The sequence below is a fragment of the Pelmatolapia mariae genome, linkage group LG3_W, assembly GCF_036321145.2.
Source record: "Pelmatolapia mariae isolate MD_Pm_ZW linkage group LG3_W, Pm_UMD_F_2, whole genome shotgun sequence".
NCBI classification, from domain to species: domain Eukaryota; kingdom Metazoa; phylum Chordata; class Actinopteri; order Cichliformes; family Cichlidae; genus Pelmatolapia; species Pelmatolapia mariae.
Genome location: NC_086229.1, coordinates 81,029,647 through 81,084,031, shown reverse-complemented (window position 1 = coordinate 81,084,031; position 54,385 = coordinate 81,029,647). Strand labels below are relative to the sequence as shown.

Genomic DNA, 54,385 nt, shown 5'->3' with positions numbered 1-54,385 from the left:
TAGTTATCACTTCAATTTACCAGAGGCATTGTATCAGGTCATGCCAATCAGAAGTCAAAGTACAAACTGTCTTTTATTGACTGCAGTAAAGGCGGTGTGGAAGTAATCAAGTAACAATGCTGTAATTACCTCTTAGTGATATTTGGAGCTTAGTAAATAAATTGCAAAACTATTTAATTGCTGTTCATGTTATGAAACTATAGCAGCCAGTTAGCCCAAATAAAGACTTGAAACAGGGACAAAAGGTAGCTTTGTCAAAGTTAACAAAGCTACAGTGCTACTGAGTGCCTTGTAAAATATAAATTACTAAGATTATATATACATGCTTTGTTGTAAATTACAATTTAGCAGCAAATTTACAACACTGGCACCGCAGTTGGTCGATTATTACCACAATTAAATACAAGAGCAGCGAGCAGGGCTTAAAGTGTGAGGAGTTTTTGAGCTGATGCACATACCGCTAACATTTGGCCTTGCAGCTGCTACTACTCACATTTTTATGTGAATCCTGTAGCTTCAACCCCAGCTGTATTTTGGGCCAAGGAGTGTGCAATGAATATGGAAATGTCACTGATACTGACACTGACTGGTGAACAAGATCTAAAATATGATCTGTGTTATTTCATCATCTGTGTCTTTCGGTTTGGATTTACCCACTTCATTGTTAAATGGAAGTGGCATCTCTTGGTGACTGAGAGGAACTCTAGAGTTATACAGAGAGTATTCAGTATTCATGTAGTGAGCTGTGCAGCTCCGAGTGCAGCTTTACCGCTCAAGAATGCAGCTATAGTGCCCCATTGTCCATGGACACAAGCTGAATGACAACTAAGGACAATACCCGCGGTGTTTTGTCCTCTATCTCGTCTGCTCTCTCTAAGAATGCATCTTAAACCTCATCAACATTGTGCTAACAGACTATTATGTTGGAAAATCCATTCATATTTATAATTTTTTATAATATTTATTGCATGAAAATATTTTCTTGGTGGAGTTAGTTATGCCGGTTATTCATGTTGTCAAAAAAATAATTTAGAAACTAACTTGATTTTTTTCGCTAATGCTATGGCTAGCAGTTAAACGTTTAGCTAGCAGTTTTGGATGAACAACTGAAACAATACAAGCTAAACTGTTAAAGGTGAACATGAAACAGCAATGAATGGTAAAAACATAAAGTCTAAATAAAGCTTAAAATATGTTTAGATGAACACATTTTACCTCGAGAAGTCTTGTGAAGTGGTTTTTGGGTTTGGGTCCATCTGACAGGGTTGTGGGGCTACAGATGGTGATAGTTTTGGAAACACTTTTGATAAAGTAACATCATTTTCATCTGTAAAGCTCATAAAAACATACATCCAGTTTGTTTTTAATGTTATCCCACAAGTCAGTTGATGAAAACCTAAAGCAGAAGGACTATATTTTTAGTCAACAATAGCTAACAGTGACACAAATTCATTCTGGTGGATTGCATGCAGCCTATGCAAGTTTTGGGGGTTTTTAATACCCATAAACCTAATGTTGTCTGAAAATATAAATAAAGTTAATAAAGTTTTACAGTTCTGAAACTTTGCTGACACTAACATTGTCCTCAAACTGGCCTAAATAGAAAGTTTGGGGTCCTCTATGAGGCCACACTAAGAATGCATTGTTAAATAGACCATCATTTTCATGCTAGGCAATGTGACAATGAAAAGATTGAGCAGCAGAAAGGGGCACCCATTCAAACAACTCCCTCCTTTCTTTTTTCCCTGCAGAACAGTGCAACAGTGTTTAACTGTGCCAGATTCACAGAGGGGAGTTGCCCTCCTGTCATTTATCAGCGTATCCTTGAGGTCGTGCAGCTATCGGCCTACATTTGACACCGTCTTTAAATGGCCACATCAGCAGACAGATAATCAGTGAGATAAAGAACAGCATCTTCCATGCCAGCTCAAGGAGGGGTGGGTGTGTATAAATTGAGGTCTTTGGGGAATCACAATCTCACGGTCTGCTGTAGCGCTTCATCATCAGCTGCCTTCAACCCGACGAGCCTGCAGCCATGTCCTTTAATGGAACCTGGAAGGTCGACCGCAGTGAGAACTATGTCAAGTTCATGGAGCAAATGGGTGAGTGTGTGCAAGAGCACTTGACAGTGTTTAGTTCACTGTCAAGTCATGCACTTAAACTCTGTTTTTTCTGAGCCTGGCCATATGAATTTATGAGGATAATGTGTGTAACTGTGTTTCCATAGAGTTCAGTATGGTTGTGCAGGTGTTGCACAGAGCAGTGAGATGCTAAGTTTTAATGTAGTTGTTGTAACAGCATTCATCTTAGGACTGATTACAACACTAATCACTATCATGTGACTATAAAATCACCTCAAGGGGTTAATGACCAATAACTATCAATCAGCAATCTTCATTCAACAATCCATTTTCATATTTCTATGCTTTTTGTGTTTTACAAGGTGTTAATCTTGTGAAACGCAAGGTGGCAGAGCACGACAACCTGAAGATCACCATCGAGCAGAACGGGGACAAGTTTCACGTCAAAGAGTCCAGCACTATACGCACCAAAGAGGTTGACTTCACTCTGGGCGTTCCGTTCGACTACACCCTGGCTGATGGCACTGAAGTCTCAGTGAGTGTGCTAAAGAGAAACATTACTAAAGCACAGGCACTTGGTCAAGGTGCTGTTTCATAATTGCACAAAGGCAACCAGAAATGGTTTGTTTTAGGCAAATCTGGCTTGTTTTTAAGAATGATAGATTCGCTGCTAATGGAAATAGTGGAAACCAAGCCAGCTAAAAGCTGCAGTTAAAAGCAAAGGACCAGTTTCCAGTGAATAATTCACTCTGCGGTGAATTAAAAGTCGCTTTTATGCAAATGTAAAACAGTAAAGGAGAGTGTTAAAGAGTGCTTTGACTGTATATTTTTAACCAGGGTGCATGGGAGATGGAGGGGGACATGATGAAAGGCAAATTCACCAGGAAAGACAACAACAAGCTCCTGACCACTACTAGAACTCTGGTGGGCGGAGAGCTCGTGCAGGTCAGTAGGTCCAGAGGTGTCAATCCCGAATTCAGTCCCAATAAATAAACGTCTCCACAAGCCATCGACACTTTTTGTCTTTTTCTTTGCAGAGCTACAACTATGACGGGGTGGATGCCAAGAGGATTTTCAAGAAGCAGTAACCTGGATATTGAAGTTCAAATTTTATTTTATATAAATCACACAGCCCAGTGAACTGTATCTGAAGTTATTGTTGGCATTTAGCTTATTTTACAAGAAAAATTATGGTCACCATGTTCACGAAACACTGAAATGGTCACACAGCTCAGTTAAATTTGCATCCCTTTTCCTATGAAAGGAGAAAACAAACACTAAACAGCATCCTGGCAGTGGATGTCTGTCTGTAGCAGTAGCTAAACATTCAAATGGGTTTAGTTTTATTTGTCTTGGAGGTGTTCGGGATAATCCGCACATCATAGTGTCAACAAATTTCACAGGACTCATTCATTGGTATGGTGTAGGTTATCCACAGTAATGGCTGTTTTCAAGAAAAGCTCCACAGCAACATGAAATACATGAAATGCTATTGTGTGTGTTCAAACAGGGAAAAAAATCAAATTGCACTATTGGTTCCCAAGTATCAGATATTCTTCTACAATAAAACATGTTTATTATGTCTCTTGAGTTCAGTGTTGGTGTTATTAAATGACTGAATTGCATGTGAATAAAGTCCGATAAATATAATCAGACTAGATTGTCTTAACAGATGTGATAAAAGTCTATAATCTTGCATGTCATGTTGCTTCCATGACACAAGCACAAAGCTCATGCCTCTGTGATATCACTTTTTACGAGCATCAAAAGTTCTTCATCAGGGATTTAAGTGAAATACCACGTTACCATTTCAGACTGCTTTCCAGTCGCTCTTATAGCGCATGATTGGAGTGTGACCTCACGAACAGAGTCTTCTGCTGTCATGTGACGGCCCTTATGTGCTATGTGGAGAACTAATGGTTCATCACATGGTGGTTTTCTAGAAAGTGAACAATGATTTTCATTCAGGGACAAAAAGCTCATGGCTGTTTTTAGTCACGAAGGGTGTAAAGAGTAAGTGCATGTATGTAATGAGGCTGTCTGACCACAAGAGGGAAACCTGTGCCTGCTTTAATTTTACTGCTCCACTTAACGTAGATACAGTAGCACAATACGAATTCTAGGACCTGCCAGCTTCAGAAAATGTTACATAAAATGTTCTTTTATGGGTTTTTAAATTATTTGTACAAAAACACGAGAAATGGCAAAGATAATTATTTGATCATTCTCGGCATGTGTACAGTATTAAACTAGTGGGGTATAAAAAAAGCAAAAAAAGTGGCAAGCCTAAAGGAAACTGTTTACAGAAGATGAAAAGTATCATCAGATTTTGAACCACTATAGTTTGGAAAGCTTATTGGTAACTGCTCCATTTTTCAGCATGACAATGATCCTAAACACATTCCTAAAGCAGTAGAAGCATACCTAGAACGAAAAACACACAATGACACACTTTCAGTCATGCCTCCCCAGAGCCTGGACCTGAACATTATTGAAGCAGTGTGGGATCACTTTACAGAGTGTGCAGCACAAGGCAGCCAACATCCAAAGAAGAGCTTTGAATGTCCTTCAAGATGCCTGAAGAAGTATTCCTCAAGATAACTTAACAAAATTACAAGAAAGCTTGACAAAGTACAAACTCTGTTTTTGTTTCTATAAATCTCAGCACCCATTCCCATTTTCGTAGTAAAATATAACAAATGGTGGCTCAGGACTTTTGCACTCTGCAAATACAGTGCCTGATGGATAGGGATTAGTTCGGTAAGTCTTCACGCCTGCGTACTTTAACTTTTGTGTTGTTCATCATGTGCAATTTAAGCAAAATTAAGCAACAGGTTTCCAGTATTTAGAGCTTCACACTGCTCAAAGTGCTTGAGTTTTCCAGTCTTTGGCAGAGCAGGCATCAACATGACACAGATTTCCTTACATGGGCATCTTGGCTAATAATTATCCTCCTGAAACCCAAACTCTTGTTTTGGGACCTGATAAGTACAGAAAGTAAGCTGCTTTTGAACAGGGAGTCATCAGATGTTACATGCTTAAAAAGAAGAACTCCTATGAGTTACAATAGCTTTATTTGCATTGCATAGCAAAGTAATAAATGTTTTATTGGGCTGAATGCAGTATATGAAAAGCCAAAACATAATACCAACAGTTGCAGACACATGGTCTCAGGACTCTATACTGTATAGTTCTGAGGTTTGTATATAGTACTTTGGTTTGAGGACGTGGTAGGTGATGTCTTTAGATATAAACCATAAGTCCAAATAAAGTAAAACCAATAAAGTGTTAAAGTCTTATTGGCTCTACAATGATAGACTGAGAAAGAAAGAGTCTAACATCGATCGATGGCAACTTCCCACTGAGTCCTCAGTGGCACCCTTTTTCACGGAGGTAAAAGCCCGCCACGAACAAGGCTAATCTGGCAGGGGCTGGGCTGCTTTGAACACCAGTTTTCCGCTGAACCCTCCTTAGGGAGGAAAGTCCCCGGAGACCTGTCAGATGCTGGAGGGCTGAACAGATTTCAGTGCAGGGAAAAAGTGGGCCGGCGGGGCTTCTTTTCTCTGTCAAGATGTGCAGTCCACACTTATTTTATGTTTTTGATGTTTAAATCAGCAACATTATGGGATGCATCTCCATCACTGATGTAATTAGCCTGATACAAGACTTCCATGCAATGGATAGGATCACCTTATAAAGTGTAAAGTTCAGATTTTACAGCTGTGGCAGTATTACAAGTTAAAATATTTTTTGACCTGTATTAGCAAATGAAGGCTTTCATTTTGTCATATTGCTATGTATATACATAGAGAGAGAGAGAGGATTATTTTTACCATAACAAAGATGTGTACTCTTTATCTGCCACTGGTTATGTGTGAATCATAAATGCTTTGTAATATCTGTACCACTAGGTAGCACTGTGGAGCTCTTTATTGTCTGAGAAGAAGGTCCTCAGCTGCTCTATGATGTCATCCTCAGCCAAGTTACCATATGAAACACACCCTGTTTACACAGACGCACGCACGCGCGCACACACACACACACACAAAGCCCCACTACATAATTATTGGATCTCAACTCAAATTATTGGAATAATATCTCTGGTACTTATCTGGAATCTAGTAGAGTTAGAGTGAAATCAGTGGGAAACAGGAAAGTCGTGGGAGAGTTAGCCTTTAGTGTTTTGATTGCTGTGAGACTGTGGGCGCAAGGGGCCCACCCGAGGGAGGTGGAAGCTGTGGATGAGAGGGGAGGAGGAGGAGGTGGGGAAGGAAAATAATAGGAGGACAAGAAGAAGTGTGTGTGTGTGTGTGAAGAAGAGGAGAAAGAAAGGACAACACAGGGAGAAGCCACTCCTCGCCCAGCTCAGCCCCTCTACCGCAGTGAAATCAAATTCACTGACTCACTCTGAAGTCGTCAGCTCATGTGAAAGAATAACGATCACAAAGACACTGACGGCATGCTGGTGAGCGTCGGGGCTATTAGTTGGCCAATGCTTCCAAGAAGACACGGCCCAGCTTTAGCCAATCACTGTTTGGACAGTGACTGTGCAGGCCTTTGTAGAGACGCATGCAGACTGCTGGATGATGAGTCAGTAGACAGTCAGCACAGAATACTTTATCTCAGACTCCTCAGATTCCAGTCTTACTATAAACAATTCATGTCAGCGTACATGCTCAGATGTGACTTCAATTCAGTTTTATTTATACCGCGCCAAATCACAAAATCACCTCAAGCACCTCAAGGTGCTTTAAATTGTAAGGTAGACCCTATAATAATGAAAACAGAGAAAAACCCAGCAATCATATGACCCCCTATGAGCAAGCACTTTGGCGACAGTGGGAAGGAAAAACTCCCTTTTAACAGGAAGAAACCTCCGGCAGAACCAGGCTCAGGGAGGGGCGGGGCCATCTGCTGCGACCAGATGGGGAGACTTGTACCAAACATGTTCATTTGAAAGCATTATTGTGTGAAAAGTGTGATGATGATGATGATGATGATGGAGCAGGCCTTTATGAGATGAGACAGTAATAGAAAATATATGCTCAAGCCTTCATAATTTTTCATCCATAAATCAGAATTTCTATTAGTATCTCATAATCTTGAGTTACTCAGAAGTCAGTCGAAATTTTGAAATAATTATTTGAACTTGCTAGTTATGTAAATTTTTATTTTTATTTTGTTTTTATATTTCTGTTTATTTTTCCAGTCATTTTCCGTAGTCATAGTCATTAGCATAACACACGCAATTATTGTCAATATGATTAAAAAAAAATATATAAAAATAATTAGTAACAATAAAATCAACATCCTAGTATTATCAGCGTGTTAGCGTGCAGTTATTAGCTGTAAGCTCAGTTGCTAGCATGTATGCTAACATGGCTGTGGAAGCTTTTTCGCTGTTTTCTGCGGTAGCTGATTGGCTTATTCTCTTTGTGTGTCTACAACTAATAAAAGGGGCACAAATAAAACCCATTAGAAACCAGCTAGGAAAGTATTAAATGTGTTAAACATCAGTTTTTAGCTGAATGTTTGTTAAGCCATGCTAATGTTTGGTCTGTATTTTACAGACACAATCCCAAAAACTAATTCAAGTATACAAAAACATACACTGATATTCAGGTAATGTATTAAACCAAGGAGAAGATTTTTAATTTACCTGAATTTTGACTGTTCACTTCAGTGAAATAAAATAAAAACGCTTGTCAGCAAGTCCATTTGTCTGACATCCTGCAGCCAGAAGAGCTTGAGACAGAAACACCTCTTTAATGGGCTTGTCAAATGGAGTAACACCATTACAAAGTGTTGCCGGTTGGGTGTATGCATGCATGCACCCAGATGATTACGTACCTTTGCACACAGAAGCATTTTCGTCCTTCACTTTGCTCTGCACCGACACCCTGCGTGAACGCCCCCGGGCACGGACGAGTGTGTGTCATGTGAGAAGCTGTTGTGTGCCACCTGGTGTGACTGAGCTGACAGGAGAGTGGAGACAGTGAAGAGAGAAACTAAATTGGCTGTGGCCTCTGTCTCAGGAGTAGCCAGCCCCTGGGTTAGGCGGGCTATTCTTATAGAGGGCAGTGAGAGGTCTCCAGCTCTCCTGATACACAAACCACTTTATAGAATCCCACATCATGTTTTGATGGTCTACTGGGATTACGGGGGAGGTATTATCCAATGAAAAGTGTAAGAATGGAAGAGGAAATGGAACTATACGAAGGTGGATTTCTCTGTGGGTACAAGGCCACTTCTAAGAGGAGCCAAAATTACCAAATACAGTCTTGAAATCTAAAAATATCCTATGATGTAAACCATGGCCTGTAATATAAAGGCCCAGGTAGTACCAGTTATTTACATAGTTATTAAAAGACTATACATTGGCAAGTTCACAGGATACTGCGCTTCAGAGATCTGCTCAGATTGTTAGCACATAAGAGGAACCAGTTAGCCTAATGGTTATTAGGTTTGCTATAATTATCCTGTGACCGAAAAGCAAACAAACAAACAAACAAATGTTGATTTCATGTTTTCTCATCAAATATACTCTTGTGCCACTTCATTAGGTATAATGTTCTACTGCTCATTAATGCTACTGTCTAATCAGCTAATCAGTGACTGATGTAGACATGGTTGAAACAACCTCCTGAAGTTAAAACCAAGTAGAATGAGGAAGAGAGGTGATTTGTTGATGCTAGACATGCTAGTCTGAATTTGAATCCAGGAACAGCAGATCTGCTGGGATTTTCGGACACTACCATCTGCTCACTTAGCAGTTTTCTGGGTGAAAATACCCCCTTTATAACCACAGCAAACCCATCTTCTGATGGTTCCTTCCAGCAGGGTGACGCACTATGTCACAAAACTCGAATCATCTCTAACTGGTTTCTTGAACATGACACTCAAATGTCCTCCACAGTCACCAGATCTCAATCCAACAGAGCACCTTTGTGATGTGGAGGAACAAGAGATTCTCATCATGGATGTGCAGCAACTGTGCAATGCTTTCATCCCCTTGGATGAATAAGGACAAAAATCTCTGAGGAATGTTTCCAGCACACTGATCGATCTGTGCCACCCCCATCTGTCCAACCCAGTACTAGCAAAGTGTACCTAATGAAGTGCCTTGTGATTCTAGGTTATTTCTAAGTATATATATCAGAGTTTTATCAGTGTCTTCACATTTTAGAAAACTTGCACACTCTGAACAAATAAGGTAATCATGACAGCACAGATAATGTCAATCTTTAATGGCAGATGGCCTGAAATGTCTTCATTTAACATTTTCATAAAAACGTCTCATTTTGATCATCTCCTTTTTTTTGTTTCAAACAAACAAACCTCTGCAATTCACTGAAATACAGTTTCTCCTTACAGCGGCTAAAGTACATAAATATCAACAGTACTGTATGCATTAGGAAAAAGGAAAAAGAACACGCACACACACATGCCGTGAACATGCACTGAACACACAGCTACACACGCGGTATACTAAAACAAGTAAAGAAATGATTTGTCACTGACAAAAGGAGGGGGGGGGTCGTCTTATTCGTTTTTTCAGGAACTTCTGTACTGTACCGCTGGCGAAACACAAAAGACCCATTCGTTCGAGGAGTATATCTTCTTCTTCTCTGGATTTCACAGTGAATTATGCAGGTAAAACAGTATTCACATGTTACATACAGTATGCTCCAATCAGACCGATACAAACGAAGAAAAAAGCTCTAGTAATTCTTACCAAATGAAAATACAATTAAACTTACAATAATACTTACAATGAATTATATGATGGGCATTTTCTATGAACCTTAAAAAGACAACACCCATTAAAAACACACATAACATTCACGCACGTTGTATAAATACTTGTTCTAATAAATCTGAGTGCCACACTTGGCTTAAAAATGTCTGTAAAAGCAAAAATAAAAACCAAAACAAAAAAAACCCTTCAGCTGATTTAATAGATATGATGCATATTATCATTAATTACAAACACTTGACTACTGTATGATTCAACCAGTCCGATATAATTGTACACAGAGGGGCTAAACATCACAGGGGACGCTCGTCTCCTTACGGCGTTTGATTGTCACATCAGCGTGAAATGCGACTTGGCCTTCGGAGACTGGTTTCGTATTAACGAATGAAGATTTTGGCGTCAAGATGTCACAGAAATATGATCACTCGATGATATGTCATACAGCAAAGACGTTATTGCAAGATTACAAAAGATTGTTTTATCTTTTCCTTTTTTTTTATACATCTCACTCCAATCATTATTATGTAAATTCAAACTTTACAAAAGCAGGTTGAATCACACCGGTTCCCTAAAAATAGACAAAAGACACAAATCGCTTAAAGTGAATATCCTTTCAGATGCAGAGTGGCTCTTTGGAGTGACACCAAAAGGGACATGCTGCAAAAATAATGTCATACTTCATAAGAAATCAGACTGAGGACTACAAAAGTAGTCAAAAATGGAATAAACCACTAGCCTAGATAGCTCTCCAGTGTAAAAAAAAAGAAAAGAAAAAAAAGCTTTGGTCTTGTTTCTCTATACTGTGCTGCTGTCCTCCTGCTACACAGCGAAGGAGCGATTTCCTAATTATAGCAGGGCTCAGTTTGCCGCGTATTGCCATCACGCTATACGTGACATTGGGGTCACGCTACCTTCCACCGGCGATGGCTTTTTCCTGTCAGTGCCTCTTTTCACACATCTGATTACCTCAAACAGCCAAACTACGAGCCGGATCAGGTGCGTTTTGTCACTCAACGTTAAAATCGCTTCAGACAAAAGACTTCTGTGTTTCGTTTCGTCGGGTAAAGACGTCACAGAGGGACAAAAAAAAAAAAAAAAAAAACGACACATATGAGCGAATCAAAATTCCTTTTGGAGCAGAGACAAGAGCAAACTGGCAGGACTGCTTTGGTATAGCAGGGCGACTTGTTTTAAAATGGCACTGAACAGAAAGGGAACAAAAAAAGAAAAGGTATAAAACATCCTCACAAGATTTAGCACAACATAAATCAACCCAAACAAAACCGTTTCAAACATCGTCTTGATTACAAAAATACCTTTTTGTATTTCTTTAAAATATCTAAAAATGTACAGCATTGTTTTTTCATTGTTTTCTCTCTCACGCTCTATTTTTTTGTTTGTTTTTTTTGCAAAGTCATGCGTCAACATGTAATTTCATAATCATAATAACATTAATATGAATGATATACAGAATAGTAATAATTATAGTCATATAATAACATTACTCAGTAGCACTTTAGCCACACTTCCGGGCGTCTGCAAAGTGGCTGCATAAAACAACGTTTGCACTCCTTTTAGGTGGCCGGCTTTACACCCGCACGTAGAGGATGCAGAGCGAGAGACCAGCTAGGTGGGCGATGCAGTCAGTCGGTAAACAAAGAGCGCGGACGCCTTTGTTGTGCATGCCTGGTACCTTTCACGGAGGTGTCAGAGGAGGTGTAGCCAAGCGCTGCCTGTAAATTTACGTAACAGTATAAAAAAGATTTGGAGGGACTTTCGGGGAGGGGGGGGACTCGATGTGTGATGGAGGCTGGGGTCTAGTATGTCCTGAGGCCCATGAGGCTGCTGCTGCCTGAAAGAGAAAGACAGAACGACAGCGGGGTGAGGCTGAAGTTCGCAATGCTAATGGGAACACCGGGGATTACGTGGAAACACTAACAGCCGTAAAAGTCACACCGATTTTTTTAAATCCCCATCCAATCCAATGCCAAGACCACATCCACATTCAATGCACGCGCGCTCTATCTCGTGCTTAAATTCTGGTGTATTTGTTCAAAGTATTTCGCAAATCTAAAACATGCACAGATGAAAGTCGACACGGTGTCAGTACAGTTTGGCGCTGCTTCCTTCATTCAAGTGGATGTCTTTGACTGATGCTGTCTCTCAAATTTGTATTTTTTATTTTTTAAAAAGGACTTTCACACCTTTTCCTGCAAATCTACACTTTCAAAATGCCCCCTCTCCCCTGCGGGGGCCCGCTACACGGGCGACGAGGTGCGATCTACACCTTTTGTCCTCGCCTGTTGGGATCAACGGTTGTGACGTTCCGAGACGTAGAACTCACCGACGGTGCGCTGCTCCAGCAGCTGGAGTTAGGTCGGTCCTCCTGGTTTCTAATAGGACACGAGAGGCAATCGGCAACGCCCGTCACAGCCGGCCACGGCCACCATCACACATCAGGAACCTGAGCACACAAAAGGAGACAGTTGGAATAAATCCTTTTGATGATGTTTCAGAGGAGTGAATTTTGCTTTTATTTCAACAAAAATGTATGATTTTTAAATGTTCTCAAGCTCTTTGACTGCATTGAACACACTGGCTAAGTATATGTTTGAAGGGCAACGCAGCAGCTTATTAGTGGCAGTTTTACAAAGTTATGCGTTACTGTTGTTACATTATATGTGACTGTCGCACTGGTGTTCCTGAATTTAATGATTAAAGTTGTTAATCACAGGATTTTGTTACTTTCACTACACAAATTCTCTATTTATTTGCAAAAGAGAGAAAAAAGATAAACACAACTGTCTAACCTCATGGAGCGAAGACAAAAATGGCAGAGAGGTCAACAACTTTCGAATGGTGGTGATTACATGGTGGACATTACTTAGAATTTGTTGCACAAAGGGGAAATCATTTCTGACAGTAAAGGGACCCATGCCCAGGAACAAGATCCATTCTTTCCGATTGCCTGTAAAGGCAACACAATATTACAGAGCAGGTATCAAAAGACCCCTGGATCCAGAGCGATAATTAAGCTGATTGTACAATGTGGTGCAAAAGTCTTGAGCCTCCCATAATTTCTCTATATTTTACGTCTGAGGAACCAGACTTTCTAGTCATTTTTAAAATGGTCTTGTGCAATAGTTCTCCAAGCTTTCTGAAAGTATTTCAAAGTTTTTCTTTGAACACTGGCTGCTGTTTCACTCATTTAGTCCAGTTCTTGTACCTGACCATTTCGTGTATTTGCATCTCCATGTAACACTGACCTATCAAACATAGAAAAGGCACAAAAATCAAGGGATGAACTAGAGTTTTGTCTACATAACTTGCTATCATTTATTTAAATAAATCTACAAAAATGTCAAAGATAATAATTTTGAAGGGTATAAAATAGTTATTTCTTCATTTTTCAGCATCCCAAACACACTTTTACAGAAACATACCTAGATGGAAAAACACACAATGACGCACTATCAGTCATGGACTGGCCTCCTCAGAGCCCGGATCTTAACATTATCGAAGCAGTGTGGGATCATCATGATACGAAACAGAACAAAAGGTAGCCGACGTCTAAAGAAGAGCTTTGAATGTTCTTCAAGAAGCCTGGAGAACTAAAAAGCTTTTCTAAGATAATTCAGACTGTGTTGAAGAATAAAGGTGGTCATACTAATTATTGAATTTCAAGCTTGTCGCTGTTTTTTCCTTACATACTGAATTTCCATGTATTTTTGCACGTATTTGCGCATATTTCTGTGCCTGTTTTCAATTATCCTGGCAAAATATAAAGAAGTGAGGGATGACTCAAGACTTATATACATATATCAATCTGAAAGACTGATTTTAAACAAATGCAGAGATATGCACTGGTTCAGACATAGTAAAGGAAATCTTGCCTATGTTATACTTCTATAGTGACTTCTGTGTAACATCCTTTCTGGCTGGTTTTCCTGTGTTGACGCTAAAATAAGAACACCAAAAAACCCCACTATCATATGTCTGCTCTACACATTAAGTCAGGGATTTATGCCGGTATGTGTGCACATGAAAGGTTTAATGCTGTGTCATAACCTGGCACTTATGTGGAAATGTATCCTAGGCAATGTTGTAGAGCAACATGACAGTGATATAAGCAGCAGTGTAATTAATTTCTTTGTTACAGGAGAAAAATCAATAGCAGCTGAAAAAAAAGTAGCGTATCTTGTTTCTTTAAAATCAGTAGCTCAAAAGAGACAAAACCAAGCAGCAGAAGACATCTTAAGTCAAAACTCGAGCCACATACAGAAGCCCATTGTCCAGCAGTTTTGTCAGGACGTGTATTACAGTTTTATTTGTGAACTAATTTTGTAATATCAGTCCATTCAAACTGAAAGTCTTTCAAGCTCAAAGTTTAGCATTGTCACAGGATGTCTGCCTGACAGCCATATCTTCCACAAACCCCCAACATCCACACTTCAAAGAGAAAGGTCAACCATGCAAACTCCCACACCAGATGGATCACCAAAAATAGGAATTTGAGTTTGGGGGGACTCGGTGGAACAATAAACAATTACTAATCCAAATATGACCTTAAGAGAAAGAAGGAGCTGGATAGACTGTTGCAGGGAAAGAAGAGAGGTGGCTTAGGAAGTGTTCCCTGTTCAGAGAACAGTGCGTTTTTGAAGGGGGATGGCTGGCCTAGCTAATGCCCCATTGCGTGTTCAATCAGGGATGAGGCAATCGATGCGTTATATAGCCGCTTGGCTAAACTGATGCGACGCATACTTCCAGAGCACCCTATTTGTTCTGGCTGAGACACCAAGGTTAAAGATTGGGTTGATCATTGAACATGTCTGTGCGGATTAGGGAAAGGTTTAGTGATTTGTCGGCTTAATGTGTTACATCCAATAACTCGGCCCGGGCGCATGATGTGAGATAAGTAAACAAGCAGTTCTGAGTGTGGGAGGTGACTCGGTTTCTCGTGAATGTGTGGGTTGTTTCCTTTTTTTTCCAAAATTTTCAACCAGGTTTCATGTAGCAAATGTTCCTCCCGGTGTTATCACTGACACGGTGCTGCAAATGAAGAAGAGAGGACTTTTTTGTTCTTTCCTTTTTATGTCTGTAAAATTTCTTCTTTCAACATGTCTTTGTAAACTTTGGGTTTCACATGAAAAAAGCCTCCCAAAAATGTCCCTCGGATTTCTTATCTACCCTTAAATGAGTCAAAAAGCGGAAAATAAATCTACAGTTTACAAAATGAACTCAGGCTTGATGTCAGTTTTTGTGAAAAAATGATGAAAAAAAACAACAGCAGCAAAAAACAGTAAAATATATCTAATATCGAGGTAAAACTTCAAACACACCCATGTGGTCCTTTAAGATCTCTACCTTCGCAGCGTGACCATGAAAAAGATCGCCGTCTGAAACCCCTTTAATCCGGGGAAAAGCCTTTAGGCCCTGGCTGTGTTTCTCACATACCAGCAATAACTGCTGGAGCTGGGTGGTGATGAATGCAGCTGCTGACATGTATCCAGCTCCTACAAGCTGGTGCCACAGTGCAGCTACACTGTACTATACACTGTGTGTGTTTGTGTGTGTGCGTGTGTGCATCTGTCAGCAGGGGGTGGAAGAATAAAGTCCCACTTCCTTATTAGAAAGGGCCCCAGCTGGCCCTCAGCTCTCCTCCAGTGGGAGTTAGTGCAACATTGTGCAGGAACCATTGGTTTTGTCAGGCTATTGGCCAAAAAGCTCCTGAAGGCAGGCAGCCAGGCTGCATACACACGCATATTTGTCTCTTTCAGGGTCACACACAGGCATGCATGATAGGGGTTTTACACCCCCCTACACTCCCTCACCATGTCTTGTCAGATGGAAAATCCGGATTACCTTTCCCTTCAGTTCACCAGGCATTAATGTCCACTATTAGGTTGTCTTTGGAACCTAAGACCAGAGCACGAATGTCAAATATAGTTCAGGTTCACAAACAGCCAGACAACTGACCAGACAAAGCCTCCTGGGGGAATCACAAGAACAAAAACTTCAAGCGTCTAATAAAAAACAGTAGCTGCTTAAACTTGCATGAGGTGCTGTAAATAAAGTTGTTGTTTTTTTAAACAGCACTTTCCTAGAGAGGCAGGAAGCCAGGTGATTAGGACAACTCATTACCAGTCACGGCTGAATGCTACCTCACTTCCAGCTGTTCACACATCCACATTCAGGCCTGCAGTTACGCTTCCTAAGTCGCATACTCAGACAGTGAGTGGTCTCTGTTCGTCGACAAGTAGCGACCAACCACAGGCCTCTCTGAACCGCAGAGCTGCGGGCTTTTGTGAGCGTGCATCGCTCAAGTTTACCCAGTTAGCTTTAGCAACAAATTCACAAATGCTGTCCTTTCTGCTGTTTTCTTAAAGACAATATCAGACAGATTGCACAACAGTGGTGCAACACAGATGCCTTCTTTCCCTAACCTCTGTTCAAGTTTATTCTTGTAGTCATGCAGCTAAAAATATTTCACAAGTATTCTGCCCAGCAGATTACATTGCACAAATCAGTTATACCCTCATCACAGCCAGCTTTGAGACATCGAGTACAAGTCGACTGCATTTATTTGAAATGCGACGAAGGCCTAAATACACAAGGACTTGTATGGATTAACTGTTTGTTTGCTAAGATGCAAAATGTCAGGGGCAGCCTTCAGTAGTAAGGTTAACCCAACAAGGCAGACACGGAGCAACATAAGTGTCATTCAGTTTTACTATGGCAACATGGTTACTGGGGAGATGTGTTTTAGACCATCAGTAATATCCCTGCAGCTCTACTTTGAACACAAGTAGCACATGTGTAACATAAGCTACTCTTAATAGATTTATTTATGAGACTGCTTTTGTCCACTGCAAAATCATCTCTTCTATCATTTTAATTAATACTGTAGCTTGCATTATGCTGCAATACACATGGATATAATATATATTCTTGCTTCCCCACCTATCACATGGTTTAGGATTGTGTTTAGGAAAGCAACATTTCTAGAAACCAGATTGAGGATTGAGGGAAAGAAACCTTTAGAGGTCCCACGTAAAAATTTGTGTTTAGTGATTCTAGGAAGATGTTAAAGTGTTTATTTAGAAGCAATCAGGCAATATTGTAAGCAATATAATTGGAGTGACAGAAACAACAACAAATCCCTTTAAAGCCGAGGCAAGTAAATCAAAAAGTATCAGCGTGAATAGATGCGAGTAAACGTGAGCATGTTTGAACATGTAGTAATGCTGCACACTGCATAATTTGTGTGCTCCTGCTTCAGTCACCTGTAATTATAACAATATTCTGACTGGATGTCTCGGCTGCACTTTGCCCTCCACCGTGAGCCGGATGTGGGGTCGCTGTTGTTTCACTCAGGGCCTAATATCCACTGGGGGAGCCTGACCAGCCAAACGACTTCCTTCTGGTTTGATAGAGAAGTAATTATTTCCTCCAAGCCCCTCCCTCCTTCCTCTTTTGTACACCCCACCCACCCCCCACCCACCGCAGGCAGAGAAGAAGTCATAGAAACGTCCAAATTACTCACACAGCATGTTTACATGTCAAGAAACGGACATGTAAGCTATGATGTAGGCTTAGAAGGAGGTGATGGAGGAGTAGCACCAATCAACAGTTTGATGAATGTTAGGCTCCACACTAGCACCTCCACACCACCCACCCACTCCCTGCTGACTCCCTGTGGGGTTGGGGCAACATGTTTCTTCCTGTCCTGAGACTGAAGGGAGGGTACTGGTGACAGTGCGACTGGCGCCACACACACACGCGCACACACACACACACACACACACAAACACACACACACACACACACACACACACACACACACACACACACACACACACACACACACACACACACACACAGAGTCAGAGCCAACAGAGATACACAGACTAGCAGGGGATTTGTTTTGCTTTGTGGTTTTGTTTTTCTGCAAGCACAACAGCGTTCAGTTTGTCTGAACCCCCGAGCAAAGCGCACGTGCTGCATTGCTCATGCGTGGTTATAGCTGACTCATGTACTTATCAAAGCACTTATTAGAAGCCAACGGCCCTGTGTACCGTCTGCCGCTCCACTAAAATTAAGTCATCTGTAATTTATTTGAAATAAAGATCCCACGCTAATCAGTTTCTAATAAAGATTCATAAAAACGGCCCTTCCAGCACTACCCAGGTACCTCAGCGGTTCTGGGTGAATATTTCGCATTTACGACCTTTTGGATCATGTCCTCCGTCTCCCTCGGCCCCATCTTTTTTATGTTTCTCCACTGTGCACTTTGTCAGAATGCAGAAATGCCAAAAACAGGGGTTTAAATTAAAAAATGTATTTCATCCTGCCAGGGTTTGACAAAATGACAAACAGCACCTAATATCTGTGCTATATAACTAACAACATTACACAACAATATTCTGTGTTTATTATAGCAATGCAAGAGCGGGTGCATAATAATAAACTTTCCCTCACACACAAGTATAATAAATATCAGCCGTCTTTCCGCTAGGCAGGTCTAATTTCCTCTGATCCTCCATAGAAAAACTACTGAGGACATGTAATCACATCTTAGAACTATTTCACTGCAGAAACCTGATGCTTGTCCTGAAATTGTAAAAAAAATTGACCCTCATTAACTAAGGATGAAACACAAACAAAATTCATTCCAACTGTGTGCAATGGACTTCAGATCCAGTTGCCTTCAAAATGGCTGCTTCAAAGACAGAGACCAGTTCTATTCAACTCAATTCAGTGTTATTTATATAGTGCCAAATCACAATAGTTGCCTCAAGGTGCTTTATATTTTAAGGTAAAGATACTACTGATGCAGAGAAAACAGAGAACTCCAACAATCATATGACCATCTATGAGCAAGCGCTTTGGCAACAGCGGGAAGGATAAACTCCCTTTTAACAGGAAGAAGCCCCCAGCAGAACCAGGCTCAGGGAGGTGCAGCCATCTGCAGAGACCAGTTGGGGATGAGGGGAGGAAGACAGGACAAAGACATGGTGTGGAAGAGAGCCAGAGATTAATATTAACTATTGATTAAATGCCGAGTGCTGTATAAACACATAGAGTGAAAAAAGGTGAGCGATGAAACACTCAGTGCATCATGGGAAGCCCCCATTGTAACTAAGGATTCGGGGTTACCAGTTCTAGCCCTAACTATACGCGTTATCAAAAAGTAAAGTTTTAAGCTTAATTTTAAAAGTAGAGATGTCTGTCTCCAGAATCCATACTGGGAGCTGGTTCCACAGGAGCCTGACAACTATTGGCTCTGTCTCCCATTGTACTCTAAATACTATCTAGGATACTAGGATACCTAGGTATCTAGGATACCTTGTCCTGTTTCCCTCCCCGAGCCTGGTTCTGCTCAGGATTTCTTCCTGCTAAAAGAGAGTTTTTCATTTCCACTGTCACCAAAGCGCTTCCCCATAGGAGTTGTCTGATTGTTGGGGTTTCCTTTATATTATTGTAGGGGCTTTACCTTAAAGTTTTAAAGGATTCGTCTGTCAATGCATATTAAGCTTTTCACGTGTCTTTTCTCGAGCTTTATTCCCTCTGTGAATGGATAACATTGAAACAGCATGGGGAACAATAGCTTAGCAGCTTTGGTCGAGACAATTTGAGCACTCGACTTTACTTTTCAAATTAATGGTTTAAATCTTGTAAATTTTCTTCTGAACTTTGGCTGGAGTAGAGCTGATGTAAAAAGCAGCACAGAACAGAAATAGCCAGGTTAAATGTCTCAAAACAAGTAGTGAAAGAACTGAGTGACTTTCCCTGCAACTGTGTTGCCTTTCAAAGCAGCTAGCATTAGCATTTTAGTCATATTTGCAAAGCTCTTCTCGGTCTGATTTATTAAACGTTGGCATTGGCACTCATTGTATATTCTGTTTGACTTGCTGCTTTTGATGCCTGAGATCAACCATAACATCAATGGGAAAAGTCGACCCTCTGTACCTTGTGACCAGAGTGGGGAAAATAATGGAGTTCCCCTTTAGATCGCACCTTTTATCTCCTATGATCATGTGTGAGGAGTGTGTGTGGTTTCATCGAACCACAGGCTTTACTTTTGTTAGCGATTAGTACGTCTGTTTTTTGACGTCAACTAGAGGAAACGTGACTAATTAGCTGGTTAGTTTGGCAGTTAGCTGGATGGAGGTTTTGTGAGGTTTGAGGGCCAAAAGAGGTAAACACGCGTGAAGTAACACCCCGTGATATTCCTGACATGTGTTTAAGATAACTCTACTCCTGTTTATGCAAAGTGTCATAACATTTACAAAAGAGGTTTCACACCAGAGTATGTACACTTCTTTGACGCAGCAGGGCAGGGAGCTATGTGTGCATACGAGTGTGTGTTTGTGTGTGTGTGCATGTGTGTGCTGTTACTCACACATGCTTCAGCAGAACTGCCTGGACTTCCATCCCTGAGGAGTTCCATCTGCAGGCGGGAGCCAACGAATCTAAACACACATAATCACATATTAACATAAAACTGTGGAGCCTAAAAGGTGAGCTCATGTTAACAGAAAGTAGATTGACCATCTTGCAACATCACACGGCAATGATCACTTTGCACGTGTCAGAATGCGTGCATGAAGGGCGGCTCAGTCGTGGCCGCAGAGGAGACTGCTCGCCCTCTGTTTCTTTTGAGAGACAAGAGGGAGATCATAGTATTTAAAATTATACAAATACAGATCGTCTCAAAAGTGAGATCTGCAGGGAAGAGGCAGTGGGTCAGTCGGTGTGGGGTCGTTGGGGTCAGTCAACTGGCCTGACATGAATATACGACTCGATGGGTGCTATGTCAGGTACGCAGGTGCACACAAAAAAGATGCATTTAAATGAGTATTCGCAGTCTCTGTCGCTGTCTGCAAGCCAAATAACTAACAATGTTAAAAATAATGAAAAACAGTTAAAAAATGTTAAAAATCATGTAATTACTAGTTATTATTAATTTCTGGGGTTCTTTTGTCCTGTCACAGCAGATGTCTTCCCCTCTTTGAGTCTGGTTCTGCTGAAGGTTTCTTCCTGTTAAAAGGGAGTTTTTCCTTCCCACTGTTGCCAAGTGCTTGCTCAAAGGGAGTCAGCCGATTGTTGTGCTTTTCTCTGTTTTATTGTATTTACAATATAAAGTGCCTTGGAGTGACTGTTGTTGTGATTTGGCACTATATAAATAAAACTGAATTGAATTGAATAAAAAAAAGCGATGTAGCTAAAAGTGGCTAATGCTGCCAGCTAGGAGCAGAAGCTACACTGCTGTAGCTCAAGATCAGTCTCAGTGAATGTGTGTGAAGTTTTTATGTACTTTTGTTTGATGCCTCAGTTTTAAAATTGTTTGAATAGAGTATCTCCCTCTGTGTTTAAAAAGTATTACAATGGCTCGTTCTTACTCATAATATCCTAATCATTGTTATTTTCGTCTAGCGTCTTTACTGTTATGTTTATTGATTATCTCCACTCATTACACTCATATTTCAGCTGTAATTTACTTGCAATTAAAAAATTTAATTAATTGACATAAGTAGTTTTATTTATTTATTTTCAAAATCTCATTAAGCATCACAATAATACGATTAAAGAGAATTCTTTTGGCTAGATGTGATTTCTGATAGCCACATATTGTTTTTCCTTAAACAGCAGGCAGGGTAAGCCAGCAGAATTAGCAGTCTGATGGTTTGCATGTACAGAGTAGTCTGAGAGATGATGTCCCAGCCTGAATTATTGCCTCAGTTCGCCACTGAGTCTGACGTCCTCAGGGCGGGACCTCTTCCATTAATTTAATACACTTTGGCTTCATTCCTACTACTCTGTTAGTGAGCAGAACACGTAGCATGATGCTCTAAAGGAGGACAACCTCAGCCAGAACATCCACAGTAAAACACTGACACTGTGTTCTTCCACTCGTCTGATCTCTTCCACTATATTGTACAAACGTGATTAACTTCGTGACATTTGATTTGGGTCTTTTGAAAAAAAGAGACGGACATATAGAATTTTTCCCATTTCATTTCTCTTTTTAAAAATCAAGCAGTAGCTAGCTACTTGCACTAGCCAGTGGTAACATTAAGGCAACCATGAAGGACTAGCATAGGGAATAGATTTGGACTGGAGTGACTGGATCCCGTTGGGCAAAGGATAGAGAGCTCTGCAGTGATGGCACAGCTTTAGCCCTCATTGCTTAAATGGTTTGGAATAAACTGACTCACTAAAATCAAAAACATCTTTCTTGTCATACTTATTATTTTTCCAGCTTTCCCGTTTAGCTCAAGGTCGGTATCTGCGGTAGTGATTATGGTATCACTAATGTGCACAAGTTTGACTGCTCTAAACATCAGTAACTATGAAAACATGGCAATATGTAGGCTGGTAATTAGTTAACTAATTATTTTGGTGTATTATTATTGTGGGCTTCACAGAAATACACACTGCTGTCTGTCCCTCTGGTCCATTTAAAGGACCAGTTTCTTCAAAATGACCAAAGCTAGCAGGCTTCAAATAATACATACATCATTCCCATCCAGAGCACAGACACTGTTTTTAAGAAATCTTGCAAGGCACTGTTTTACTGCTTCACCACGAGAAAATGGAAATATACTAACTAGGATAACATAACATGAATTGATTTTCTCGTCTGTCCTCATTTTTTCAGTTATCAGCTGCCACTGGTGTGAATATACTCGATGCATGTGGAAAAATGCCAGCTAGGCAGATTCTTGCATTCATTTCAAATGCTGACATCATCTGAGCTTCAGCTAGTGTTTTTGCCCGGAGGCCTTTATACTTAAATAACCTTAGTATCTAGCCAGTAGAGTATATTATAAGTGGAAATGCTCAGTTTTCCCTCGAGCAGAGAAAAGAAACACTACATGACTGTATAACACGTTGAGTTTGAAACACTGCAAAGTGAGCAGTGAGAGCTTGCATTCAAAACCGTACATACTGTATGCGTGGCATTAAGACTGCATGAGGGCCTGCCTGCATCAAACGGTCTTCATGAGAAGAATTTCAAGAGATCGATAATGAACTTTAACATGAACTCACAGCAGAGCTGCGCAGATTAGAAGACCTCAATAAACTGGATCATGGCTGGTTGGAAAAGAAGGATTTGCTGTAATTAATGAGGTAGATGACGGTAAAATGATCCAAACCCTTTGTACAGCTGCAGTTTTTAGCTGTGCAGATTAAGCAGCTACAAGATCTGAAAACTGTGTCCTGCGATGCCATTTTTAACATTATCTTGGTGTTGAATTCTTTATTTTATACTACCTGGTGGTGCTATGGTTATCACTGTCATCTCATTGCAAGAAGGTGTCTAATTTGAAGCCAGCTGTGACCTCTCAGTGTGGAGTTTGCATGTACTTTCTGTGTGGGGGTTGTCACACAGTCCAAAGACTTACACAATGGGTTAACTGGTGATTCTAAATTATATGTGGATGTGAATGTATCCATGCATCCTGTATGAGAATGCATGGATACATTCAGGATTTTAGTCTAAAATAAAAAGCAAAACAGGACAAATCAGTTTCAGTTTGAGGAATTTATTTTTTACTAATTTAAAAAAGTATCATTTGGAATTTGTGGAAGAGTTATTTTTCCTGCTTGGACCTCCTAAAACTCAAGCTCAACCCACGGGCTCCATTATGTGACATGCAGTTTGAGAGTGAGGTGAACAGTTAAGTTTACTTCGATTTCTGGAAGGTGCTGGGATCGGGTAACAGCTCCGCTGAGAAGGGTTGGTGAAAATGGACTGACAATTCAATTATTTATAAACTCACTAATTTCAGCACCAATGTAACAATTAAATTGTTACTGTGCTACTGGCGCAGCAGATGAACATGACTGATCAGTATTTCAGAGGCAATAGTTTAAACATAAAAGCAGCTTTTAATATGTTTGCACTTGAAAATGTTTCAATAAAAGTCAACATGAAAACCTGCAGCCAAAGAAAATGTGTATTTAGATGCTTTTATAGAGAAGCTGCTTGTTTACACTGATGACACTGAGTGATGCTGGGTATACATTTCATTGTCTGTAAGAAAAATAACTCCCCAGCCCAAAAAATACATTGACCTGGAATCATTAGACATTTGATTTAAACATGACTGTGTTTAACAGTGACAATGGGTGGTGTGTGCTCTGAGATGCGTCTGTGGGATGAAGCAGAAAGTGATAACAGGGCTGACAGCAGCAGGTCTTTGTGAGGTGGGCTAGGTGACTGAGGCGGCGGTGGCGGTGGGGGAGGGGAGGTGGGTTTACCTGAGCGTGGAGCGAGGAGGGGTAGGTGAAAGCGGGTGGAAGGGCCGGCGACAGCTCCGCCGGGTACAGCGGGTATGAGGCCCACACGTCTGGGCTGCTGGGATAGAGAGCAGGCACTGTGAGCTCATCTGTGGAAAGAAGAAGAGGAGGAGTGGAGTGAGGAGAGTGGCAAGTGGATGGGTGGGGTGGCTAGAGAGACAGGGTGGAGGTGGCGGTGATGGTGGTGATTGTGAAGGTGCGCGCTGGGGGAATGTCAATTGTCTGAAGTCGCTTCCTCTTGTTTAAACCAGAGACTGGGAGTCAGACAGAGATACTCAAAAAAGGGGGGTTTTAGAGGTAGGAGTAAAACTTCGGAAATTTGAGTTCATTTAGATAAGTTTTAAAATAACTACCCAAATAAAACTAGCCCAAATGCCATTCTACACAACAGACCTTCTTCACAGTGGGTACTTTGATGTAATATGGTTGGTGAATACTGTTACAATAATCGTAACTGCAATCACATTACATATATCTACAATATTGTATGTTAAAGGCTGCTGTTAAAGGCTACATAAAGCTATAATGTTTAAGCATCATTCAGGTATCGAATAACCTCAAAATACATGAGAATAATAGTTTACTTTTTTGTTCATGATCTAATTATGATGAGGTGCTCAGGCTTTTCGCAAAATGATTTTATTTTCTCTTTTTGATTAATACCTCCTGAAGAAACACAGGTGTTACTACTCACTGTAATTAAGGCTGAGTACATAAACAGAACAATGCCCTCATTACTGACATTAGTAACATCTGTGTTTATTTCATGTCAATACAGCCGAGAAAGATTTATTTTCTAAACTTGCAGCTTAACTATTGTCACGAGACAGAGACTGTCTACATAACTTTGAGTGTTTTTGTGGTTTGCTTCAGGCTGGAGTAAGAATGATCCATTCATTTTTCCGTAATAGAAAAAATGTTTCTCTCCTCAAAGCTAACGTTAGCTTTGAGGAAAGCTAAAAGCTAACAGCAATTAGCTGTTAGCTTTACTATCTACATGTCTAACCCAGAATTGCTTAAAATGGTCAAGGCTATCAAAGGCAGCTAGAAAACCCAATACTATCAGCCACCACTAAACTTCATTTACACGTTCCTACATACGTGTGTTTCCATATTATAGCAACGAGATAGTCTGGTTCCAGTGATTGTAAAACACGTTGTTAAGACGCTTGAGGCAAAAGGATAATTTACCTCAGTTAAGAGGTTGCTCATCTCTGAAATATAGTTATGTTTTAGACAGAACTATGATCTAAATGATCCTCTTAACTCAAGCATCGTGAACAAGTAATTAGCTAGAAAAGCTAACAGCTAATAAATACTGCATTTATTAGCTATAGCTAATTGCTACAGCTAATATTAGCTGTTCATAATAAATACAGTATTTATTTGCTATAGCTAGTATTAGCTTGTTGCTGAACTTGATGAAGTTTCTGCTCTATCATTCAGAGCCAACAGTACCTATGAAAGCCTTGCTTAACTTACAACATTATTGTGAACGTAGCCTTAGCTTACACTGTTTGATTATGAAATTTTAACCCTGAGATTTTTAGCCTTAGTATTTAGAAAAATGTCTTTACTATAAATCATCATGCAAATATTTAAAATCCCTTTTACACAACCAGTATGGTCTAAAGATGTTTCTTTTAACCAATGCAGTGAACTAACATTAGCTTCATTAGCTATTTATAGATAGCTGGACCTGTCATCACTTTAGCCAGGAAAACTGATGTCCATCAGCCACTAATGTAATTATCTAGTCGCTTTTGAAATGCAGGACCTTTAGTTTCACAAATTAAAAATTTCAAGGGGAAATTTTATTAATTCAAAATGCACATGTATTATGCAAAAACCTTGACAGTATCTGAGAACGGTCATTGACACTACATGATTAGATTTCATACTTTAGGAGAGGTTGAGAGGAAACAATGTCAGACATCATGATTTACTTGCTAAGCCAAGTGCAAAGTGACTGTGAAAAACGAGCATCGGTGCATGAGTTAGGAGACGGTGCTGAGTCGTACAGAGTGGGTGAACATTTAAAAATGCAGGAAAAAAACAAAACACAGCAGCTCATTGGATAATTAGCAGATAATCTCGAGGAGCATTCCCTGTGCTCTCCATGTCTCCTAGTAACCATTTATCCAAGCATGATCACAAAGATGGCTGGTTTAAACATCTCTTATCAGGAAATGACAGCAATTTCTCTCCTAGTGATTACGTCACGGTTTCATTAATCGTTTCCTTCCATTTTCCTCCGGGGCCTCATGCACACACCCTTTCCCCGGCTATAAAAAAATAAAATGATCTAAGATAAAAGCAGCTTGGTCATACAGGAAGAATGTACTACCACAGCTGGCCTATGTTTAACTATCAATAGCTGATTCTTTCAAAATCCTTAACTCTTGGAAAAATATTTAACCACAAGAAAAAAGAAAAAAAAAGGTGGAAAGTCGCATTAGCAAATTATATACACACATTGTACTGGAAGACCTTGAGTCCAAGTTATTAGAGTAAACGGTTAAAGCTGAAACATGCTCTGTTAATGAATCACTAGTCTAACATCATCAGTACACGCCCGCACAAAATTAACGTTTCTCAGAGGGACAAATACGTAAATGTTTAATTTAGGGGCAAACAAAACAGCATTCAATGAAAGAGACCTGCAGCAGATTCAACAGTCTCTTTTTCATGCACAGTTACAACAATAGCACAGAAAAGCACCTCGATTACAAAAAAATATCCTAAAAGGAAACAGCTGTCCAGTCCAGTAGAGCCAGAGGAAGTAGCAATGCAGACGGACAATATGTAAAAGTAAGACAAACTCAGCGACAGGCGGGTAAACAATCGGCGTACTCACATGGGTCTCTGCTTATGAACTGTGGCCCGGGGCTCTGCTGGGAAGGAGGGGGGTTGGGAGTGCCAACCAGCTTGTTTTTGGCCATCTTGGTGTTGGCCTTGGCGAATTCCAGCCGCAGAGTCTGGGGAATCTCTGGGTCAAATCGTACCCCCTGAGATTAATGAGACAGATATGTTAGTGCAAATATTGTTTAGTGGAAAGCTTAGAACAGGTGAATCAGAACTGAGGGAGCACACTGACAGGGGTAGTGCATATGGACAAGTCTTTAAAAAGGAAATATGAAGCATTTTAGCTGTGAGATTGTATCCATATCTTAGCACTGAAAGCAGGTGTCATGAGTCATTAATCCAGGGGTCCCCAACCCCTGGGCCACGGACCGGTTCATGAGTCGTTTGAAATTTATGGTTTTCAGGGTTTTTATCATTAACTCGGTTTTCCTGGGTCTTTTCCCGTGTTGTAGTTGCGTGTCTTAATTTGAAAGAAACATTTACACGTTACCATAGCGACCAGAGCGCATTAAGGGGCAGAGAGGAAGATGTTACTCTCAATGTTGTTGGCGTATTTCAGGAGGACCCTGCTAATAAAGTTACACAATTACACAGTGAATTTGCGTTTATTATTATATTTACAAAATACCACAGTTTTTGTCTTGGCAGTATAATTTTATTCTGCTGTATTTATTCACGACACCTTAAAGGCCGGTCCATGAAAATACTGTCTGACTTTAAACTGGTCCGTGGCACAGAAAAGATTGGGGACCGCTGCATTAATCAAAATCTGAGTTCTGCCATATCTGATATTCAGGGGTGCTTGAATTATGTTTTAATTATGATATGTAGTTGTGTTGAGGAATAATATTTCCTCAACACAACTGCACATAATCAGATTTATTGTTATGATTAAATCAAGAAAAGTTCATTTTCACAGCTAATATAACTTCTACATGCATGTTGTTGAATAGTAGACAGGTTGTTGTGGCACAGACATTATACTGGAACAATGGATATTTCAATTCTTGCATTTGGCTTCAACTTATGTTAAATGCTGACCAAATTCCATATTTAAAATGGGTTTTTTTCTCACATACTGCTCCCAGTCGAAATATAAGCACAGACAAGCTGTTTATAACGTTCTTATCTGTCTTTTGCTTTCCTGGAAGGTTTAGTGAAGTGAAATTAGCGCATGATCAGCACATGATGACGCTTTATGATGTTAAAAATGCAACAGCTAATACCTTGGTTAGGCAACCGTGCATTAAAGAGGCTGACCAAATAAATAAGTTTGCTCATCAGTGAAGCGATGATGTTATAAATAATAGGGAGCGACTGACAGACGTGCCGCCCTGTGCCTTTAAGTAGCGACGAAGCAGACTAATTTAGCCCACAGCACTTATTAGATAACGCGAACAGTTTCCATTGCTGCACTTTCTGTCTTGTTATCTGTTGTTTAGCTTGATCTGGAATTGTCACTTTGTCCACTTTTCATCATCTCAATTTCACAATACAATTTACTGCTGAAATCTCGGCGTGACGAGAGCGTTTTCATTTGTTTAGCCTTTGAAGCTGGCTTATTCTGAGTGACACATGCAATGGGAAATCAAAACTTGATGACACAAACCTGGCTGGCGCATGATGTCATTTACAACACAAGCAGACAAGCCACAAGGCCCTCACTCTGTTCCCCACTGAACTGCAATGTAATTTCATACCATGACATCAAATACCCTGACATACGGCAGGCATCACCGCTTAGAGTGAGCCAAACATTGTGGTGAATTCTTGAGATGCCACTGCTGACGACAGGCCAAAGGAAAAAGCTGCCCTGCCATCAGATCTTCATCAAATATCTCCACATATGGGGATTAAAAAAAAACAACAGGAATGTGGCATCGTCAAAGTTGCTATTCATTTACTCCGCTTGGACACATTTTTACCAGGAACTATAAACGCTCTGAAATTAACCTCATTTGATTGCCTGTAAACGATACAGAAAAGCACGAAGGTCAGATCAGCGGAGGAGAAAAGCAGCGAGTTCTCGGCAGCAAACGAGCGAGAAGCAGCGAGGACGGGCTTTTCGGCTCGTCCCTGCAGGCTCGGGCAAAGCAAGGCTGAAACAAGCGAGGGATGACTCTTCTCATGAAGGGGAGGGAATTAACTGGGATTGCCTCGGCTCAGCGCACTCGCGGCTTCTGCCAGTAGAGGCTGCAGAGGTGTAATAAGCTACATGGCTATAATGAGGCCCGAGCACACCTCTGCTTGAAATGTGTTGAATATCTACCTCGAAATGTCTTTTTATAGCACCTTCTCCACGTACAGCTTTGATTCTGACTGTTGGAGGTAATTCAGTTTTTTGTTTTCGAGGCTCACAGCTTGGAGGGAATATAAGAGAGCTACTATGATAGGAAACAAATCCCCAAATTCTCCCACAGTTTTCTGCGTCTTTCCCATATTTCAATATGCAGATGGATGTTTGCAGAATCTGGCTTATCTCCATATGACCCCCCGGGACGTAGCTTTCCCTGAAAAACAAGAGCACCGTTGAATTCTCAGCCCCACTGAGCCCTTCTACGGAAACAGTCTCGCTGTTGTTGGCTCATAATAAGATGATAATTTTTATCCTTTGTTCAACTCTCTGCTCTACCTTTGACGAGCACCAATATCTTGACATCTGAGAAAGTTGACACATCGCTCGTGCTGTCACGGTCCCACTTTAGAGGAGGGCCGTTAAAGTGATCTGCTGCCTTGATAAAGACATCAACAAAAACTTAAGAGGCAATCGGAGGAGGGCGGTGCATGTTGAAGTCAAAAACAACAATGGAAAAACAAAGGTGTAGGAGATAGGCGGCGTTCATTACTGTCTGTCTACACTTTGTTTCAAGAGAGCTGAATAAAAACCGCGTGAGAAGATGAGCTCTGTTTTTTATTAGTCTGCCTCATCAAGGCTTTCTACTGAGCCACATTCTGAAATACGAGAGATTAAAATTAAACCCTAGATCAATATCTTCTATTTTTATGTGGAAGAACAGCTAATTTTCTTCTGACCTTGCAGGATCCCTCGCAGAGCTTAAAGTTAAAAAAAAAAGGCTTTATTTACTCAAACAGAAACATTCAGACACACGCTATTTTAGAGCAGCTGTGATATATTTGCCTTCGCTGCTTCACTTTTCTGCTTTTTCCTCGTGCGATAGAAAACGCTTTTCCCCCACTTTCAAATACATTTGCACTAAAGGCAGTAAAAAAAAAGAAAGATGAGATTTCACGAGAAACACTAGAGCTGAGCTGGAGCACAACGAGGGCATGACACTTACGTTCAAGGCATTCTTAGCAGCCTCCGCCTCTGATCGACTGTCAAAACTGACAAACCCCACTGGCTGGGGAGACAAGGAGACAGAACAAAAGAAAGAAACATGGTTTAAGGCAGAAAACTGAGTCGGCATTTCTGTCTGAGTGACAAAGACATGTTTTTATATATATATATATATATATTTTTACATCTTAGCATACCCCACCCCCTACCTCTCTGCCTCCCTCTCCCTCGTTCTCTCTCCTGTTTATAAAACCATTGCGACAGAACAGGGAGGGGGAGGCGGAGGGTGATTGGAGGCTGGACGCACTTTCATTGTAGAGTTCATCATTCGGCTCCCCTTTGCCCAAATACGGGCAATGCAGGACCGAGAACAAGCATGTAAGAGTTTAGTGTGAGACAGGCAGAGAAGGGAGTAAAAGCTGAAAAAGGAGAAGAAGATAGAAAGAGGGGGGGAGGGGGGGGGAGGAATTTCAAGGGTTAAAGGTGAAAATGAAAGCAAGTGAGGCGACGGGTAGAAAAAGTTTGTTTTTTTCTTAAAGACCTCCTCAAACAGGCCTGTCAGTGCAGCATATCCTTGTTTGCATCTGTTTCACCCACACTTGTTTTATATTCCAGCGACATCGCTTCAAAGCCAGTAGTAAAGGTGAGGAGAAATAAAACAGGAAAAAAACCACACACTCACAGGGGTGTAGGTGCGGCTGCAGGATTTCTGACTGCAGATATGAACAGAAAATACATATTTTTGTCTTGTATGTGGATGGGGACGTTGGGAGAAGGTGGGGTGGTGGTGGTGGTGGTGGGGGAGAGATTGCAGAAAACTCTAAACATGTTACTCCCATGGGGTCACACTGCTGTGTGTGATCTGGAAAAGCAGTCTAGGGTTATGGGAATTCTGAAGAAGTGCAGTGGAGGAGGAGGAGGAGGATGTGGAGGAAAAAAACCCCCCGAAAAGTAACACAAAAAGAAAAGAAAGACTAAGTGAAGACGTCAGGAGGAGGAAGCATAACAGGAATATAAATAGAAAGGCTCTGAGATCAGGCTTTTGCTATATATGGACATGGCTGGGAGTTCTTGGACTGGAAGAGAGAGACGGAGATCGATTGATTTGCGTGGCCATTGTCATTGCCGTTAGCAGGGAGGAGAGCTGCTCCAAACAAACCCTGAGGAAATGGGGGGCAGCAATTTGCCCTAACATAAGCATCAGTTCACATCAGTTCTCTCACTGAAGATGCCACGTAGGCTGAGGAAACAGTGCTCCGAGTCACAGTTTAATCACAAAGGTAAAACAGGTGGTAAAGTCCATCATAGTCTAAAAGCCAAATATTCTCCAGGGGCTGAAAATTAAACTAGTGCAGTTCCTCTAGTGACCACTTGAGGCTGCCAACAAAAGCGAGTCAATCCCCATAGACTCTCATGTTAAAATGTCCAACTAAACAGCATTAAATAGCATCTTACAGCAAGCTGTTCAGGTCTCGGGGGATAGTTTTCTCCTTCTTAACAACTATATCATACATGATGTTTTTAATAATTGATCCATCTCGATAGGGTAAGGCTGAAACTCAGGGGAGAGGCTGCTTCGACTGGCAGGTGTGCCAACACAGGTAGCTGCAGCTTGGGTAACTCAAGTGGAACTATCTGACAAATAACACAGCCTGCTGTGAACAACACTGTATGGACAAAAGTACTGGACCACACCTCTTAATCTTTGAATTTGGCCATTTTCAGGCCCACTGCCACACGTGTATGAAGTCAAGCACATAACCGTGCAGATGCTTGACTGTGAGAAAATAACTGGCAACAAAACCACCAAACAAGTGAACACAATGAGGCCTAGAGTGAAGAATGTTTAATGCTAAATTAGACTTCAATTATAGATACATACATTAGAATGAGTTTTTCTGAATGCACGCAATAGCAGTGAAACAAAAAGAGAGAGCCTAAAGCTTTCCTTTGTACTTGGTTTCAGGAATATTTTTAAGGTATTACACTCAGCAAGTTCAACCCAAATCGCCTTAAACCCTTCTAATGAGCATGTCATGTCTTTATGAGAAACAGTGTAAAGTGGCAACAAGTAAGCTGACATGAAGCTAAATTGCTCCACTCTGGACGTGGACACCTGCCAGCTGGGCTCATTTTCAGTCCCGCAACCCTGGAGGCAAAACTCAACCATCAGTGCCGCTCTTGTCAAAACGCTCACTTTGACACCTCGAAACTCTTCCCCCGTCTCTCTTCCTCGTCCTCACACAGCCCACCAGTTGACTCGCTGTAACTACAAGCACTACATCCGACTGCCAAAGGCAAGTTGGTGCAACATTTTTCCCCTCCTATCATTCTCCCTCCCCCTGGAAACCTTTGTTATTTGTTATTTTCTTTTCTATTAAAGGCACTTCCTGCTAATCCTTCTTTATCAACAAGCTAAACACACAAAGAGAGAAGAAAAAAATGCAAAGGTGTCGATGAGCAAGAAGTAATGTGGACAGTAACAGCGTGATCAGAGACTGACCGGCTTCATTCAGGAGTTTCTTTGAACACAACACAGATCCCAGACTTGTTAGCATACCTGTTTAGAAGTGAGCTTTATCAAGGAGCCTTCATAGCCCTGAAAAAAAAAACAGAAAACAAAATGTCAGAAATACACATAACAAAGCAAAAATTCAACTTTAGTGGCTAAAAAGCTGCAAAACACGCAGACTGCTTACACTTACAAAACCTTTTTTGCTAAATTACTCAAAAATGTTGGCATGTTGGGGTCACGGCGGACTAAGCTTGGCAGTTTCACAGGTCACGGCGCTCTTATGAAGACCATATGGATTAGATTGTTGTGTCTTACCTGATTAAGCAAGATTTACTGCTTTCAACACTCATGATACAAACCATTTACTCAGAGCACATGAACATTGCTTAAGTGAGCGATTAGATGCATTAATCACTTAAACAGCGCTGCTGCTGCTGCTGCTGCACCATTAAGGTGCGTTAGTTTTGGTCGATAGTTCAAAAAGCTTGCAACATCTACATGTATTCACCTGAACTAAACTCTGGGCCTCTGTGTGCTTGCAACAAAGTTGGAGCTTCTGAGGTGAAGCAAACAGCTTTGTTTTTGTTTCGCAGGCATTGAGCCATTTTTCCATGAGACATAAGCTTCCCATGGATCAAGATGTGATTGAACCTCGGCTTTAAGAACACAGACACTTGAACCTCGCGGGAGAGTTTCCATTGCCGTTTATTTCATCACCATTAATGGAGGTCCCATTGACTGCTTGAAAGAAAGCTGCTAAGAATAGCAGCAGGCCATCCATTTAAAACATACAAACATACCTTAAATGGTCTGAAGAGGAGATAGAGCTCCCGCGGTTTAATATCCAGTGGTAGCCCACTGACAAATAGTGTTCGGACCTGAGGAAGACACGAGAGAGAGAAAGATCATGTATTTTTCATTAACCTCCACCAGTTATAAATAGCTACATTGCCTTTCTGACAATAACAGATGAGGTTAGGAGGAAAAAGGACAATGAGCATGAGTTAAACAGTTACCGAGGCTGGCTTTACACTGAAAGATAAACTTTTTAAATCCAGATACGGGTGTCTTTCAGCTCTGCAAACACACTAAGACACACACTGCGTTCTACAGTAAGAGCATTGTGTTCTCCTGTGTAATCTACAACCTGCTGTGTTTTATGGCAACCCTCCCTCGCAGCTCTAGCCTCTGTTTTACATTTGAACTTTTCAACTTGAAACTTGAGCTGGCATTGCTGGGGAATTATAATGTAAATGTTAGCTACAACAGACTAAATGGAAATGTAATTGTTGTGGTCCACAGCCCATAGTCAGAGAAGGTGCAAAACCCTCAGGGCGCAAAATAAGAATAACTACAAAAGAGCTTTCAGGGAAGGACGGAGTTCTTATGTTATTACATGCGATGATGAGGAGGAGGAAATGAACGCAGCATGATTGCTGGAGGTGTGCTGCAGGTAAAACTTTGTGCTCTTTTTAAAACTTTTCATTTCAAGTTTGGAATCTCTAGTGGTTTTTTTTAGAGGATACAAAGTGCATAAACCCCCTAAGTGTCAAACCTTAGATGATAAAAAATAGGTGACGTCAGAGAAAGAGATACCAGACATGCTCGAGTGGGGGTTAACTCACCTGTCTGCACAGAGACTAGCAATAAATCTGGAAATTGATTTGGAAACTAAAGGACTGCACTTTAAAATGTATTGGGTATTCATTTTTTTTGGTTTGTTTAAACAGTGTTACACAAGAAGTTTGGTACTGTTGTCATATCTGTATAATATATGTAAAGCAAACCTAAGCAGCAAGTTAGCTTAGCTTAGCATTAAGACTAGAAACAGAGTACAACCTACTATGTGTTTGTCTGAAGATTAGGTTATTAATACTTCTGAAGCCGCTATATTAATCTCGTTTCTTCTAAATGTTTTGCATGGCTTGACTCTTGTTCAGTTTTTAAGCATGCTAAAACATACCAACGAGTCCAATATTGATTTTCTTGCATGTCTTTCACAAGTTAAATGTTTAGTATGATAAGGATTAGCACCTCACCAAGGCCTCAGTCACACAGGCCTTTGCTCACTGACAGAATATTTAACTAAACAATACATCGTACAGATTTTCTTTCTTTGTCTTTCACTCTCACGCTGTTCAAACAAATCTCACACTAAATAAAAAGAGGCCTCGTAGGCCCTCCTTCATAAAAACATCTTTGTGTATAAAAGTTATATGTAACAGGTTTTCTCTGCACACAGGACATATTCTGAAAATCTAGTCTCACAGGACAAACTGCTGGTTGGACAAACTGAACATTGGTTTATAAACAACACAGAGAACACAGGAAACACTGTGCCCCTACAGTTATCATATGCACACACAGAGACCTCTGCAAAATCAACAGAAACCCTTCATGTATGTTCACTTTTACCTCAGTCCAGTAATTAAAAACAGTGTCCCAACAGAAACATCTCTACTGCAAGATTCATGAATAATTAATATCATCCTGGTTTGGCAAAACAATAACAGGAGTTACCTTAAGTTAATTAGTCAGGCTCGCTATACATATCAATTATCCCTGACATGGAAACAGTATTGATCGAATGGTTGGGTGACAGATGCATTTGTTCCACATTATTGTTCAAAATAATATTGAAGGGGTGTAAAAGCACCAATCCTTCAGTTATGCAATCGGCAACCTGGCTACCACACCTAAAAAAAAGATGAATACAGCAGTAGCCCTGTAACACACATTAGCCCCAGCCGCAACACTTATGAAACGCAGAGCAACACTATAGGATGCAGATGCCGGGATGCCCCACCACAGCCCGTGAATGCAGATCCCGTTACACTCTGGAAGCAGCAAAACAGTGAAAATTCTGTTTGTTGCATGTAATTGTAGACACATCTGCCCTTAATGAAGGGTCAGTCCAGGAGATGTTACACAGGTATTTCTAACAATAAACTCCACTGATCATAACATCTGTCTCCTATTAATGCAACAGCTGTATTTTTGCTTTTAACCTCCATCAAGCTTTACAAAACAACAAGGAAACAAGAGAAAGAACTCCCTATTCTAATAAAATGTTACAAAATTAACTGGATCATACAGGGAATAATGGGTACTTTTAAAACTGTTTAACTGATTGAATGACATCATCAGCCAATACTGACCTGTTGTGAATGTATTGGTATAGGTTATTTTTCTAATATATATATATATATATATATATATATATATATATATATATATATATATATATATATATATATATATATATTTATATGGTGTGCCAGCATGTAATCTAAGAAAACAAATCCTGACTCATACCTGGAACCTTCACTGAATCAAAGATCTTGGTTCAGGAAGACAAAGGCTTCAGCGCACGGAAGACAATACAATCAAACAATGCAAACACACACCCCTGCAAACGTCACAACATCCCACACCGTGATAGTGTAATCTGATTCTGTACAGGGCCCAGTTTAGAATAAAACCGTAGCTATGCAATTACACAGAGTATATTCAAAGCTCCCAGATTCATTAGATAGTGGATTCACAACTCAGGGGACAAAGGAACTGCTGAACTCACACGGCACCTCATTCCCACATGTAACCGGATACGCAACACTGAAGCCAAAGGCAGAGCAACACACAAACAAAGGAGCTTAGCAACTAGGAGAGCGAGAGCCGGCGAGTGCCAAACCACCCATCCATCCGGAAGAAGAAAAAAAAGAGAAAAATCTCACCTCAGCGACTTTCTCACCTTTGCTCTTATCTTATCTGAGCTGAGCTGAACCCTGCAGGGCCGTCACTGCGCTCTGTCTCTGGCAGTTCTGTTTAAGTAAACTCAATTGAAGGTCTCCTTATATGGAGTTACATGGGAACAAAGAGTCAGAAAAGGATGGTATCAATCAGACACAAGCAAGGTCAGTCTCTGACAGCTGCTGAGGCTGATAAAACTAATAATGCCGTAGTAAAAAAAAAAAAGGGCTGTAAAAATAGAAACGGTGCTCAAGCTCTAAAAATCTAAAAAAAAAAGAAGAAAAACTCTTTGAGATGAAGACAGATAAGTCAAAAGAAAGACACCAAAGCTTTCAGATTTGAAATCTCTATCAGGGACGGTGTTTGTTTTCTCTGTCAGCTTTGCCGTTACAGTGAGCATTACTCTGCACACGACCGCAAAAATAGACGCCAAATTCATCCCAAGTGAACGACTTCGGGCTTTCGCACTGACGTGGTTAAGACGAAAGATTTATACGCCGCTCTTTTTAGGAGTTGTAATTTTACTCTAGGTGGAAAAAAGCCAAGAGTGAACGTCAGAATTGCACACGTTAAGAAAATCTTAGTCATCTAACCCTTCCTTGCCAAGCTTCCTAAGATCTTATCTGTGATTTAAGTCCTGTCTTCAGCCATGATAATAGCCACTTAGGAGCTGGATGTGATGCACGAGTAAGACAAACACAATGACTCCTGTGCACACTCGGAACAAAAGGACATTCTTGGCTGTCTTGAACCTCATTCCTGAGACTTCCTGACGTCAGCTGTTATGATATATGATCATTTTTTCCGGTGTGTGTGTGTCCAGCGTGGAGCTGGCTGCACACACGCTGGATACAGGATGATTCGCAGGTAAATCTATCAACTGCTCTCTTCTTCAGACATCTGCTGCTGATTATAATATCAGTCTATATTTCTGCCTCTATCAGGTTGGCTTAAAAGAAATAAATAAATAAAGGGAGGGAGCTGTAAAGATGCTCCCACCAGGTAAAGTGAGACATCAAACTTTCATGATGCAGTAAACTAAAGCGAAGGTCAAGCCGGAGGTTGAGCAGATTGTGCAGATTTGTAAAAAAAAAAAAAAAGGAAAGACAAACCTTTGGCCACTGTTTTATTGGGTCTGTTTTTATTGGTTCCCCGTGAGTCACATACCTATATTTCCATAGTGCTGAGTGGCCTGGTTTAAGCCTTTGAATCACTGACCATTTATGGCGTGCTCAAACACTATCACGCAGGCAGGTTTCGATCAAAAACAGCAGTCCCTACCTACCACAAGCCAGCTGAGTACTTCGCAGCCGGCGTGCCAGTGCAGTTCCCTGGCAACGCCTTAGCGGTGCACAGCAGAGTGCAGAGCCCCAGGCCAAAAACATCAGATCCTATTAAGGCCACTTCTGCAGCAAGTCCTAGGGGATCTGTGCACCTCTAATCAGAGATCTTTGACTCAACAAGCACCGGGTGAGGTCATCACCCTATTGATATGCTATCATTGCCGTTGTTGCATCCTATGGATGGAGGGAGGAGTCTGTGCTCATAATAAGACTCAAGTACTGTGTTGAAGAGGAAATCTGTTTTGTTGTTGTTGTGGGTTCAATCATTATTTCACTATGATTTGAAAGGTGAAGTCTTTCAGCTGGCACTAGTATTTCAACATCAATCTATGACAAGTATCAAGGCTAGCTGGATCTCTGTAAGATGTCAGAAAACAGTAACACAATGAAATCATGATTTCCTAGATCATACGTCAACATCTGCATGTCCCTTATTGAAACAACAAAGATATACTGTATCTGTGTCTTTGTATATGCAACCCCTCAGCAGGGCAATGGCCCTAAGCACACCGCCCTCTGGGACAAGAAGAATTAGGACTCCTGCAACAGACAATAAGGTGCCTACAGATAGCTGATCTAAGCATCATTTAGTCCCTGCTGCTCAGTGAACGAGAATCTGGGAGAACTGTATGGTCGAGTCAGGTTATTCAGATTTATTATTTCTGTTAACAGTGCCATGCATTGGGTTAACCCCCAAATAAATACTTTATATTTTGCTACTCTCAAAGAATTTTCACTTTGCTTATATTCCATAAAATAAAGATGGGCATCTCAAGAAAAGATCACTGCTCACTCGACCCCAAATTACTCTGAAATAACAATTTATTGGAGACTTGTGGCATCCTAGCTTGCGTTGGCAGATCTTGCACTGGACTTCATTTTTGTTTATTTTCTGGTGGCGATCCACGCAGAACTCTCTGACAGACTCTAGGAGCGTTTGCATTTTTTCTACTGTTAGTCTAATCTCACACACAGTTTTACACTACTAAGTAGTTAATAGTTAAACTGCTGTTGGAAAACAATGGAAATACACACTTTAAGACAAGAAAAAAGACATGAACTATGTTCTTTTTGATGATTTATGGAGTATTCAAATATTTGAAAATCATACAAAGTTTTTTCAATCAATAGTACTAATAAGAAGAATGTTTTCGTATGACTGAACCAACAAAAGGCCTCAGACGGACTTCCACCAAACAGCCACAATTTTATGCAGATTTAATCACCAAAGCCACATCTGACACCACAGCTGTTTCACAGCCATAACCGTGACTGAAGGCAACACCAGTCGAAATGTGTACAAATGAACGTCAAATTTTCTCCAGTGAAGACGCTGCAATTCAGCAGCCGTTACGAAGAGGCCCGATTTGTCTAAGTGAACAACCCCGTAACGTATTAATGTGTCATTTCTATTCAGCTTACGTTGTAGACTGTTAAATTTGTTACAGCAATTGCCTGAAATGCCTCATTATATCCGGCTGCACTATGTGACTCTCTCACATATTTGCCCTGACTTTAATTGAGTGCTTTTTTGACCGCTCGTTCTGGCTGAAATGAGGGACGCGACCTTGGTGCAATGTGAGAAGATTACTATGTGTTCCTTTCTCCCTCCCTGCACGTGTGGGCTCGACAGCCAAGTTAATAGACGGAGGTCCTTCGAGCCAGACGTGGCAGGACACGGCTCTAACCTTGAGGAGAGGGTACAGTAGCATAACGTAGCAAGTGTGCATGCAACAGTGAGGCGAGTACCTGCACATGAAATAATAAAAGAAGAAGAAGGAGAAGAAGAGAAAAAAAAAAGCTCAGAGGAAATGTTTCATTGCCTGTCCACCACGCGGCTTGCTTTCAAATCCACCCGAGTCCTTGTTCTCTGTGACTGAGCTAAAAAAAAATCAAAGTGAACCCGTAAGCCCACGTGAGCTCAGGGCAGGTTGAGTTTTCTTGCATCAGTTGAGCACGCCGTGATTAAAACCCAGCCCGACTGACAGAATCCCACACCCCCTGAACTGTCACTGCTCCGGCTTGACATGACTCTCCATCATCCTCACAAGTTTTTCCTCTTCATCTTCTATCAGGGAATGTGAGGAGTGAGCGACCGCAGGCCCGGGGGGTGTCAAACAACCATTAATGGATGACTCGGTTTTGCCTCTTAATCGCCAGGGTTCAACGGGTCAAGTTTCACATTTGGGGTCGGAGGTCACAGATTAGCCCAGGGTTACTGTGCACGTCTGGAGTCAACTGTGAGACTGAGCACACTCCGAACGTCACGAGTGAACTCTCGGAGGAGACCTGCTTTGTTTTTCCTCTGTCTCTCTCTCTTACTCCCACAAGTGCTTTGGATGAGCAGTTCCTGCTCAGTAAGGGTCTGTAAATGTTCCAACAGGTTAACCTTTAAAAGACATTTAAAACAAACGGCCTAGGAAAAGCAAGCAGGCGCCCGCTTCAGTTTTTCCTTCTTTTGCTCTTTTCTTCCTCCCACCATAACACTTCCACTAGCTTTTAATCTAACTTAGAAAAGGATAACCTCTTCTGTTGATCATGCACAGATGTCTTTTTTTTCTCATCAACCCAACAAACGACCCATTCAAAGAGTTCATCAAAAGTCTTTCATACAAACGCCATTCTCTTCTTTCCCTTTGTTATCTGATGACACTCGCTGAATGGACTTTAAATTCCTAAGTGCTCATTAACGTGAACTAATCTCCGCATCAGCCTTTCCCGGACTTCCTTTGTTGTCGCCTACCCGACTGGGATACCTTAGACTGTTTAGTGTTGTGGTTGGTTGGGTGGGCAGAGGGTTAAAGCGTCTTGCGCAAGCGGAGGAACAAAAAACAACAGGGGGATACTCAGTCATCCTCGGCGTCACCATGAAGAAATCTTAGCCTGCTGCTAACAAGTCGTTTCCTTTATGCGTTGCAGCTGTTTCTTTTGGTTTGTCATTGATGGCACTAAGTGATCCCATATTTTCATCTGCAAATAATGACTGCTTTTTATCCATCCGTCCATCCATACAGCTTCAGCATTTTTGGTGCAATTCATTGTTCTGAGAATCAAAGGTCAAAAAGGGAAGGCATGTTTTGCAGAATATTACCCTATAATAAAAACCACAGCAGCTTTTCTTAAATCTTTCAGCTACTCTTTACAATTTTTAAGCATTTGGACAACACAAAGGGTTTGGACGTGTCAGATATTGGCCACTAACACTGGTAAATGGTTTTAACCAACCAACGGAGAATGTTAAAGACTGATATAGGCTTTCTAAGACTGATACCAATGATTTAAAATTATAATATAATAGATGGGTTTTTTTTCTTTCAGGTACATTAAAAAAACAGATTTCCATATTATGTGTTGTTATTTATGAGTACTTCCTAAGTACTCACAAGTGGGGCAGTTGCAGAGTGCCCTGTAAAGAACAAACTATGCAACATCAACACTCATAACATGGTTGAACTGTGTTTCTACTTTTTCATTTTTCATCACTATATAAATGTCAGTGCCAATATTACTGGCAAATAACTACTATCAGCCAATAATATTGGCCTACCAAAAATCAGTCAGGCTCTTGTACATGGCATCTTATTTTCCAAGATGGTCAAACCAACAGGGCCACGGTGTTATCAGCCAATGCAGATATTTATCTGATATCTTGGGGATATCTAGTAAAACACACAAAATCCCAAACATAATTAGTTTGCTAGCATACACAACAAAACAAATAATACATTTTAGAATCTAGAACCAGAAACATACCATTATTAATTATTAGATAAGCCATTATATTATATTATATTATATTATATTATATTATATTATATTATATTATATTATATTATATTATATTATATTATATTATATTATATTCTGAAGTCCTACAGTCAGCAGCTTTACTGTGGCACTGGGTGGCAAGAGAAAAAGCTAGTTTTCTTGTATATTTTGCTATGGGTAACATTTTCTCTAGTTTTTTCAGGTCTGACCTTAGATTGCTAATTCTTGCTGGTCAGCCAAAGGGCGGCTGGCGTGTAGCTGCATAGTCAGACTGTCACGTTTCTCCCTGGCTAGATTGTGTCTTTAAGGCTCTTCCATGTCCATAAATGGTCCCTATGTTCAGAGATCTCTGCGTCAAGAGTCTGATAAGGGATAAGGAGTTTGTCTGGTGGGACTAAACTGGGTGCACGGGAGGGGGGGTAAAAAAGAACGGAGAGCTATGAAAGTGCAGAAGAAGAGAGAAATTATAAACAGGGATGGAGGGAGGGAATGCGGGAGGAAATGAAAAGAGCACGATAAGGAGGTAGCAAGGGAAGAAAAAGGGTGGGACATAGAAAAGGACGGAGGGAAGGAAACAGAGGGGAAGGGAGATAAAACTGTAGAGAGGGAGCAGGAGAGGAGAAGGGGGGTGGCTGGGCACAAAATAAAGAAAAAATGTAATGCGCTGGGCCACCATGTGCTGCCAGCCTTGGCATTGGTTGTACCAGTCTCTGGAACTCTAGTGAGGGTATCAAATGCCATTCTTGACATAATTTTCATCATCGGCAACCCCTCGCGGTCTGTGAAGGAAACAGACCACTGCCTTCAGGATACAATGGTTTCATCCCAGCATAAAGGTGATCACTCAGAACAACTTTGCATCGATTGGGAACGATCCTTCCTTTTAAACTGGATCAAAACCATTCCAGCACAATGCGCCCTACAGCATAATAAGCACTGGACGGCCTCATCGTACGGCTCAAATTAGTTTTGTTTCCCTTTAATTTATCGAACACCTCAGCTGAGACAATGTGGAGAACATAAAAGGAGAGCGAAGGCAGGTGCAAAGAGACAAAGATGGGATACTGTATACAATAAGGCAGATAATTATAGCTCATGAGTAAGCAATATTAATCAGAGGTGACAGATGAAGTGCATAAACACAGTATGACAAAGCAGAACAAAATGGCTGGCGCTGTCTAGGAAAAAAGCGCACGCTTCCTTCCGCTGTGCAGCATGTGATTTATTTCAAAGCAAGTGACAGGTAAGGTTTTTAAAGAGGAGTAATATACATATAGACGTATGTATAATTATCCACCTGGATACAGTTATTATCTCTGACTTTTGTCTTTTCCCCTCACATCTGTTTTTCAGGCTCTTTTGCCAGCCGGCTGCTCCTGACGCTGAGCCTTGTTGTTGTCTTTTCAAATACCTCTTGTCGCGCAGCTGACAAACGGCTAAGATAAGATGACAATTCCCTTGGCGCTTTTATAAATAAACGCCAAACTATCAGACGGGTAGATAGAGCAGGGTTTTACTGTTTGCCTGAGCCTGTATAGGGATTTTTTATTGTGTATATGTCTATATATCTGTCTGACACAGGCTACTTCACAGACAATCCTTTGGATGTTTTTTTCCCTATCATGGCCACTTTACCCTCTATACTCCCCTCTGGTAATGCTTCTTGTCACAGAGAGTTAATATATCCTTGTGCCCTTTTCATAGATACATGCACATGTACAGACCACACACATGCCCACGCCAGCGCGCTTACAGACTGGCACTGGCCTTCCTCCGCTTCACCGTGCCTCTCTAACAGCGTAGCTCCCCACCTACCTACATCTCTTCATGGAAAAGGTCACGGTGGCCACATGACCTGCTATTTGAAGAGGACCTGCTAGATACCCAAAGCAGGCCAAGCACAATCCAATTACACCCCAGGGAGAAACGCCACATTTGCTGAACTCCGCTTGAGTGATATTCGGTTTCTCTTCGGGCACTTGTAAAGATCCACTTACATGTTTATGATCAGCTAGGAACTAGAATCAACAGATGTCTGACAAGTTTCATACTTCTGCTGCCTTTAGAGTGTTACATCCGGGGGAGAGACAGCTCCGCTTTCATGTAAACTACGATTTCGAGTAAGAGACTGTTTCGCCTTGTGGAGGAACAAATAAAAAGAGGGATGTTCTGTGCTCAGTCATTTGTCAAAAGGCAAGAGGTTTGCTAGTGGACCTCCAAGTTTGGTGTGGGGAGATTCAACTTAAGTAAATACACTTTAGCTGGAGGGCAACTGACATCAAAGAGGTGAAAGGTCAACCTTCGTTGGGTGAATCGGTCAGCTACAAAGCATTCCATGTAGTCATATATTCACCTTTTCTCTCTGCAGTGAACTGCCTACCAAGTGCTAGAAAATCCAGGCGAAAGATCCCCATCAGGTCCCAGAGCCAAAGGTTACGTGTAACAAAGAGAGTATTTTGTCTCATAAACTGTCTATAAGTCCAAACATGGTCCTTTCTCAGTAACAGAAGACCAGAAGACTTTATTCAGTTAATAACCTTAATTACTAACAGATAATCAGTGTTGCAAATGACTAAAATGTGCTCATTGTGCTTACATGTGGTTTTCAAATAGGGTTGCACACAAACAACTGCCTCACTTCAGTAAATAACACGCCATTTGTCAGTATAAAGAGCATTTTTTGCATTGTCTAAATGCTCAAAAATAGCAATTAATAAAGATTTAGTAACGTCTCCGGAAAATTTCACAGTCACTGGATTCCAACTTCTATTTATTTTCCCAGCAATCAGGTATCCGACTGATCAATAAATCAGCTAATCATTTATAAACTGATGGGATTAATTTGAGGCGAACTGGGTTGTTTCTTCAGTGTGTGCACTTTGTCATGGACCGTCTCCTTCCTGATAACACATCTGGAATTAATCACTTGAACTCGGGGTTTTCTGAGTACACTCCACATCGCTGCCGCCGCCGCGGTTAAGGCTACAAAAAAAACACGCTAGGCCGATCTATTAAAAGCATCTTCGAGTCAAGCTTTGGAAAACCCGCTCCAGGTGTCTTGTCCATACAAGGTCTGGAAACCGGACCTCGTTCAAACTCTTATCTTTTGACATTCACCAATAAGGCGACGGCATGTCACCTCGGCAGCATCGGTGAAGTGAAGTGCCACAGTACGCGAAAGCATCCAGAACACCTGATAATGTCGCTTATCAGAGCGGCTCATGAGATTAGATGCTGCCAGGCCCCCGAAACCTGCATACCTTGCCTGCAACAAGACCATGTTTGGTGAGCGGCGGTCCGCAGAAGATAAACATTAAGCATCGTCGAGCTTTCGTGTACACAGACGACGGCACGCGGGGTTGAGCAATGAAGCGGGGATGAAGAGCCGAGCTCGCTGCGGTGCTTTACCGGTGCGAATCAGTGATCCATTGAGTCACATACTACACTGCCCAAGAGGAGGGGCGGAGAGCTGCTGCTGCTCAGCATGTGAGAGTCATACCAGCAAGGCTGTTAAACTTTGGCTCTCTTGAGGTTATAGTTTACGGTTACCTCTGTGGTGTTGTTCCTGGCATTTTTATGCTTTCTGCATCAGGTGAAGGGACATTTGTGCAGACCAGACTTTCATGCAAAAACCCCCCAAGACAAGTCAAACTAAGTCAAAGCGTGAATTAGTCTGAGTACATCCGCACGGGCCTGCAAAAAGCTTGAGTATGTATCCACGCGTGTGACACACTCCCTGCTCCTCTGCATGCAACACACACCGTTCCATGAAAGATAAAGTGGTGCTGTCTGACCTTAACGTTAATTCACCCAAGTAAATGTAAGTCCCTGCCGGTCTGGATGGCTTCCAAACATTTCCAAAACCATTAGATCTCTCTGGCCATTAGTCTCCTTTTTACGTCTCTGTCTGCCTGCCTTTTACACAACCTGCGCCTCATCTCTGAGCTTATGGACATCACAGAATTTTTAATAGCTGGGTAGAAGTTTGGAGCCTTGTGTCTTTGGCAAACTACAGCTGCAGCTAACACAGCTAATTTCCTCGTAGACCTATCCTGCAGTTGAGACCTTTGAATAATCTGACGCCCTCATTTAACTGTTCAGTCTTACAAAATGATCCGTAAGCGGCGTGACTGTAATCGAGTGTCACGAAAGCAAAAAGAAAAGAAGCAAATCCTCACATTTTGAAAGCTTTCGTGCTTTAATATGATCAGTCGCTCATGAGAATGAGCAACTAAACATTTCAGCTACAAAAAGCTTGTGTCGATAGTAACAGATCAAGTGTTTTTCTTGTGTTTTGCCCTATTTTGGTTTAATTATAGCTGTGTTGTGCTCAACTTAATTCAAAACAGGCAGGTGCTTAAGAAGGTGCTTTAGACAAAAAACTCAAGTATTTCTCTGGCGTCAGCTTCTAAAATGTGAGTATTTGCCACTTATGAGACTTTTAATTCGACATGTTTGCAGTTTGTACAGTTAGATGGTCATACACAGACATCTTTTGGTGCTGAGTAGTCATCTTTCTTTTGTTGAATATGTTCATTTTACACGGAGTAGTAGTTTTTTATTAGATTCAATAACAAGAATACCCTCAGGGCCATGTACTGGTTACAGAGCTCTACTTGACTGACGTGTTGTTAGTAAAAGGAGAAGGTGACGAAAGCTTTAAACTCAAACTCCCTAACCTCAAGAAATCAGCTCTTTGGTCTTTACCTCATCTGTGTGGTGCTACAGCAGTTCCCCCGCATCCATAGTAACCTCAACAGTGGACCAAATATGGTATTACAGGCTGGCTACATCTCACTATTCAGTTACAAAGTGTCCAACGCTACACTGAGATCTAATCAAATTGCTCCAAGAGAAATATCTGATATAATCTGATACACCTTCCTTACATCACTCGACTGCGGATGTGCAGAGCTCTGAAATAACAAGTCTGTCATTTGAAGAGAGATTCATCTGAGCCAAAGAAAATCGCCTCATGCAAGGAGAGCCGTTACAGGCTTATTTACCAAAGAGGAGATATTGTTGGGCCGGATTGTGCAATGTTTACAGAGGAGAAAGGGAAGAAATGAGGCTATTATCCTGCACGATAGAGAGGAAACATACTTTGAGAGCACGTTAAATGGATTTCCACCAAATGTTTTTCTTTTTTTTTTGGGGGGGGGGTAAACAAAGCCATTCTGTTTGTGTTTAGATGTAATTAGAAGAGGCTATTCTTGCTCCACTGTAATGCTGTGGGCTCTCTGTTACAACCCGCTATTACCTACATGTTGCAGCAGCAGTTGTTTCAACTTCAATTGCTCCCTCAGCTTCAGTGAAAACTAATTCGCCCTGGCTCTGAATTCCCTTTACTACTGCTTTCCAGTGCTGTGTGAAGTCTGGCTTTATTGTACAGTAAGACACAGCTAGCAATGCCGTAGTACAGCCAGGAAAAACACAGTCCTGACTTCAAAGTTATTCGAGACTTGCTAGTTAGTGATTCATCAGTGCTTCATGCCCTTCCCTGTTCTTGCTGCTGTTTTTAAATTTAAAAAAATGACGGCTAACTTCAACAAGGTTACAATACAATTTGAAGAAAAGTAGAGGAGAGACGTAAAAGTGAAGACAGGTGAAGAATTCAGTGCAATAACAGCGCATTACCTGCAGGAAACCGGTGATTGATGCTGTTATGAGCGAACCATACAGTGGGTCTCATAATGTAAACAGCAATACTGGAAACTTTTATGAGGTAAAACCAGATTACACAGAAAACAAACAAACCAGTATAAGAGCTGCACCTTAATGAATTCAGGAGTGGAGGAAAAGAAGCAGTCGCTGTTAGCATGACTCGGTTTTTATTAAGGATGTCATTACGGGTCAAGGAGCCACCTACAGTATCACAGACAGACGCTCGAGCACCTCGGGCTCGCATACGTACCTCCTCCTCGTGGTTGGTGAATTCACTCGGCTCGTTTTCTTTCTCGGGTTTGTTGTTATTCATTCTGAGCGGGACTCTTTCTCACTTTCACTCGGACGGCTCTTCTTTTCTTTCCTTGTTTCCCCCTCCTCCTCTTCTCTCGCTCTCTCTCTCTGAATCTGTTTCGCGCTGCGCTTCTTCTCCAGGACCCACAAATTCAAAGCACCCCTCCGACAGTCCGCGCGCGAGCCCGCTGTCCCCCTACTGACCCGAACTTTCCACTAATTTGGCCACATCAATGATAAATCTCACTGATTTTTTAACATATATATATATATATATATATAATTATAATAATTCGCTGCGGCTGGTGTTGCTGTTGAGTTGGATATTCCTCGGCATTCCCTGGAAAGCCTTACTTTTCGTCTTTTTTTTAATTAGTATTATTTTTCCAGAGCCTCTTGCTGTTGCTGTTCCCCAAATGAAATACAGTAATGTTCACCGGACCGCGCCGCGAGCAAACTTCTCTACCCATCTCCTGCGTGCGGCAGGGGAGGGGAGGAAGAGAGGGAGGCGGAGAGCGGAGGGGAGGGAGGGGTTTGGGGTTGGTTGGGTGGGATGCACCCTCTGCTCGGCTTTATCAAGATTTATCAAGTGCTGCAAGAGCTTCAGTGGAAAATCAGTACCAATCACCCTTTGGACCACATGAATGTTATTTCTGTCACCACAGCACATATTCTTATATGTCCTGGTTTTATTCTTTGTTTTGTTTTTCATCAGCTGCTCTGGCTGGGCCTTTATTACACGTGCATGTTCTTATAATGTGTGTTTCTTATATATTTACTCAATGTCAGGGGTTTTAAACTCGTTTAACATTGTGGGCCACGTACAGCTAACTTTGATCTAAAACTCCTCTTTCTGTCAGCCTATAGAAGTTTAACCGCACATTTAACCCCATTTTTGTTTTATTAAAATAAAAAGAAATATGTGCAAAAAATAAAATTACAGAAAAGGTTCTGTTAGCTGCGCAAAAATGTGGTTATGTTTGTACTTATTTGATTATTTATGTATTTATATATTTATTTTTACTGTGAAAAAAACATAGGAACTTGAACCAGATTGGAGTCTTTGGTGGATCTATTCTGTCCCTTGGGCTTTATGTTTGACACATCTGATCTATGTTTAAGTTGTGATATTTTATATGAAACCAATTAAGCATAAAGCCTGGAAAAAGTAGAACTATTCCCTTCAAATAAATCTAAATTGAAAAACTGATTTTCCTTCCACTGTGTATAAAGAATATTTTTTTCAAAAGTGTATTTCCTTTTGTTTGGTAATGGCTAGACCTTTCTTAGACCTCTTGATAACATTCATAAACAAAGTATGGACAGAAAGTTAAAACCACACTCAAAGTATCTGGGAAAATCACAGACTGTATATAAAAGATGGCACCAAACACCGTGGCGTCACACTTTGGTTTGTCAGCTTTTGTTATGAAGCGTCACGTTGAGTATTACAGCTGTTGCCAACTGGTTCATTTGGAACCAGAAGTGACTACATTGGCTGTTCTAATTTAGCAGCTGAGTCTAGTTAGTTTGGTTAGCAAGGTGCATAGACAGGGTAAAAGATGGACATCACTATTGTGGCATCACCCACAAGTCTGAAACGTCGAAGTAACGATAAAAAAAAAATCAAAACAATGTGACGAGGAGGGGCGGGTCTGGCCATGAAACCGCTTGCTTATTGGATAATAACTGTTCACTCACAAGCCATTAGCCAATTAGCATAATCCTCCACTGCAAAACATGAACAAAGTTTACAAAATAGACTTAATTTATTATTCAATATGAAGTGAAAAGGGTGACTTAAGGGGTGTCCAAATTCATAGGCTGCATCCTCCTGAGGACCCGTCCTTCGCGGTCTACGTAGGCCAGGTTCTCAGAAGGTCAGGTAGGCCGGATGTAAACGGCTGTGAAATTGGACGGTCTAGCCTTCAGATTTGCATCACCGCTGTCTCAGTGGAGTTTAATAAACTGCTCCTTGCTATCTAAAATATAACACTGGTGTAAATTCTTGACCGTCTCACACTTCTGTTTAATCAGTTTTCTGTTTGACGTTTATTCAGCTGTGTGAAAACCAAGGAGGAACCCACCCGGGGGATTAATAAAGTTTTATTTAATCTAATCTAATCTAATAACTTTAATCTCAGCCAAACCGATTTACTCACGAACAAATAAAACACTGAAAAAAGCCAAACAATAACATTTTTAGGTTATCTAAGTGACTCATATATCACGTTTAACCTGAGTAGCGAAAGACAGCGGTGATCTGAAAATGATGTGCCGGGAGTTTGCTGTTCTCGCCGGCTCTAGTGACCCTCGAGCTCCCGACTAGCTATCGACCTGGTGGGTAACAGACGTCTCCGAAAACGTCGGAGCACTTTTGTAAATATGTGATATCTTGATAAACCGAACAGATATTTGAAGTTTACACAGCTATATTGACGCCTGAAAATATGTTAAAAGTTTATTTTGTGTTCCAGAAAGAATAATAAGAGTAATATTAAAACTTAGCAGCGGCCGCCATTGTCGGAAACTGCAATTGGCTGGGCCGCGCTATGAATTCTGGGATATGGTGGGCCAGGAAGGATACACCCGATCCATCCTTCAAATCTGGGGAAAAGGAGGACGCATTTGTCGGCTGCATTCGGGGGAGTCTACGAATTTGGACAGCCTTCGTCGCGTCGCTGTGACGTAATCGGTCTACAAATGCGGCCTCAGGAGGATGCAGCCCATGAATTTGGACACCCCCTTAGCCTATAAACTCAGAGGTCAGAGCAGAAAGCTGTTTTCTGATAAACGTCTGTATGACAGGAAGTCTTTTTCCAACCACAGCTATCACCACCTGGTTGCGCTCAATAGAAAGCAGATTTAAGGCACTTCTGCATTGGCTTTATTTTTCAGAGACAGAAGCTACATTCGTGTTTATGGGTGCAGCCACAGGTTGAAAGGGATTAATCACATAGACACAGGTACTTGTTAATTAGTCCAAAAATAACATACAAAAGGCTGTACAATTAAGAGAATCCACACTATCATTGGATAAATGTATAAAAAATGCTCCAAAGTCTCCAACACTACAAACATGGACAAAAGGTCAAAAGGAGTTCATGGAGCCTGGCTGACACCTAGTCACCCACACATTTAACTTTAAGCTTTAAAACAATGTAAACTGATCAAATTTAATTAAAAATTCAGGGTCTGTACAGGTGTTATGTAGGGAAAATACGTTTTTTTAAACATGCTGTAGATGTGTTTAGTTTTGTAGTAAACTTGAGCCATTTGACTAGAAGTCTGCGGGGACTGACTCACGTTTGAAATCAGCCTCAAGTGGACATTTGAGGAACTGCATTTTATGACTAAAATTTGACTTCAAGGTTGCTGTTGGGGATTAAATTCAATTGAAATGATTCAGCATTCAGCAGTACTACTACATGCATGTTTATTGTCCCCCCCACACCCACACCCACACACATCTATACATGTGAGATGTTCTAGTCACTCATGGGACCGACACTTTTAAGTCTCACTCACATTCGCACCTACAGGTGCTTTTAGGACTGCCTGAACTGCACGCCTTTCGACCGTAGGAGCAAACAGCAGCAATTGGACGAGATGAAAACTCCTCATATAAAAATGAATCAGCAAGGCACAAAGCCAAAACTTTATTGCAGCGGAGAAACAGCGCAAATCAGCACACTGCTGTGCCACTGAAAGTATACACGAGGCATGTGAGATTGTGTCCCGTCACAGTCTTTTATATTGAGTCTTTATATATTGGTGCTCGACAAATGAGCAGTCTTGTATAACCCTGAAACAGCCTACCCTGATCAGTATGACTCGTAGTCTATTTTTCAGATGTGTCTTTATGTTGCCATATAGTTTTACGCACCACAGTTGAAAAGTCACTGATTTTACTGTATGTCTATAACCTGTTGACTGATTAACCAAGTTGCAGTGCAAACATGGTGAGCATAACATGACTTGTCACCCAGAAAGGCATGCCCACTCAGGAGTATTTCTCCCCTCTTGAAACGCAGAAGTCAGCAAAATTCATCGTCTGCAAAGCAGGAGTTACAGACAATTATCAACTTGACTGCTTAATAAATTTCACGTGGCTCACAGTTCATCAGTTCAAGGCCTCGGAGGGGCTCTGCCGTTTCAGCCGAACGGTTCTTCTCAGAGTTAGAGCCCGTCTCCGTGTGGATTTACAGTGAGCAGGCCAGGTTGAAAACAAAAGAGGAACTGGAAATAACACCTGTAAAGTGCTCAAGATTGGGGCGTGATTAGTTGCGCCACTTCACGGTGAGCTCACCGTTTATGACCTCAGAGTGCAGGGGTAAAAAAACAAAACAAAACAAAAAACAGCTAAACCCTGGAGGTGTGGAAATAATGTTGCTACAACAACAACAGGAGAAATACTAAAAGTTAAAATACTAAAAATGTCATTGGTGTTGCCCGCTGTTGTCTACGGTGAGGGCTGCAGAACAGCCTTAAAAGCGGCGATCAGGTGACAAGGCAGCCTCGAATTGTTTTTACCGTTTCAAAACATTTATTTTGAGCAACTGCCTCACTTTGTATTCCGCCGTGAAAAGTTCAGGAGCTGACAGCAGCTCCGTCGTGGGGACTTTGACTATATGTTGCGTGACACTTATTGCACAGGACAGGAGCTCGCTTTTTTATGACAGCCTGCGCAGAAAAGAGAGAGAGTCTGTCTTTTTTTGCTGAACTTGCACCTCAAAGGCAACAAAAGAAGGAAAAAGCAGTCGTCGTGGATGGGTCGTGCAGATTTCTGCTCTTTCCCCTCCCTGATCACGTCTGTATCAATTACGCCGCGTCTGAAGCGTGCGCGCCGAAGAAGGGACACGGCAGAGTCTTTTTATGCTGATGAGAAGCGGCTGATGGGAGAGGGAGGAGGGTCTCGGAGCCTTCGAAGCAGATAAAAATGGAAATGTTCCCCTTTGCTTCTCGACACCCCTGTATCAAAGCTTCCAGCCCGAGTCTGGGGAGCAAGGAGGGGGAGGAGAGGTAGGAAGGCGGAGGAGAGGATGGGATAGGAGTTGAGGCGGGGTGACGGAGAGAGCGGGGTGGGGGAGATGTCCCAGCTGTGTTTGACAGGTCTCAGGGCTGAGCTGTGTGGTCTGATGCTCGGAGAGGGAGGGTGCCCACCACCATAAAAGCACACACACACACACACACACACACACACACACACACACACACACACACACATATACACAGACAGACAGACAGACACGAGGGTGTGGGGGGGTGGGGGGTGAAAGAGGAGCCGGCAGGAGACAGACTGGTCACGGTGTCCTGGGTAACATGTCAGCAAGCTTTGACATGGTCCAGCCCAACATGAAGATATCTCTGTGTTATCTAAGGGGCTGCTGGGTTAGCAAAAAGCAACAATGTCAGGCAGGCTGCTCAGAGAAGCTTTGTTTTTTTAAGAGTTGATAAAAACAGAAATAACGTGCATATTAATCTTGTTAAAGAGTCGGGAAGAAGGTTAGAACTAATACTTGAAAGCTACATTCAATCGGGAGCCAGTAAAGTTGGATCAGCATAAACATCATCTAACCCAGCTCTGTTTGAACCTGAAAAGAAAAACAGGCACCTACTAATAACTCAGTTCTTACCTTATTATATTGGTTTGATATTTCACCACCTTCCCCGAAGTTCTTTTAAATGAGCCCTGCTGGGGAATTTCCTCAGAATCAGGTCTCAACAATGTCCGAAGACTTCTCGGCTCACATGTAAAACACAACAGGAGACTACTGAAAGCACTCAAGTTTGGTTTAGCTGTGTGTAGGAGAGGGCCTCAGGAATCAGACTTCACACAGATTTTGTACTAGGGATCTGGCAACACAATGTGTGTCATTTGTGCCTTCCTATACATGCATCTCCACTGGGAAATGTCTGGGAAAGCTGAGACCAGGGATACATGTGTGAAAACAGCTGGCAGCTCTTGTGGAAGTGAAAATGGAAAGGCATTTTTGTAGCACTTTCCCAGTCTTACCAACCACTTGAAAGCGCTTGACTACGCCTTTCAGTACAGCTCGTAATTGTTTCATTCTTATTTTATTATTCCAAACAAAAAGTGAAAGCAAGAAATTTGTTGCTGCACTGCTGCCAGATCATTAGCACGTAATAGCCCAATATGTAACTCTTATAACCTAAAGTGTAATTTTTACACTCTTTTTTGTTAAATAGATCAAGCACACGAGCCTTTGCATAATAATTATTTGTCTTTAGAGATGACTCAGCAGTTACCTTTTCTCTGAGCCAGACCAGCTGTTTCCTTACTGTTTCCACGCTTTATGCAAGGCTACAAGCTGAAACTGAAGCTAAAAAATTTTCTCCCATTGTTTCCCAATATGTCAAAGCACTGCCTCAAGAACCAGAGAACTTTTCTGTAACAAGCTATTCAACAACCAATAGCAGGAGTATTGAGACACAGATCAGATTATCTAGTACCTTCTTCTGGATCAGTGACTCATGGCTTAAATGCCAGCTTGATATTAAGCCCAAAACAAAAATCTATCATGACACATCACCGATGTATTGACCAGCGGTGGATCCCTGAGGGAGGACTCCCGTGGATCTTGCAATCCGCTCAGTGAGCACTGCAGTCAGATGACTCAACAATGTCTTGCTTTGCCTGTAACTCTTCCACACCCTTTCTTTGCATTCCAGCAAACTCCTTACAACTCAACAGTTAGTATCTTTATCCTGTATTACCAAAAG

The 54,385-nt window shown here is 41.3% G+C and overlaps 2 protein-coding genes across 4 annotated transcripts; one reads left to right on the top strand and one right to left on the bottom strand.

The window, feature by feature from the left end:
• The first annotated feature begins 1,824 nt into the window (after positions 1–1,824).
• On the top strand, positions 1,825–3,671 carry LOC134619252 (fatty acid-binding protein, intestinal-like). Its single transcript, XM_063465024.1, has 4 exons — positions 1,825–2,102; positions 2,444–2,616; positions 2,919–3,026; positions 3,119–3,671. The coding sequence occupies exons 1-4, from the start codon at positions 2,036–2,038 to the stop codon at positions 3,167–3,169; spliced, it is 399 nt and encodes a 132-aa protein (XP_063321094.1). The 5' UTR covers positions 1,825–2,035; the 3' UTR covers positions 3,170–3,671.
• A 6,007-nt stretch (positions 3,672–9,678) lies between these two features.
• LOC134624896 (RNA-binding protein with multiple splicing-like) lies at positions 9,679–48,103 on the bottom strand. Of its 3 annotated transcripts, none has more exons than XR_010093667.1 (8): positions 47,598–48,103; positions 33,623–33,700; positions 32,868–32,906; positions 30,309–30,371; positions 27,002–27,152; positions 20,240–20,309; positions 12,182–12,301; positions 9,679–11,689 (listed from the first exon to the last, which is right to left on the bottom strand). XR_010093667.1 is itself a non-coding variant. In XM_063470018.1 (8 exons), exons 1-8 carry the CDS (start codon positions 47,658–47,660, stop codon positions 12,287–12,289), a joined length of 576 nt encoding a protein of 191 aa, XP_063326088.1. In that variant the 5' UTR covers positions 47,661–48,103; the 3' UTR covers positions 12,187–12,286. The 3 variants fall into 3 exon arrangements, 2 of the variants coding, with proteins under 2 accessions (XP_063326088.1, XP_063326087.1); XM_063470018.1 differs by lacking the exon at positions 9,679–11,689 and adding an exon at positions 24,106–24,202 and having other exon boundaries at positions 12,187–12,301; XM_063470017.1 differs by lacking the exon at positions 9,679–11,689 and adding an exon at positions 24,106–24,233 and having other exon boundaries at positions 12,191–12,301.
• Between the last annotated feature and the right edge of the window lie 6,282 nt (positions 48,104–54,385).

Coding starts and splice junctions, on each gene's coding strand:
- LOC134619252 (XM_063465024.1), top strand. CDS start 2,036: ATGTCCTTTAATGGAACCTGGAAGGTCGACCGCAGTGAGAACTATGTC. Junction 2,617..2,918: donor CTGATGGCACTGAAGTCTCA/GTGAGTGTGCTA, acceptor ATTTTTAACCAG/GGTGCATGGGAGATGGAGGG. Junction 3,027..3,118: donor TGGGCGGAGAGCTCGTGCAG/GTCAGTAGGTCC, acceptor TTTTCTTTGCAG/AGCTACAACTATGACGGGGT.
- LOC134624896 (XM_063470017.1), bottom strand. CDS start 47,660: ATGAATAACAACAAACCCGAGAAAGAAAACGAGCCGAGTGAATTCACC. Junction 33,701..47,597: donor TCACCAACCACGAGGAGGAG/GTACGTATGCGA, acceptor TGTCTTCCTCAG/GTCCGAACACTATTTGTCAG. Junction 32,907..33,622: donor TCCTCTTCAGACCATTTAAG/GTATGTTTGTAT, acceptor TTTTTTTTTCAG/GGCTATGAAGGCTCCTTGAT.